Raw genomic sequence first — 52,217 nt, forward strand, 5'->3', positions numbered from 1 at the left:
TAGAGAGTGAACCGCTTTGGGCCCTTCGTCTCCCTAGGGCAGTGTCCACACCAGTTTTGAAAATCCTCCGTGACTTGTGAGAGAATACACATTAAAGGCAGAATCTCTGGCTCACAGTCCGAGGACTTCAAAACCCACTTGCAAAGGAAAGGTGGGCACGTGTGCCAGATGGAGTTAGAACAGTGGAGACACAGGCATGCAAAGTTTCCAGGAAGGCCAAAATAGCTGGAGGGGAGAAGACAAACTCCCAGGTCAGAGTGCCAACTCCAGAATGAGGAAAGATCTGGATTTGCCTCACAGCCCTGTTCCCAGCTGCAAGAACCTCTTCCTCTCTCTGAGCATCAGTTCTCCATACGTAAGATAGGAGTACCAACATACCATGACCTTATCCAAAATCGCCAATTCCCCAAAGCTCTGAAAGTAAGTTCTACCACAAGTTTGGTGGAAACTCATTGGTTGCACAACCTGCCTGACCTGAAGTCAAGCTATATATAGTATTTATTTATTCCACTAAATATGAATATTCATACATTGCACCATAGAAATATGAATGCATTTGATTAGAACATGCTGCCCCAGACCCAAATGTACTATATATTTAATAATATATTGTACAGGCACCTCATTACCTTCCTAATGTCTGCAAAACTAAATAAATGAAACAATTAATTCCAAAACTCATTTGGCCCTGAGGGTTTTGGATAAGGACTGAGGACCTGTAAATGCTAAAATGTATTAAATGTATTAAAATGTATTAAATGCTTTTTCTAGGCATGGTGCTTCATGCTTTGCCTACATTTTCTCATTTGATGCACATAAAATCTGTCACAAACTTGAACTCAGTAAATGTGATGGTGTTAATGTGGGAAGTCTCCATAGAAAAAGTCTCCTTCCATCAAGGATTTAAATGTTACAAATTGGGAGGCGGGGTGGTGGATAGCTTGGGAAAGGCTGCTACAAAAGGTGGGAGGAGTAGGCTATTTCATTCTCAATTTTCCCCCATCCCAAGCACTGAGGAAAGAAAACAGTTGGCCACAGGTTATAAACCCTTGGTGAGGAGTTTGGATTTGCTAATGGATGGTAGGAGGGCCTGAGGAGGAAGGGCCATGTGTTGTGGATTTCACAGTCCAGCTGGAAATTGGATTTCTATCACTTCCCCTCACTCCAGCCCTTCCACACAACATCAAACGAAGATAAAATATAGACATTACCATGATGGAGAAAAACCCTATGTGGGTAGTTCTTTAAGGATACTGAATACAAAGGCTACATTCATTCAAGCTTTATTTAAAAGCTATCCTTCTCTAAGAAACGGCACATATTTAAATCTTCACAATGTCACATCAAGGCATTCCTGAATAATTGAGAGGGCAAAAAGAAAAGTGCTCACTTTGCGGAGTCGAAATTTAGGAGCACAGATTCAAGATCTTGCCCAAGGTCACAGATCTGCCGAGAATAATGCCAGGGAGAGGACACAAACATCCTTCCTTTCAGCAATAGATTTATTCACCACCCTAAGGTGAACTTAGAAATTATTGAATCAAGAACAGTTCTGACAAGGAGTCTTCAGAGAAGCCTCGCTCTCAACACCAGTCCCCAGCACTAGTGTTCTAAGTGTCCTCTTTTGTTTTAGGTTATCTTATCTCAGGTTAAAGCAGGACATAGAGATCCAGAAAGGTCTCAAAGGAGAGCCCATATGTGATTGGCAATGAAAGGCAGGGGGGTTGTACTTCTGTATCTCTGAATGTATGGCATGAGACAGAACCAGACTCCCAGCCTAGCTCCTTGGTCCTCATGAATGATTTCTGTCATCAAATAAGAGGATTTGACAGCTGATCTGTAAGATGTTATTTAAGAGTTTTTAAAATTTGACTCTGGATATACAGAAAAGTCGTGAAAAATAATACAAATTTGTATACGCCCTTCATCAAGATTCCTCAAAAGTTAACATTTCACCCTATTTGTTTTATTATTTTCTTTCTGTGCATGCACGTGTACACATGTGTAAACTGTATATGTGAGTAAATTACAGACATGACACCACTTCACCCCTATATACTTCAGAATATCTTTCCTAAAAAGACATACTCTAATATTACTAGAGTATAATTATAAAAATTAAAAAGCATCAATCACAACTACTATTTACAGACTTTATAAAAATTTCACCAATTACTCCAGTGATACCTTTTATCACAAAAGAAAATCCAGACACTTATTGTGTTCTTTTACCATGTCTCTAATTTAGTCTTCTTTAATCTAGAACAGCTCCTCAGTTGGCGTTGTTTCACGCCATAGACATTTTTGAAGAATATAGCTCAGTTCTTTTGTAGAATGCCCTTTGAGTTCCATTTGTCTAATGTTTCCTGGTGAAAGGTGATGAGATTTTATATATTTGGCAAAAGCATCACAAAGAGTGACGTGATATTGTGTTCTTCTTTAGTGGATCATTTCAGGAGGCACAGAATGTCAATTTGTCCCACTACCGGTGATGTTAATTTTGATTGCTTATTTAAGGTGGTGTGTGTCAGGTTTCTCCACAGTAAAATGACTAATTTCCCCCTTGTAGTGTCAGTGTCTTATATGGGAAGAAACAGATTATGTAGAATTCTAATACTCAAACTTTCACCCATCAGTTTCAACACCCATTGAGATTTCCTGTCTAAATCAATTATTATGATGATGGTTGCCAAATGCTATCATTTCTTCTATATTTATTTATATCACATTGCACTTACAGATTCTTGCTTATTAATGACTCATATTCCTTTAGTATTATTATTTATCTTTATACCCCAATTGTCCTAGATTCTCTAAGACCTTCTTTATCTCTAATATTCTATGAGAAGACTAACAATTACCTGCTATAAACATTCATTATGTTTTAAGGGTGATGTTTAAATTGTAAACCAAATGTTGAGCCACTCCCTAAAATTCACCAAAAGAAAGAGACACCATGGTTGAGTGCCCAAGCCCTGAAAAAATGGATTGAAAGCTTTGAACTTAAGTATTTATGGGGTAGAGAGAAAGCAACTATGTGATGGGGGGCCCTTAAGGACAGCAAAGTCCATGAACTGTAGAAACCTCGCTGATAGATGGTTGGTTTGAGTTTCCTGTTTCACTCAGGTTGTAGCTGAAGGGTATTTACTTAACCTTTTCTGCAAGCTGAGTCTGATCAGCCATGCATCCCTTCCATTCTCAGATTTATTCTAACTACCTCCAGTTGGTTCCCACCCTCCCCAATTCTCCCTCTAATACCTTCCCCAACTAGCAGGAAATAGAGCCCCTGGCTCTCACGTGTGACGCTGTTCAAGCATGTTGAATGGCACTTGCAACTCCTGGGGCTGGTTCTTGTAAAAACAAAAACAAAACCTCACTGGGTAGGAGAACCCAAACGTAATCTACCGGGCTGAAGCATGTATGCCCTTTGTGCTGGGTCATTCACTGGCCACCCTCACCTCAATTCCAACCTTTAGGTAAACTATAGAGTTATTAGTTCAGGCTGACAAGGAACTGTTCTCTTCTTACACTGGGCTCCACTTAGGAAATTACGGCATGCCTGAAAACATGCAGAACAACTTAATCCCTCCGCCAAAACCCAGCCATCTAAATTGGTTTAATATCTTTGGGCTGAGGCAGTGGCCGGCTGGTCATAGGCGCCTGGGTAACCTGCGTTTTCTGTACCCTCTGGACAGAATGAAGAGGTGGGGCAAATGGGAGGGAGCCGCCTCATTCCCTCCGGTCACCCTTGGAAACTCAGCTTAGTGGCCTGGCAGCACTGGAATCTGCACATGTGCTTTGAGGAGGCCAAGGAAGCCTGCACTTTAGTGGTGGCATTTAGATATTCCTCTGAAATGCTAATGAAGAGTTGATTTCAGAATTGCTAACAAAGTTCTCAGACTTGTTAATGTATCATTCCCTCTGAAGGCTAGAGACAGCAGCACTAAACAAATGGCTTGAAGAACCCAGAAAGGAATTATTGCCTAGCTGAAAGACTTCCAGGGAAAGACAGTTTCTAGCTCTCCTTGAGGCCACATTCTGCTCTCTCAGGCCGCTGGCAGGCAATACCTTGTTTGTTTCATGTAACCTACATCTCTCCAGCTGATTTTAACCTAATTTCCAGCTCATCACCCTTCTCAAAATACATATCCAAAGGCCCCATATCCTTTCAAGTTACCTTCGTCTTCTTAGATTAAGGAGAAAAGGTGAGAAGGCAATTGTGGGATGAAGACATGGAAATCGACACTGAACACTACTGGTGTCATGTTCTGTACACTATGATTGCATTTGAGCTTCACGACAAAGGAGGTAGAACCAAAGAAATTGAGGTTTGGAGAAAATGAGTGACTTGCTAGAGCTCTGAAATCTAATCTTCTTTCCCTGTTCTGAGCTGTCTCTGATGAATTTATAGTCAGAGGTTGGCTACAAATTTTCTGTTTGACTTTTAGGAAATTGTATAATTTCTTTGAACCCGATTTAGCAACAATAGATAGGGATTTGTGGATTTGTGTGTGTGTGTGCAGATGTATACATAGAGATAGACATGACTATCCATATGAATATACATACATGTCAATATATACTTGTGTACACACACACACACAGACACACACACACATAAATCCCAATCTTAATGTTGAAAAAACAGGTTCAGAGAAATTAACTGATTTGTTGAAAGTCATACAGAAAATCCTTCTGAGAGGGATAAGGAGATATATATATATATCCTCCATCTCCTTATCTCCCCACTCCTTAACTAACCCACTTCAATTTGCCTTCTATTTCATCATTCCAGGAAACAACTTTTACCAAAGTTATCAGTGACCTCCATGTTATTGCTTCCAATGGGTATTTACAGTCCTTATTTATTTCATTACATTAGTTTCAGATGTGCAACATAATTCATTATTTGTTATATATCATGAAATGATCACCATAACAAGTCTAGTTAACATTCATCACTACATATAGTTACAATTTTTCCCTTGTAATGGAAACTTTTAAGATTTATTCTCTTAGCAACTTTCAAAATACACAATAGAGCATTACTAACTATAGTTACCATACCGTACACAACATCCTTGGGACTTATTTATTTTTTAACTGGAAGCTTACACCTTTTGACCTCCTTCACCCATTTTACCCAACTCCTATCCCCCGCCTCTGGCAACCTCCAATCAATTCTCTATATCTCTAAATTTGTTGGTGGTGGTATTGTTTTTGTTTGTTTGGTTTTTTTTAGATTCCACATGTAAGTGAGATCACATGGTATTTGTCTATCTCTGATTGACTTATTTCATTTAGCATAATGCCCTTAAGGACCATCCATGTTGTCATAAATGGCAAGATTTCCTTCTTTTTTGTGGCTGAATGACATTCCATTATATATAATATGTATATATAGATACCAAATTTCCTTTATCCATTCATCCATCAGTGGACACATGGATTATTTCAATGTCTTGGCTAGTGTATAATGCTGCAATGTACACTGGGGGGGGGGGGGGCTGCATGTATCTTTCAATTTAGTGTCTTCATTTCCTTGAATACATACCCAAAAGTGGGAGCACTGGATCATATGATAATTCTGTATTTAATTTTTTTTAAGATTTATTTATTCATTTTTAGAGAGAGAGAGGGAGAGCACGAGCACACGAAGGGCAGAAGGGCAGAGGGAGAGAGTTCCAAGTAGACTCCATGCTGAATGCAGAGTCTGTCTTAGGCCTCAATACCAAGACCGTGAGATCAGGACCAAAGCCAAAACCAAGAGTCGAAGGCTCCACCATATTGCACCACCGAGGCACCCCCTATTTTTATTTTTTGAGAAAACTGCATACTGTTTTCCATGGTAACTGTACCAATTTACATTCTCACCAGCAGTATACAAGGGTTCCCTTCTCTCGACCTCCCACCAATACTTGTTATTTCTTGTCTCTTTGATAAATAGCCATTCACACAGATGTGAGGCAATATCTCATTGTGGTTTTGATTTGAATCTCCCTGATTAGGGATATTGAGCACCTTTTCACATACCTGTTGGCCATCTGTATGTTCTCTTTGGAAAAATGTCTATTCAGATACTCTGCCCAATTTTTAATCAGATTGATTTTTTTGGCTATTGAGTTGTATGAGTTCTTTATATATTTTTAATATTAGTCCCTTATCAAATATATGATTTGCAAATAATTTCTCCCATTTAGAATTCCTTCTCATTTCATTGATGATTTCTTTTGTGGTGCAGAGCTCTTTAGTTTGATGTCATCCCAGCTGTTTATGTTGCTTTTGTTGCCTTTGCTTTTAGTTTCAAATCCAAAAAAATGATCACCAAGACTGATGTCAAGGAGCTTACTGCCTATGTTTCCTTCTAGGAGTTTCATGGTTTCAGGTTTTACATCCAAGTTTTTGGTCCATTTTGAGTTAGTTTTTGTGTATTAAGATAATGGACCAGTTTTGTTCTTTTGCATGTGAATGTCCAGTCTTTCAAACATCATTTATGGACAACACTGTCGGTTCCCCATTGTATATTCTTGACTCCTTTGTCATGAATTAATTGAGAGTATATGTTTATTTCTGGGCTCATTTTTCTGTTCCAGTTATATAGGTGTCTGTTTTTATACTCATATCAAACTGCTTTGATATTATGCTAATATCATGCTAATAGTTATTGTGCTAATAGTTATTGTGATAAAGTTTGAAATCAGGAAGTATGAGGCCTCCAGTTTTGTTCTTCTTTCTGAGGATTACTTTGTCTATTTAGGGTCTTTTGTGGTTCCAAACCAATTTGAAGATTGTTTGTTCTATTTCCGTGAAAAATGTCATTGAAATTTTGATAGGGAATGCATTGGATCTATAGATTGCTTTGAGTAGTATGAACATTTTAACAATATTAATTCTTCAATCCATAAGCACATATCTTTATTTGTATCTTCTTTAATTTATCAGTATTTTGTGATTCTTAGCTACAGATCTTTCACCTCCTTGATTAAATTTATTCCTAGGCTATCAGAGTCTTTTTGATGGAATTGAAATAGGATGAGATTTTCTCAACTTCTATTTCTAGTTGTTTGTTTTCAAGGGTATAGAATCAACAAATTTTGGTATATTGATTTTGTATCCTGCACTTTACTAAATCTCTTTATTAGTTCTAACAGTTTTTTGATGGAGTCAGAGTTTTGTATATATAATATCATGTCTTCTGCAAATAACGAAAATTTTACTTTTTCCCTTCTGAATTGGATGACTTTTATTTCTTATTCTTGCCAAATTGTTCTAAGGCTCCCAGTGAAATAATGAATAAAAGTGGCAAGAGTGGGCATCCTTGTCTTGTTCCTGATGCTAGAGGAAAAACGTTCAGCTTTTTACTATTGAGTATGATGTTGAGTGTGAGTTTATCATATACAGCTTTTATTATGTTGGGGTACATTTCCTCTCTACCCACTATGTTGAGAGATTTTACCACAAATGAATACCGAATTTTGTCAAATGTTTTTTCTACATTTATTATGATGATGATACGATTTTTATCCTTCATTTTGTTAATGTGGTGTATCATGCCACATTGATTTGAGCATGTTAAACTATCCTTGCATCCCTGGAATAAATCTCACTTGATCATGGTATACCATCCTTTTAATGTATTGTTGAATTCAGTTTCCTAATATTTTACTGGTTATTTTTGCATCTATGTTCATCAGAGATATTGGCCTATAATTTTCTTTTCATTAGTGTCTTTCTCTGGTTTTGGTATCAGAATTATGCTGGCCTCATAAAATGAGTTTGGAAATATTTCCTCCTCTCTATTTCTGGAAGAATTGGAGGAGGATTGACATTAATTCTTCTTTAAATATTTGATAGAATTCACCAATGAAGCCATCTGGTCCTGGACTTTTGTTTGTTTTTTGTTCATTGTTGTTATAGTCCTTATTTTACTTAAACTCTCTGGAGCATTTGACCCCTTTCTTTCTAAGATTACTCTCTTCTCATGACTTTCACCACCCAAAACCTCCTAATTCTCTTCCAACCTCTCTGGCTGATATTTTTCTTTCTCCTCTATGGGCTTTTATCCAGCAATTAAATATTGGAGTTCTTTAAGAAATTCTCTTCTCATTCTATATTCTTACCTGCAGATTTAATCCTTTAAAGATTTAATCCTTTTTCCTCATAGAAAGAAATACTATTTCCCTCATAGAAATTTACCTTTAGAGGTGCCTTGGCGGCTCAGCCATTAAGCATATGCCTTCAGCTCAGGTCATGATCCCAAGGTCCTGGGATCCAGCCCTGCATTGGGCTCCCTGCTCAGTGGGGAGCCTGCTTCTCTTGCTCCCTCTGCTGTTCCCATCATTTGTGCTCTCTGGTTCTCTCTGTGTGATAAATAAATAAATAAATAAATAAATAAATAAATAAATAAATAAAATCTTTTTTAAAAAAAGAAATTTACCTTTAATTCTATATCTTTTCTCCTATAGCCAGGTTTATATATTTAAATCCAACTGACTCTCCCACTTACATGTTTGAAAGCAACTTGAACTTGAAATTTCTAAAACATACTTATTTTTCAATATTTTCTATTTCGATGAATGGAAACATTATCCACCTAGTATGACAACTTGGAAATTAGGTGTCATCACTCTCCTTCGTATGTAATCTATCACTAAGTTTGCAGTCTCCTCTTCATTTCCAGCATCACAACCCAACTTGACTAATAGTATTTCTTACCTGGACTCCTGCTGATCTTCCCACTCTGGTTCTCCTTCAATCTGTTCTCCCCACTGCAGCCAGAGCAATTTTTGTGAAACTTGAATGTGATAATGTTATGCTTCCTACTTAAAATCTATTGTAGCTTTCCTTTCTCTCACTATAGAACCCATACTACTTGATATGGTCCACAAAGTCCATCAGGTCTTCCCCTCCTGACTTCTCCAACTCATCATACCCCTGTTCTCTTCCTTCTGTAAGTTCCAGCTACATCCACCTTTTTTCAGGTCTCTAAATTTGCCTTGCCCCTACCCTTCACAGGGCCTTTGTATATGCTGTTCGTACAGGCTACAATACTCCTCTCCCTTCATCTTAGCTACCCCTATAGTTTATTTTAATATTTTTATGAGTTCTTTCCAGTCATAATTTCTTCAGGGAAGCCTTCTGTGATCTCCTTGACCTAGTTGAATCTCCCTGTTATATGCTGCCATAGCATGAATAACAGTAGAAACTCTCTTAAACAACCTCTATTTTACTGAATTTCCAGATTCACCAACTCTTTCCATCTTTCTGTGAAGTATACTGATTGATGCCCACAGTGCTTTGAATGCTGGAAGCAGGTAGGCCACTCTTTAATATAGTTGGGTATTTCTACTTCTCTCTTGTTTAGTTTTTGCTTATCAAGAGTCTTTTATATTTGTTCCCAAATTGACTCTTGTTAGTTGTACGTGCTAATTGTAAATTATATAATTGAATTTAATATTACATAAGCCAATGAAATGTGAAAGCAAAAAGGTATTCATTTATATGAAAACAAAGTTAATAATTTAGAAAGACTTGATAAGGATAAGACACCAAAACTTGCTTTGGAATGAGTGAAATAATTATAAAATATTGGAGAAAGGATTATAAAACTATAGAAGAATTCTGTGGTCAGATTTCTATTCAACTCTATTTTTAATTTTCCCTTCCACTTTAAAGAAATGAAAACAGGAAATCACAGATGATGCATTAAGGGTGGGTTTTATATAAAGAAGATGACAGAGAAAAGGCATTGACTCTGTATCAAAAGATTCATGCAGATGTGTGTGTATGTATACATATATATGTTCTTGGTTAAAATAAATATTTTGGTGTGTATATTTTTTATGATTCCTAAGATTTACCTTCTATTGAATTGTTCAAGACCTATTCAGGTAATTACACTGGTATATGTCCATCATGACTGATCATAGAATCCAGAAACCAATGTAAAATGAAAATGTGGGGTTCTCTGTTCAAAACGTATTAAGGATTTCAAGATGGTGACAGCAGAGCATTAAACCAAGTGTGCGGCCTGTCCAAGTGTAGGGCTCTGTAAGCTTGCACAGATCACATACCATGGAGCCAACTCTGATTCCCATCTCCTAGCACAGAACCTGGCATGTAGAAAATGATTCTTTAACTTAATAGGTATTCATTGAGAGCCTTCAATGTGCCAGGCACTGCTCTAGACTCTGGAAATACAGTATAGAACAGAAGAGACAAAATCCCTACCTTTGTGGAGCTTAATTTCTATTGACAGTGTTAGGAAGTTAGAAAAGATATGTAATAAGTGATAAAGAAGTAAAATATGTGGCACATTAGAAGATGTTAAGTGCTATGGAGACAAAACAGGGTAGAGGAAAAGGGAGCATAAAGGATAATATAAATATTTTTTGCATGAATGCAATGAACTTCTAACCAAATTCAAAGGAGAATAAAATGGTAAAATACAATCAGAAATGGAAAAAAAAAAAAACAGATGCAGGGAAAATAAGAATATAAGCAAAAAATCAAAACCATAATCAAAAATAAAGTCAGTTATATTTAGGCTATAAATTTGGTTCTGGGGGGTGGGATGGGGAGGGTCAGGATCTAATAAAGAGGTTGGGCTGAAGGACAAAAAAAAAATAAATAAATAAATAAATTTGGTTCTGAGCTTCCTGGTAACCAAAGCAAAAAATAAGAGATGATCAATCATACAATTTTTATTATCAGAAAGGAGCAAGCATACCAATGTCCTAAGGATTAAAACAGATAGCAGTGATATCTCTTACTTCCTTATGGAACCACATGAGATTGTAGCTGTGAAAATAACTTAAACAAACATCAGGTACTATGAAGTACACAGAGATATTGCTATTGGAATACTTTCACAAGATAACAGAAAATGTTCATTGTAACATCCTTGTTTTTCCTGGAAATGTGCTGAATAAATTCACTTTTGTAGGCAAAGATACTTTCAATAGGCTAACATCTTGAAGTTGAAATCCAACAATCACTTCAGCCTACAAACAGGTCAACCAGTCTGTACAAGTTCTACAATGTCTCTTCCTGACCCTTACTAGAGGAAGGAGACAGCCCAGTGCCAGGTGGGCAGTGACATTATACAAGATGTCCTGGATCCCCCTGCTCCCCTGCTCCTCCCTCAGCCCCAGTTTCACTTTGATTGGGGCTAGAGCTGTTGCACCTTTACTTCAGTTCCTCCCTTACAACCCCAAGACCCTAAATAAATATGGCCCCAGGGCCCCCAAGCAACCAGATGGTCCATCCTCAGCAACATGGACATGTCTTCTCCACAGTAAGACCCAGAACCAAGAAACTGCTGGCTAAAAGCAGAAAAAATAGCCACACACACTCACCTTCCTACCATCCATCCCTCCTTCCTCAGCCTCTTTTGTTCCCATGTTTTAGTCTTTCTCTCTGCACTCTTTTCTCCTCACCACCACCACCATGTACTCAGAAGAAGTTCTATTTATCCTAAGTTTCACAGAGACAGGTGGTTCAACAGGACGGACAACTGAACAGAGGAGGCAACATGAATAGATGAGTCCTTTGTCTCTTTGCCTTTCTTTGTGTCTACCACCCTGTGTGTCTCTCCCCCCATACACTCACAAGCCAAGTAAATATCTGCATGTACTTCAGAGAGAGAGTCTGATGAGAAACAAATAAATAAAAATTACCAGCTACTTTGACTAATAGATTGTCTTTTATCTAGATGGAAAAAAAAAAAACCCAAACCACATTAGGTCAGAAACACCATAAGACCCTGAAAGAGGCTCAGAGAAGTTAATTTCGTGACTATCTGTAACATTCTTTTGAACAATGAGCCTACAAGTTCCCTCAGCCACCTGTTTGAGGCTCTTCAGATACCAAACATCAACCCGTGGAGAACAACTAGATCCAAAGAGAGAACTCTCTAAGCATTTCCACCAATGCTGTTGCCAGACTGTGACTGGTGCCATTTGAATTTCCCCATAAAATGTAAAAGAAAAAGAATTGCCCACCAGCCACTGTTTTTGGCATCAACAATTGATAGCAACTCTCCCATGGATATCCACTTAGGTATTGAAGATACAATGTTAATGAGGAAGAGCTTGCTGCGCACAGGATTTCTATTTTAGGCCTCCTGCTAGTAAATATAACTCTGTTTACACTGACAGGAGTCTGGGACTTGCTCTAGCTTCACAATGGCTGTTTGAAACACACCTTAAATGTGGTCTTTGAAACTCTGCGCTGTGGTACATGTGGTCAGGTCTCTTTCTTTTTCTCTACCATGGTGGAATTGGAAACTTCTTCCGTGGCTTGTATCATGATCACGTGAACAAGATAAGGCCTTGGGGGCTAGCGAATTCCACCACTCACGCCCCCACCACAGGTGCTCTTGTATCTGATCATTCAGAAAGCACATTTTCTCCCCACTGTCTCCTTCTCAGGGAACCTGTATCTGCCAGCATCACGCCTTCCAGGACAAGGCCTCGACCTCACTTCCTTGTTGGGGACCCATGGCACTCAGCCACAGATCTTTGACCATGTTCCCTGGGCTGGATGCTTGTGGATGCCCAGTTGACATCAGCCCCAGGAGACCATCATGGTTGACTAAGAAATTTGTGAAGTTTTGCAGTTTGCTTCTACCCTGGGGTGTCCCTACTGAGCCATGTCATTTTTTCACACCTCTATCTCCTTTACTTGTCTCCAGATTCTGTTAACGCACTTTTAAATTCTTTTCTTCCTCCCTTCCTGTTGCCACTGCCTTAGGCTAAGTCCCCACTATTGTCCATCTTTATTATTACAATAACCTACTAACTTTCTTGCCACCTAGCTCTGGCTTCTAATCTAGCTTCATTTTGCCAACATAGTTACCATTCTACTTTTCCTGTATAACCCTTAGTACCATAACTTACCTTCCAAGTCAGGGTTTCTTAACATCTGCCGTATTGACATTTGGGGCCAGATAATTCTTTATTGTGGGTGGCTGGCCTTTGAATTGTAGGATAACAGCATCTCTGGCCTCTACCACATGCTGCTAGTAGTATCTGCCCCCAGTTGTGACAACAAAATTGTTTCCACACGGCGCCAAATATCCCCTGAGGGGCAAAGGTGCCCAATGTTCTCAGTCCTTCTTAACGTATCCCTCGAGTTTTATTAAGTAGAAATTCAAATTTTGTTCCAAGTATGTGTTTATCTCTATTAACAATTTTTCCTTGACCCGTGGATTGTGTAGAAATGCTTTAAATGCTGAACATACGCTGTTACTGCTTTAGTTACCTTTTTGTTGTTCATTTAGAACTTACTTTTATTTTGGTCAGAAAGGGTGAGTTATGCAGTATTTATGCTTTGGCCCTTTGTTTGAGACCTGCTTTGTGGCTCAGAACCTTCTAATTTTTTGCAAACATTTCTTATGTGTTTGAAAGTCTATGTTCTGGGCAGCCCAGGTGGCTCAGCGATTTAGCTCTGCCTTCAGCCCAAGGCCTGATTCTGGGGACCCAGGATCGAGTCCCATGTCAGGCTCCCTGCATGGAGCCTCTGCCTGTGTCTCTGCCTGTCTCTGTCTCTGTGTCTGTCATGAATAACTAAGTAAAATCTATATTAAAAAAAAAAAAAAGAAAGAAAGTCTCTGTTCTTCAGTTGTTGGGTGCAAGATTCTACATATGTTTAGCAAGATAGGCTCATGTCATTCAGTTCTTATAAATTAAAGCCAGTTTTCTTTAAAAAAAGATTTATTTATTTATTTTTGAGAAACAGTGAGGGAGTGGGGGAGGGGCAGAGGGAGAGGAAGAATCTCAATCAGACACCCCCCTGAGCATGGAGCCTGAGGCAGGGCTCCATCTCATGATCCTAAGATCAAAACCTGAGCCGAAACCAAGAGTTAGACGCATAATGGATTGACCCACCCAGGCACCCCAATCAATGCCAATTTTTATGTCATTTTATTTATCAATGACCAGAAAGGTGTATTTTAAAATATCCTATAAGGAAAAGAAATTTTTAAAAATATCCTATGAAGATTTGTCAGCTCCTTCTTGTAATGCAGTTGACTTTTGTTTTTATATATTTTGAGAGTATTTAATACAAATTAGCATTTGTTATATCTTCTGATGAATCATTCCTTTTATCACTATATAATGATCTCTCTCTTTTTTTGCCTTAAAAAAAAGACATTTACTCTGTTGCAGTTGTCATAGCTACAGTTTTGTCTTGATTAGTACTGGCCTGGTATACCTTTTATCCTCTTACTTTCCACCTTTTTGAATCCTTCTGGTGTAGGTATATATTTGGAAAACAGCAGAAGTAAGTTTGCTTTTTGCTTTTTTTTCCCCACATCAAACCTGACAATTGTCTTTTAACTAGTGAGTCTAATCCATTAAATGTATTGTGTTTCCTAAGATATTTGGATTTATTTTCACGATTTCTTTTTTGTACTATTTACTTTGCTTTATGAAAACCTTTTCTTTAAGTCAATCGGAGAAGGACAGACATTATATGTTCTCATTCATTTGGGGAATATAAATAATAGTGAAAGGGAATAGAAGGGAAGGGAGAAGAAATGCGTAGGAAATATCAGAAAGGGAGACAGAACATAAAGACTCCTAACTCTGGGAAACGAACTAGGGGTGGTGGAAGGGGAGGAGGGCGGGGGGTGGAGGTGAATGGGTGACGGGCACTGAGGGGGGCACTTGACGGGATGAGCGCTGGGTGTTATTCTGTATATTGGTAAATTGAACACCAATAAAAAATAAATTTATTATTTAAAAAAATAATATTACAGTAAAAAAAACCTTTTCTTGCTTTTTTCCTATATTCTTTTGTTGATTTTTTAAAAAATATATTTTTTAATTTATTTATTTGTTTGTTTGTTTATTTATTTGACAGAGAGAGAGAACAAGCAGGGGGAGTGGCAGGCAGAGGGAGAGGGAGAAGAAGTAGGCTCCCTATGGAGCAAGAAGCCCAATGTGAGGCTCCATCCCAGGACCCCGGGATCATGATCTGAGCTGAAGGCAGACACTTACTGAATCACCCCTCCTATCTTCTTTTGGATCAAGTTTTCTGTATTTCTCCCTCCATTAACCTCAAAACTGCATACTCTTTTTTTTACTCTTTTTTTTTTTTTTACTCTTTTCATGGTTAACCTTCAATTTTTGTCAAGCATACTGGCCCTAAAGTCTAAAGTTAATATCTCTACCTCTTCCCATATGATGTAAGGAATTAAGAATGTTTTATTTTTTTTTAGAATAATAAAAAATATTTTACTAAAACATAAGATTTATAGAAGTTTCCAGACAAGCCATACAAAATGGTCACAAGCTTTTTCTTGAAGGAAGGATTCTACACTTGACAGCAAAGTCACAATGTTATTAGTGAGGGCTGTGATGTTTGTTTAATGTTCCCATTTTGGTTCAAACAATCAAGCTTGTCCATCTACAGTGTCTAAATAAAGTTAGACTTGGCTAGAGAGCATATTATAAAGAACTGGTTAGCTGCTTTTAACCGATGCAATTAGATCACCATAAAAAGGGGGAAAGGAGCCCATAAAATTAAAATAAAACTACCTCTCCCCTTCAAAAATAATAATAAAGAAAAACACCCACACCCTTGCAGCTAACCCTGACAACTACCTTCATGCACAGTGCTTTATACTTAAACCATGATGGGGGAAATTAATAAAAGCGGAGAGGGGCCACTGCTTTTATATATTTGGAAAACAAATTGTTGTTTCACAACAATCCAGATGGTACTTCTAGCCACTGCTCATGCTTTACAACAGTGAATCAGGACAAGACATAGATTTGCTAATGTGCATTTAATCACCAAAGGACTGAAGATGTCTGGGCTTTTATTCTGTATGTTTCTAAGACTGTGTCCATTAAATGCAAACAAAAAAGGAAGAAGTCTTGGCAGAACAGGAGAAGTGATGCACACTTGATGATCAGATCGATTTTAAATATATTATTCATGGCATATAGCCTAGTCCGTGCTCTAGCTGTTTCTATGGCTTGGGCTTCGCTGGTCTTCCACTGCTCCACTACATCCTTTGCTAATGGATCATCTGGATTGAGAGCACTTAACAAAGCCTGGATCCATAGCAGAACTGTGCGGATCTGCAGTGGGGACCACTTATCTTTCAAAATATCTAAACATACTCTTCCCAACTTGTCTACATTAGGATGATAAATTTTGGTCATGAAACGTACTTTAGGGGCTGCCATCGGGTATTCTTCTGGAAGGAATAGTTCAAGTTCAAAAGTCCCTCCCTCAAGGGGGGAATCCTGGGGGCCAGCAATGACCACATGAAAATAACGGGCATTGCTCTCATCTGGTTCTGCTTTAATGCCAGGAACTGGTTCTGCCAGCAAACGCTGGGTCTCCTTGATAATCCTGCGGGGCAGCCCGGCCGTCCTGTCAGATCCCCAGTTCGGCCTCTGCTCTTGACTCCGGCTCCGCTCGCCTCACAGGCCAGAATGTTTTAATGTTACGTGTTATCACCATCCAGCATTTTAGGCACTTCCATCTGACTTTTCTACATCTAAATTTTGTTGTTGTTGTTGTTGTTGATGTTATTGCTATTTTTGAGCAATGAATGCATTTTTTGGCTTTGCTTAGATGCTTACCAACCTCTCTGAATTACCATTGCTTCTTGCCTCTGAATTTTTCCCTATGGGTCCAATTTCTTCTCTCCTAAAATGCATAATTCTAGAAATCCTCTCCATAAGGGTCTTTAATAGTAAATTCTCCTGGTTATTGATTGTTGAAGGAGATAGAAATGAAGATTAATTTCTCTCAGCACCTTAAAAACGTTATTCCACTGATTTCTGGCTTTCATTGCTGCTTTTGAGAAGTCAATCATCAGTCTAATTATCATTCCTTTGTAAGCAAACCATATTTCTCTCTTGCACTCTTAAGATCTTTTTTTTAAGATTTTATTTTATTTATTTATTTATTTTAGATTTTATTTTTTAAAGTAATACCTTCACCCAACATGGGGCTTGAACTCATAGCCTGAGAGCTAGAATTGCACACTCTACCTAGTGAGCCAGCCAGGGTTGGCTCTCCCCATTTGGGGTTTTTTAATTTTTTTTTTCTGTGATGTTACTTAGTACAGATTTAATTTTATCTTTCTTAGAACTCATTTCCTGCCTCTGAAGATTCATTTTTTTCATAGATTCTAGAAAATTCACGGTCTTTTTCTCTTTGGTTATTTCCTCATTTTCTTAATATTCTCCTCCTGAAATTCCTATTAGTCATTTGTTTACCCTCATTCTGTCCTCCATGTCTCATAATCTTGTTTTTGTATTAATCTTTATGTAATCTTTATGTCTCTGCTTCATTTGGAGGAGTTTTCTGAAAGCTGCCAGTTCTTAAACTCTAGCTTTTGCTATGCAGATCAGTGTCAACTACTATACTTTTGTTTTTCTAAGTTCTGTTTGTTTTTTCAAACTTGTCTGGGGTTTTTTGCATAGTGTTTTACGATATGTTATTTTTTTCCATTTTTCCCTTTATATATCCTTAATTATTATTATTTATTTAAAAATTTTATTAATTTATTTGTGTGTGAGAGAGTATGAGAGAGAGACACAGAGTCAGCATGAAGTTGGGGAAAGGCAGAGGGAGAGAAACAGGCTCCCTGCCAAGCAGGGAGCCCAAGGAGAGGCTCAATCCTAGGACCCCTGGATTATGATCTGAGGCAAAGGCAACCACCTAACCAAATGAACCACCCAGGCTCCCCATCTTTAATTATTTTTAAAAGATACTAGTGTACATTGTCTCACCAATTGCTCTACTTTCTGAATGATGATTCTTAGAGCTCTATAACAATTGTTCATGTGTCCGCTGATGTTTGCCAGTGGTGAGTTGTGACACTATAACTTCAGAGCTGAGAATTCACTACATCAATCATGAGAATTCTGAATGACCTGCACTAAGCTTGTGTCCCACAGGGCCATTTTGTGTATCATGAAGTCCCAGTAGTAATATCTGCCCAAGATGACTTTTCATTACCTCATTGACCTGGAGACTCCTCACCACTCAGGTAATGTAAATGCAAACCCTTGATCCACCCACATGAAGGTGAGCATGTGGTGATGAGATTATTAGGGACGCTTCTTTTTTCTACTCAGCCAGGCTCAACAGATAAGGTTATGTGGCATCTCCCTTTGTAGGTGAACAGAATGTTTCCTTATAAGCCTTTTTCTAACTTTACACGAGGCCTTAATTTTAACTCTCTATCTGGCATAGACTCAAGGCCTCATATTCAATATTTCTGTGTACCTAAAAAACCCAATCAAAATTTAAAACTGTAAAATTCTGAAAGCTTAAAAACTCAGTCCTCTCTGTACTGCCTCAACAGCCAGGATTTTCTCATATCTGTTCAATTGCTGGCTGCATTTATTTTCAATTTAATTTATTTCAAATTCAATTTGAAAATTTCAAATAAATTCAACATTTATTTTCAATTTGTTTTCCCCTGGGGGGAATCTTCCTTATTTTCTTGTGATTTCAGCTTAGCATGTAGATAAAGTTTTAAAAATATTTTGCTTCATCATTTCTAAGAACTTTGAGAGGAGAATTTTCAGGTCATCTAATTTGCCATATTGTAGGAAATGGGGAATTCCCCCCCTCAACCAAGACATAATAATCCAAAGCACTAATTTGATTACTCCCTATTACCTCGACATTAAAAATCAAGCTCTTTAGTGTAATCTTTAGGAAACCTTTGGTCTGGCTCCTAAATGCTTTTCCAGTTCCATTCTCTTCTGAAAAGAATGCCCTATATCCTAGCCACACTGACAATTCATGATTACTTCTGGTTCTATAAACTTTCACACATCTACAACCAGCAGACTTAGGCTATGCCACACCCTTCTCCTGAATGGTCCTTCTCTCCTTTCACAAACTTCTATTCCTTGGCCAAAGCAAACTTCAAATATTGGCTAGATTGTAAAACCCACTTCAACTTCCCAAAACATAATGAATCAAACCCTCTACTCCCACTGCATCCAAACATACCTTACTTATAATCCTCATCATATTGACCAAAGTGTTTTTATATATTTAACTAGATTTAGATCTTTTAGAAACCCAGATCAAGATTTTATCCATCATTCTCAACATATAGCACAATGTCTGGCATATAGTAGACACTCAAAGATGTTACAGCAATTTTCTTGAATACAAGCCTACTTCAATTCTTCCCTGGAGAAATATAGCTTGAAATGACAACACTTTTAGGTGTTATAAGCAGTCGTATTATTGAAAATCTCCACATACTTGCTAATTGTCAGTGGTACTAGAGCAAATGTGTTCAGTATAGCCCCTGCCTGTAATTTTTATTAGAAGTTAGTTCTGATTTATGAATAATTCCTGCTTCTGTATCTGAATGAGTAGTCACTTATCTAGGAAAGACACTATAGCTACAAGACATAGGATAACCACACAAAACACAACCAGACCGTCTAACGCGTTGTAACTACATAGTGTAGGACTGGCATGGAAGCAAGTGTCCAATGAACACGTGAATGAGTGGACAAAAGGTTATATGATAAATAAAAGGTACTTTAACCAAATGGCAGGCAAAGAAAGTTACAAGACTTGTCTGACTCCACTGCTTGTATTGTGTCTTACTCATCTTTGTATATGTCTGGCATACAGTGAATACTGGAAAAACACATGGAAATGAATAAATGATTTAAAAGACTTAATCAGGCTGAGATACATGAGAACATTCCAGATCTAGAGTTATGGAAAGAGAGAAAACAAAAGCCCAACATTTTCAATGAAAAGGAAAAAATTAACTTTTATTAATCTTTTGAGTTTTGTTTCATTCATGTATGCTAGCCTTACTTGTTTGATCCTCTTGTCTGTCCATCCATTCATCCATCCATTTGTCATTCATTCACTCAAGAAACATTTGCCAATCATCTACTGTGAGCCAAGCACTGTGCTTTTGGCTTGGAATTTTAGTTTGATGTTGAGAAAAACTTGCTGATTTTCTGTCAGTAAATGATTACTAGGAGCATGCTAGGAGCTAATGTTTCTTAAAACTTTCATTCTGTGATCCATGAATTCATTCATTCACTCATTTAGCAAATATCTTTGAGGATATCCTCTCTGCCAGACACTGTGTGAGGCACCAGGGATTCATTCCTTATTTTACGTATTCATTCATTCATTCATTCATTCAATAAACAATTCTTAAGTACCTAATAAAGTGCCAGGCATAGATAGGGTCTTTGCTTTCAAGTACTTACATGATAATAGTGGTAAGTTTCAGGCAATAGACAAATAAATAAGCTAGTTTATATAATGATAAGGCAAAATAACAAAATTGGGATGTGCTAAAGAGTGATGTATGTATATCTACATTATTGATGTGGTCTCTGACTTCAGAGAGCCAGAGATTTATTTCTAAGGACATAGAGCTATTGCCAGATGATCTGAGTGCTGCCTACCTGGATTCTTTTGACATGCAGACCCCTGTGTAAGCATATATGAGTGTGACCTGGCCTGGAGGCAGAGAATCTAGTCTTGGAGAGAATGGAGCCAGAAGGACAAGCCCCACATGGAGGCCTCTCTGGCCTGCACAGCATGTCACCAGGGACAGAGCTCCTTGCCCTGTGGCCCAGGCTGATCTGCTTGAGCTGTCTACTGGGAGGGCAAATATCTGCCTTCAAGCCACACACCACGCCCTCCCTGGTTGGGAACTTTGACTCAGTGTTGACCTGGTTTTGAACTAGTGACCTAGAGGTGAATGACTCCATATCTCATTACTAATTCCCCACAGCCACTTGGTTCCTCCTGCTAGCCACAAGAAAGAGAGTTTGGTGAGGACAGGGACAGAAGTCCAGCCAGGGGCCCTGAACCCATCAGCCACAGCATCCACCCCAGCTTTAGCCCCTGCCATCTGGCTTCCTGCCATTCCCCCCATCCTTTAGTCTGGTCTGACTGAACAGGTTTTTGGAAGAGGCCAAGGTCACCCTGGGGCCGACCTCCACAGATGGATTCAGCCTGAGACTACAGCTGCGGTCCAGCTCAACCATGAATGCCCAGGGCCAATACATACTCCTTCATCGTGGTGGATCATCGTTAAGCCAAATGAGGTCTGGGACTCAACCAGGTAGGATGTGACTAGATCCAGAAACTATAAAATCTCCTTCCTTGTCTTGACTTCCCCTTTTCTTACCCCATTCCCTTCTATACCCTCAATTTCCTCACTTCCCAGTCTTATTTGTTCTTCAGGCACTCTTGCCTTCAAGAGACCATCATCACTTCTCTGAGGTTAAGGTTCAAGGAAGATGAGCTCCACATGGGAACCTGGGCACATACTGGTGAGAACACATGACTGGGAAACATCGCAGGGACTCAGTCAAGAAATGTCAGCAAGTACTGGTCCCCACAGTTCCTTGGGCCAAGGCTTAGCACTCTCAGGAGAAAGCCAAGATGTAAAGGAGCACTGGTTCTCCAGAGGAACCAGGCTGGAACTGTTGGAGGGTGAGTGGGGGGGGGGGGGGGGGGGGTGGTTATGGCATCAGAAGCACTGAATTCTTGCTCTCTCTTTTTTTTTTTAAGATTTTATTTACCTATTCATGAGAGACAGAGAGAGGGAGAGGGAGAGAGGCAGAGACACAGGCAGAGGGAGAAGCAGGCTCCATGCAGGGAGCCCAATGTGGGACTCGATCCTGGGACTCCAGGATCACACCCTGGGCCGAAGGCAGGCGCTAAACCACTGGGCCACCCAGGGATCCCAGCCACCCAGGGATCCCTTGAATTCTTGCTCTAATGGGCATATTACTTTGTGCTTCATACTGTTGCCATTCAAGTTGGCATAAAATGCATTCTTTTTCGTGGGGGCTTATGATACGAAGTGAAAATGCTTCATCTTTTTTAGAAAGTATGGTTTTAACCATCAGTCATATTTTGAGTATGCTTCTTCGAGAGCATGTATCACCTTTTACTGAACTATTCTCTTCATGCATTTATTTCCTCCACTAGACTGTGAACTCCTCAAAGATGAGGGCTCTTGCTTGATCATTTATGTAAGTAAAGGAGTAAATAAATGATGAAGGTGACGTTTATGTAGGTAGCCCATACAGAGGGAATTCAACTTTTATTCTTCATCTTTTTGGATTTATCTCAGGGCTTATTTCAACTACCATCATATCCAATAATTCAGACACTAAAAATAATCTGGTATAAAACAATTAATATCAACATCTACTTAAAAGATAAATTAAGGTGTGATGCTTTGGTTTGCAATACATTAATTTAAAATGGTGAACTTCATGGGGCACCTGGGTGGCTAAGTCAGTTAAGCATCTGACTCATGATTTTGGCTGGGGTTATAACCTCATGGGTAGTGAGATGGAGCCTCCTTAGCAGGGAGTGTGCTTGAGATTCTCTCTCTCCTTTGTCCCTCTCCTCCCAGCTCATGCACGAGCACTCTCTTTCTCGCTCCCCTTCTTGCTCTAAAATAAAAAAATATTTAAAGAAATGAGGTAAAATGCTGAACTTCAAAACTGTGTATGGTTCCATTCAGATAATGTTAGCTTGCTCCCAGTCTTGAATGTAATCCTCAGGTTACAAGTGAGGAGAAATGATTATCGCCAGAAATCAGATGGCAACATGTTTCTTGTGATCACAAAGCACAAAATATTGGCTCTAACACACAATCAGATTGTGTGTCTCCTAGGAGCTTATTGTCCACCATCCTCAGATGCATCCTTGGACTTGCCAAGCTCAGACAATCAGAACCACTCAAGGGCATTTTGCTCTTTATCAAGTGGCCAGCATTTGAGCAAGGACTTTATAGGGGAACAATTTCTCTAAACTTAATATCCTTTACCCTGCTTTCACTCCCAGCTGTAATTCATATTAGGGAAATCACACTTTATACTGGACATTCCTCTGAACGCAGAAATTCCTACTATTCTTAAAGAACAAAAAGCCACAGTGAGGAATAAAAGACTTGCCTGGGTTCATTTGGTACTGACCTCTTACTATGACTTCTATGCCTCCAAATAAGGCCCCCCCCCTTATTTTTTTATCAGTCCTTTTGACCCTACATACACAAAATTCAGCTAAATATAGTAAATTAATTTACATAGTCCATTTTCATGCTCACAGAGAGTCAAGGTTATTTTATATCACTTCACTTTCTCTGTGATCGAGTCACTATCTTTCCCGCTTTGGGCCTCACTTTCTTCATCTTTAATAAAAAATGAGCAACTTGATGATTTCAGAGTTTCCCTCTTGTTTGGAGTCTGTTTTTTTCTATTCATCACAGTATTCCTAGTTTCTGGCATGATCCCTGGCATAGAGGGAAAGCTTAATAAACATTTGTTGCATTAGTGAATTAATCCAATTATGTAGTAAATCCATCAATCACATGATATGAAGAGGGAATAACAGCTTAGCTTTAAGTCCTAACCGTGCATTAGCTTACTGGGTACACTTAGTCAGTTGCTTCCCTATTGTAAGGCCAGAGAGGAAACAAGATTTACCCAACATCATACAGCCAGTAAGAGCAGAGCTAGGGCTAGGACTCAGGTCTTCTGAATCTCTTCTATAAAAACGCACTGCTTAGAAATCAGATGTTTAAAAAAAAAATCAAATGTTTTTTTTTAAATTAGGAGAGGGCATCATGTTCTATAGATGATTACTTTTCTATCCAGACCCTAGATTTAGAGCAAAAACTATAAATCTGAAGAACAACACATATGCCTTCAAGAAAGGGGGCCTCCAAGGGCGCCTCTAACCAACAATTTCTTCATACCTGCCAAGTGGAGATAAGCAACCACCAAGTGAGCTAGGTGATGTGGGCTGATCTGACAGCCCTGCTCACCCAGGGTTTGCAGTTTCCTCCTAGACGCAACTCATGTCTAGGCTGGTGACAAAGGCTTCTACTTTACTATCTCCTAGTGTGGGAGCCAGAATCTAGAAAGGAGCCTTGAAAGCAGGTACTTAAGTAAGAACAGTTTCCTTGGACATAAACATTCTGTAAGAGCAGAGGTGGCCTCCATTCTTATTGACAGTGACCCTGGTGGCCAGCTCTCTGCTTGACGTGACCTAAGCTGAAGTGAGGATGTCCCAGTGTCATTTGGGTTCTTTCTGTAAGTTCCCCTTTACCTTCAGCTTTCCCCGCTGCCCTGCAGGTAGGATCATCTTCACCTTCTCCTTATCTGGAACAGCCACTCTGAGAGTAGGTTTGAAACCAGACCCCAGGACACAGTCTCACTAATGAGAGGAACCACAAATTTTGCTGTGAAAGGCATGAGATTTGGGGTCAAACAGACCTGGACTTGCATCCAGTTTTGCTGCTTATTAGCTGTATGACTTCAGGCTAGATATTTAATTCTCTCTTTGGTTTACTCTGTCAAATACAAATCATAACAGCTACTCCATAAGATTTTTGTGAAGATTAAGTGTACAATAGTTCTAAAACATCTAATGCAATGCCAGAAATACAATAAGTACTAAATAAATACTAGCTAAACAATTCTTTGGTGCCCTCCAGCTCCGTGAAGTCCTGAGATCCTTCCCGGGAGTTTAAGAGTTCCTTGAGGGAGGGAAGGAGAAGTGAGGTGGGTTATGGATCCCCTGCTCTAGCTACAGCAAATGCCCTATTATCTGCGTCTGTTTCCCTTCTAAGCAAAGTGAAATCTCTGCTCTGGTTCAGTCCCTTTGTGTAGCAGATGAGGAAGCAGAGGCCTGGGGACCTTAGAAATGTCATATGGCTATTCAAGATGATGCTGGGAACTAATGTCCTGTTGTGGCTGAAAGCACAGGTTCTGCGATTAAGCTGTTTGGGTCAGATGTCTGTTCCATCAGGGCTTAGCTATGTAATCTTGAACTAGTAGCTTATCCCCCTTGTACCTCAATTTCCTCATCTTGAAAATTAAGGATAACAATGCCTGCTTCCAAGGTTTTTTGTGAAGATTAAATAAACTTTTATATCTCAAGTATTTAGAATGGCATCTAATATATAGTGATTGCCAAGCATTAGTGATTATTATTGGAAGACTTGACCCCACTTCCACAGTCTAATAAAATTTAACTATGAATAGGATACTGACGTTTAGTCTGTGCACATCCTTCACTGCAACCTAGAGATGAAAAGAGCTTTTGCTGGCTGTGACCAACTTGGACACAACTTCAAATATCATGTCTCCTCCAGCCCTAAAGCTTGCCCCAACCACCTTTGCTGAGAGAATGGTGAATAGATTTAGTTGAATGAAAGGGAAAAGATCATTCAGGACAAAAAAGATGACATGAGAAGAAGAAAAGCTCTATTCTAAGCAACTTCTTCCTCAACATATATTACGAGGAAAAAACTTGCGGAACAGGGATAAGTGGGATCGTTTGGGCACCATTTTGACCACTAGAGGTCAGTGGAATGTTTGCTAACAATGAAGTGTGGGTTCCTGTGGAGAGGTAGTGTCCACAGCAACATTAGCCTTAGTACCACTACCACCTTCCCTTGGTGGATCTGAGTTTGGTCTGCTTTCCAGGAACCTATACCATGCACATTTGTTCCCTTGTCTCTTCTGTAACCAGGCAGCATTCGTAAGTATTCTGGGCCAAGGTCAGAGGGTGTGGTACACTAAAGATTTCTTTCTCTTCAAAAGCCAACCTGCCTAAATGTTCAAGACTGTCTTCATTTTCTAACAAATACAGTCCAAACTCTTCAAGGCCCTCGCGAAGTTGGCTTCCCTGACTTCTATCCTTCCATCTTCAGCATCATGTCATTTCATCCTCTCTACCTGTCTCTGCTCACTCTCTGCTCTCATCACAAACCCATTTGTAAGACCTTTGCTATTCTCAGATGCCTGCATAAAACACCATAAATCAATCAGTATTCTCCACACCAGATATTCTATAACATGCTGTCCCTATCCTATGCTTGTTACCACACACTGCCGTGTATGACAGTTGTTCTTGCAGTTGCCCTGGCTCATCTGCTAGACTGTAAGCTCCTTGAGGTCTTGGACCATGAAATATTGATTTTTTTTTTTTGTAAATGCACAGTTTCTAGTCTAAATGTGATGTCCATAACTATTTGCTGAATGAACATATGAGTCAAAGAATGAACATGGCCACTGTTCAAACACAGAACATATTTTTCACTATAGCTTACAGTCCCAAACTAGGATGCAAGAACCTCTGTGCAGAAAGAAAGAGATCCAGAAGCTTCCCAGAGGCTATCCACGTCAAGCTGCATCAAGATAAGCTGGTGCCTCAGTATCCCCACTTTGCTGTCATTTACCCATGGTCATGTTCTCTGCCTTTTCCTGGATACAAAATTAGGTTACATATTCTCACCTCCCTAGCAATTAGATTTCATCATGTTACTAAATCGTGGCCAACATAATAGAAACAAAGTGGTGTGTACTTCCTTACAGCTTGGCAAATAGAAGCCTACAAGGTACCATCCCCTATTTCTTTCCCCTAAAGAAAGGACCAAGAAAAGATGGAGCTGGATATATATATATATATATATATATATATATATATATATATAACCCCATGCAAAGGTCATCTGCTGACTATGAGCAAGAAATTAACCCTTTGAGAATTTTTATTTCTCAGTATCTGCTTCATTTGGGAATTAGATTATAATTTTTTACCATGAATATGGACTGTACCTTTTGGGTTCCATTGTTTCAGTGGGCATTAACAGACTACTTTAAAAGTTTCTAAGATAAGAATCTCTAACAATAACATACACTGGCACATAATTTTTTTAATTTAAGATTCATTTGGAATTTTTGTCTAGCATAAAATTTCACCTGAAGTAACTTTGCCTAAAAGAGTCATTTTGATGAACTATAATTTCTGAAAACTTCCTTTTTTATTAGTTGAGATAGCCCCTTATTTTACAACAAAGAGGATTTTGTACATATAGTGTGGATTATTTAGTTTAACTCTGGCCAAAGCGATTTTTATATGTTTTTTTTTAAATTTCATTTATTGGGTCGCCTGGTGGCTCAGTGGTTGAGCGTCTGCCTTTGGCTCGGGGTGTGATACCGAGTCTGGGGATGGAGTCCCGCATCCGGCTTCCTGCATGGAGCCTGCTCCTTCCTCTGCCTATGTCTCTGCCTCTCTCTCCCTCTCTCTCTCTCTCTCTCTCTCTCTCTCTCTCTCTCTGTGTGTGTGTGTGTCTCTCATGAATAAGTAAAAAAGTTATTCATGAGAGACACACACAGAGAGAGGCAGAGACATAGGCAGAAGGAGAAGCAGGCTCCATGCAGGAAGCCCGATGCGGGACTCGATCCCAGGACTCTGGGACCATGCCCTGAGCCAAAGGCAGATGCTCAACCGCGGAGCCACCCAGGCGTCCCAGCAATTTTTATATGTTGAGACATTTGTACACTGCTCAGTACAAAAGCATCATGAACATATTAGTCATTTAACCGTTGAGAATATTTGAACTTGGTACTGCTTGGTACTGAATATACTTAAATCAAATTCTGGAATCTGGGGCTTGGTATCCAAAAGGGAATTAGAACATTTCAAGGTATAACAAGATTCATATTTGAACCTTAGTATGTATTTTTCTCTTAGTATTACCAATGAATGAAGCTCTAGTAAAGTAACCAAATGAGAAGGGAAAGAATAAGAAAATGAAAAATGAAGAAAACAAAACAGTGTCACAGGGAGGATGGTTTTAACTTGAGAAAGACTCATAGTCACGATAGAATGTCCCAAATTTCAAAAATCTGCTTCTCTGCCAAAATCATTGCATTTCTTGGTTGATATTTGAGTTTTAAAAGGGTCAAATCCTTTTATCTTCTGTATCTTTAGAAAGCAGCAAGAGAAGAAAGCATGGGTCTCATCCCCCAGAGAGAAAATTGTCACTTCTTAATTTTTTACAAAATTTTCTTGTCTTTTCAATCAACTTTCTATCAAATGTAAATACAAATTTAAACCTAGACTTTTTATAGGATTTTCCCTCTTCATCCAAGTGATGTCACAAATCAGTGTAAAATCAATGATCCAAGATGCTTGGTGGATAAAAATAATCCTAGTTATTTCTGGAGGGTGAATTGACATAAAAAATTGCATTGGTTACAGTATGTTCTAGACCTGGTTCTATTTGACTGTATGTGTACGATGATGCAAAGTTGAAACCGAGCTGGGAAATTTCATTCTAGATCTCACTAACTACTGGAATCAATGTTTTAATTTCTTAGTGGAAACTTTCAGTTGCTTGATTCTGTAATTGAGAATTTTTTTACTGTTCGACATCATTTATGTTGTATTACAACACATGTATAAAAAGTAACCTGTGGATTATGCTTTTCCATAACTTTTTAAATGTATGTATATATATGTAATGTATAATGTATATTAAATGAATTCAACATGCATAAATATTTTTTAACACAACAGTGAACTATTTGCACCTTTTGATAGTGCTTCTACTTACTTGCTTTGGCATAAAGAATGAACCTCTGTATCCAGATAATGTTATCTGGAATTGCTCTTAGATGTAATGCCAATTAATGTGAAATCACAAATAAACAGTACTTTAAATACAAAAAAAGAAATTAACTTTTTGATAGAGCACAAGCATAGCTCTCTGGGCTACAGGAAGGATGGTGCCTTTGAGGGATTCAAAGGTCAGGGATTCTTTTTTTCCCTTCGCTGTTGCAAAACAGATGAATCATAGAACTTTAGAGCAAGAATGAATGTACCTAACCCTCAAATTTTATTTAACAGATAAACAAATTCAGGACCAGCGAGATGAGTCAACTCGCCCAAGGTCACACAGCTACTTGGTAGCAAAAACAAGATTAGAATGTAGGCCTTTTTCTCCTTCTATATATCAGGCTTTCAAGGGTGTCCCAGAGTAAGCCAAACCAATTCCTGAGAAGCCAGAGCACTCAGTTGTTATATTTCTGCCTTGCAGCATAAAATAATTCAGGAGACTGCCCAACTACTGAGAAAATGCCAAGCAAAGATATTAAGTTTCTATATGATAAGAAAAAATAATGGCTTGCAACCCTGGAGCACTAGGAATCCAAGATTAAAACATTAAGCCAAGTGTGGCAGGAATTGTGGCTAGAACACGAAAGATGTTTGGGAGAATAGACGATAAGTTAGCTGTAGGAAAAAGGGTCCTAGAAATGTCCTTTGGCTCAGTTTTGAGCCAGCCCCTGGATCTCATCTCCATAATGACTGTATTAGTCTGGAGGACCTGTACAGGAAGCTTCCATCTTCTAAGAGAATTTATAAAATAATCATGAACAAAATGTTGGTAGAAATACGGACGGTAAAAACATTGTGGTTTGGTTTCAGATGGAAGTAAGGAACACATTATTGGAAACCAGAGGAAAGGCAGTCCTTGTTATAAAATGCTAAGAGCTGGGGCTCCTGGCTGGCTCAGTTGGTTGAGTGTCTGCCTTTGGCTCAGGTCATGATCCTGGGGTCTCGGGATCGAGCCCCCGAGTCAAGCTCCCTGCTCGGCAGGGAGCCTTCTTCTCCCTCTCCCTCTGCTGCTCCCCCCTGCTTGTGTGTTCTCTCTCTCTCTCTCTTTCTCTGTCAAATAAATATATAAAATATTTAAATAAAATAAAATGCTAAGAGCTTGGCTGAATTGTGTTCGTGTTCTAGTGTTTTGTGTTCTAGTGTTCTTGTGCTTTGTAGAACTTGCAAGAGATGAAATTTTCTATTTAGCTGAGGAGCTTCCTAAGCAAAGTGTTGAAAGAGTGGCTTGGTCCCTTCTAACGGCTTACAGTAAAATGCAACGGGGAAAAGTCATTGGAGACAGAAATGTTAATCAAAAAGGAACCAGAACATGGAGGTTTGGAAGATTCTCAGACCATACATGTTGCAAAAAATAAAGTTTGCTCTGAAGAGATCTCTAACAGTGTGGCTGAGCAACCACATAATAAAGGATCATGAGTGCAACTCATGAGTCTAATCTGCCTTTTCAACAGATGCCAGAGGAGATGGCATTATACCAGTCAAGACCCTGCCAGTTTGAACTAAAGGGGACAAGGAAAGTTGGGAGGAAATGCATGAAAGCTGTTGGACTTCTTAGATCCTACAAGATGAGACCATAAAGCTATTTGGCTATGAATTTGCGCTATCCTTCCAGAAGAGGGAAGAAGGGCCCAAAGGCAATTCAGAGGGGATCCCTGGGTGGCTCAGCGGTTTAGCGCCTGCCTTCGGCCCAGGGGGTAATCCTGGTGTCCCAGGATCGAGTCCCACGTCGGGCTCCCAGTATGGAGCCTGCTTCTCCCTCTGCCTGTGTCTCTGCCTCTCTCTCTCTCTCTATGTCTATCATGAATAAATAAATAAGATCTTTAAAAAAAAAAAAAAAACTATTCTCAGAACAACAACAACAAAAAGGCAATTCAGAGATCATCAGGGCTGCCACTCCCACCCCAGGCCCAGAGTGCATAGGCCCAGGGATCTGGAGGGAACAGGCAGGGGCAAGGCTATCTCTACCTCTTTGTGAAAGAATGGGACCACTGCAGAGAGTCACAGCATGGGCTATCCTCCCCACCCCCACAGAGAGCCACTGCACATTGTGCAGCCATGGGTATGATGCTGCCACCATGGTGAGCCTAGAGGGCGGAGTGTTGAGCCAAAGATGATTATTCTTGAACTGTAAGATCTCATGGAATTTGCCTTGCTAGGTTTTGGACTTGCTTGGGACCCATTACCCTTGCCATCTTTCCAATTTCTCTCTTTCGAACGGGAATGTCTATTCTGTGCTTGTCCCACTATTGTCCTTGAAAGTACATCTTATTTGGTTTTATAGGTTTACAGCCAGAGGGGAATTTTGTCTCAGGATAAAAAAAATACCTCAAATCTCATTCAAATTTCATTTAGATTAGGACACCTGGGTGGCTCAGTGGTTGAGTGTCTGCCATTGGCTTAGGGCATAATCCTGGGGTCCTGGGGTCCTGGAATCGAGTCCTACATTGGGTTCCCTGCAGGGAACCTCTGCCTATGTCTCTGTCTCTCTGTGCATGTGTCTCATGAATACATAAAATTTTTAAAACAAATTTTCATTTAGGTGGCATTAAATGAGACTGAGCTTTAGATGTTAGAGTTAATGCTGGAATGAGTTAAGACTTTGGGGGCTATTGGGATGAACTGTATGCACTCTGCATGCAAGAGGGACATGATCTGGGGGGACAAGGGACAGAATTCTATGGATTGAATTTTGTCTTCTTCAAAATTTGTATGTTGAAGTTCTAACCTCCAGTAAGATAGTATTTGGAGATTGGGCCTTTAGAATGTAATTGGGCTTAGAAGCTTAGATGAGGTCATGGGGTAGAGCCCTCATGATAGGATTAGTGTGTTTATAAGTCATCAGATCTCTCTCTATCTCTCTCTCTCCCTCTCCCTTTCCTTCTCTCTCTCCATCTCCCTCTCCCTCTCTGCAAGGACACCATTGTCAATCAGCCAGGAAGAGGGCTCACACTAGGAACTAAATCCTCCAGCACCTAGATCTTAGGTCTAGGTCTCCAGAACAGTGAGAAATAAATGTTTGCTGTTTAAGCCATCCTGTTGATGGCATTTTTTTATAGCAGCCCAAGCTGACCAAGAGGGGTTTGCTAAGGTCCTCACAAAGAAAACCACTGGTTATGCAACTGACAGTAGACAAATCCACAAATAACATGGAGAGGGAGAAATTGAAAAAAACACATGGATCTTGGGATAGAAATCAGAAACACAAGTCATAATTTAGCACTAGTATCTTTATAGGGGTCACAGATACCTGAGGTATTTGGGTTTTTAAAAAGTGAGGTTAAGTGCTGAGAGATCAGGCATCTCATATGCTTTTCAAAACCATTTCTTTTAGGAAGTCTTTCCTAGCCTCCCACTGGTTTCTCCCTGAAGGTTTAGGAATTTACAGAAATATTCCCCACATCATCCACCAAGCCCTATCATGCAATGTAGGCAGGAATACATATTATTTTCTTGTCCCCACAGAATGACAGCAAAAGCAAAGTGCTCATCTCCATCTCATTCTGGGCTGCCCTGTACGTAGCAAAAACCTCTCCCGTGTTTTGTTTTAAGGCACTTTATATTATCTTCATTGACCTTCCTCACAAACGCTGTGAAGTGATTGGTACCACTAGTCCATCTTTTTTTTTTTAGTTTTTATTTTATTTATTTATGATAGTCACAGAGAGAGAGAGAGAGAGAGAGGCAGAGACATAGGCAGAGGGAGAAGCAGGCTCCATGCACCGGGAGCCCGACGTGGGATTCGATCCTGGGTCTCCAGGATCCCGCCCTGGGCCAAAGGCAGGCGCCAAACCGCTGCACCACCCAGGGATCCCTAGTCCATCTTAAAGATAAGTACATCAGGGCCCAAACAAGCTAAGTAGCTTGCCTAAGGTCATACCATTAATAAATAAAAGAACTGGGACCCCAGCCCAAAGTATGTAACTCCAGAGAATATACATTTAACGCCATGTAGCACCTCTCTCCACGCATGTATGTAAGTGTGTATGTGTGTGTACACACGCACACAAGTGAAAGGCATACAGTGGGAGGACAGGGGAGTAATTTCTTTGTGTCTATTTAAACTCTTTGAATAAAAGTTCCACATTAAGGGGTTGATTTCTATTACTTATTAATAAAATCACCTTTTTTGTGTTAATACTTGTGTTTAAAAGATACTTACTATTGAAAAACTCTTTCTTCCTGAAATGAAGACTGGGGAAAAGATATGACACAGAGGCAATGGCATTGGTGATTGCCATTCCTACTCCTTCATCCATTTATTCTGCAAATGTTCATTGAGTCCCTTTCCTATGCTAAGCATAGCATAGGTGACACAGGCCTCCCTGGATACAAGACCTGGTCTCTGCACTGGCCATCATCATGCTCTAGACTCTACAACTGGAGTTGATCTTTCCATGAGGGCTAGTTAGGGTAGCTTCTGACCAGAACTCTCTAGTACCTGTGTAGACAATCTTTGTGGCAGATGGAGCCTTTGCCCTGGCATTCAGTGGCAACAAGAAAAGAATGTGTTTTCATTCTTCCCAGGCTCTACCTGGGTGTGGTGGGTGCTGCTGTCACTAGAAGGCTTCTGTAAATAAAGCCTGCTTAATCTCCTTAGCCGGATGGTGGTGTCAGCCGGCTTGGAGCCGGCAGGAAAGCGGCACCATGCTTTAGATTCCCCAAATTGTTAGAGGCCGTGGGTGAGCCACAGCAGATCCCACATGAACAGAGGAACCTGTATTGGCTTGCCCAAGGGAGGGGAGTAGAGTTCAGGGTTTTCTCTCTGTCTGCTGATCTGGGCATGCTCTGTGAGGCGTCTTCACCAATACAGAGGAGCTGAGCAAATTCTCTGGATGCCAGGAAATTGAGCAGTTTCCAGGAGCACCAACATTGCCACTTCCTCCCCCACTGGATAATTCTCCAGGATTTACACAAGAAACCTGAAATTCTCAGCCTGACCGTGAGGCTCACCACACCATGACATACCTGGGGTTGTGTAGCAGTGGATCTCAGAAGCCTATACAGCTTGTGGAGCCCTCTTTAAGAAAAAGAATATAAGATACCTAGGGCCTTTCCCAGGGTCATAGAAGGGGTCTGCGGCAATGAGGGGGACTGAAGCTCAAGCTTTATTCATGAAAACACCCACTTTTGCCCACACTTACCTTTCTAGGTCTTTCTCTTGACCTCGACATGAATTCCTCCATTCCAGCCAACATTTTTACTCAGTGAGCATCTCCCATATCCTGTCTGGCATTCTTACTTATGTTTCCATGAGATAAGCCTGTATGTAAAATGATCAGTAACTCTTTGAGATGCTTCATTAACAACAATAATTTTTAGAGTGACTATTTCATTGGATGCCTTCTCTGTCAACATTGTGCTAGATACTTAACATCTTGTAAGATAGGGATATATTAAATAGTATTACGTTCACATTGTGTGTTATACCTTAGAGATGTTAAATGGCTTGTCACTGGCCCCACAACAAGCAAGTAGCAAAAAAAAAAAGTGTAATTTTAAAAATTACATTTTCCAACTTCAAAGTCAATGCTCTTTTATCTACACCAAACTGCCTCTGTTCCTTTCTGTGTTCCCTATAATGGCCCCCTCAAAGCACAGTGCCAGACATATGGTATTGTTCTCCAAATCACTCATACCTGGATGAGAATGTCTCAGAGGAAACAGAGCCAAATGGTTGTAATTTGGTATTAGAAAAATACTAGACCTCTTAAATGTTTACTATTTAATGGTTATTAATTGGCTGTTTTATCAGGCATCCTATTTCTGCTTTCCACATGCACTGGCCCAGCCTGTGTGTATCAGTTGGCAATACTACAATGATGCTGTGGGGGCCGGGGGGGATAAAAGTCTGAAACTCAATGGCATTCAATTATAAGCATTTTTCTTGCTTCTGCATCTATAGGTCAGCAGGGGCTCAGCTGATGTAGGGTGACCTGGGCTTGCCTTGGCTTCTAACCTGCTCCACATGTCTTTCATCCTCCTTGGGCCAGTGGTTTTCCAGCGTAAATTCATCCCAGGATAAAGGTGCACAAGAGGGCAAGACCAACCATCTAAGTATATTCAAGCCTTTGCTCATGCTATGTTTTCTAGCATGTTGGCCAAAGAAAGTCAACATGCCAAGCTCAAAGTCCGGGGCAGGGAAGAACACCCAGCCTACAATGAGACCACAGCAAGGGAGAGACATGTTGCAGGGGGTGTAGGGCTGAGACTACTGATCTGTATACCACAGTGTAGAGTCAAAGAGAAAAATGCCTGCAACTCATGTCAGAACTCTCAGTATAGGTTTCCAGTCCATTCAAAATATCATTCTTTTCAAAATTCTCCAACCATTTTAATTTCATATACAAATAAATATATGCTATGTAACAGTTTCAGAGAAGAGGGGGAAATAGGGCAAGCACTGAAAAGTCAAAAATACTGGGTCACCCAACTTCCAAGAAAAGCAGACCAAGTTGAAATCTACTCTTGGAGACTATAAAGGCAAATCCTTGGGAAGGAAGCCCAAGCTCATTCCCAACTGTCCTGGTCTTATCTTGAGGAGCAAGCACTCCCAATTCTCCACCAGAAAAGATTGGTAAGGAACTTTTCAAGTCATTTGATATCAAGAAGTGAGACAGTTTGCATTCTTTCCCTGGACCATACTCTGATTAAAAATATGGTGTCCTACCTATATTTGAGCTAGCAATCTGTCTGTTAAATTGGACTAATTCTAGCCTGGGGGGATGTCAGGTAGACAGAGGAAAGCAACTGGAATGCACTCACAATAAAACAAAGGAACAAAAGGTGGAAAGGCACATTGGAATTCTTGAGGAAGAACCCCATACTTAAGTTGTCAGGAAATGCAATCTTCTTTTAAGACTGTTTTGTCATTGTCACTGGAAATTAATGTCAATGATCACTTTTTAAAATATCTTTCAAGAAATACGTGTAGTAACTATGCATTTTTCCAAAGTCCAGAAATAGATGCACCAAAATAGTAAGGGGATTATTTTTGTATAATGAAATTATAAGCAGTTTTTTATTTCTCCTTTATTTTACTTTTACCTTCTGTTTCTCCTCTATTGACCTCATGTTAATTATATAATAAAAAAGTGAGGGAAAAAAATAAAATAAAATAAAATAAAATAAATAAATAAATAAATAAATAAATAAATAAATAATAAATAAAAAGGTGAGGGGGAGGTTAAGAGAGGAAAAGGAACAAACTTAATTTTTTTTTTCCAGAAATGGACAGTCATGGAGCAAACGTGTTTATAATGTATCCCAAAGCATAGTCTTCAGACACTGGTTCCCCATGCTATTCATAGTTGTGTGTTAGTGGTGATGGCTTCTGAGATAAATAAATCTGGGGAGGGTTGTCTTAGAACAAATTAAAACTTAAAACAAAGAAATGAAAAACCTGCAAGAGTGAATAGTGAAGAATAAGCAACATTCCCAATCATACTACGCAAATGATTCCTCCTTCACAAAGTAGCTCTCCAGAGCAGCACCCCTTTAGAATTGTTATTTGAGGCTAACATTGCCAGAGTATCCATTCTGGCTTAAAGAATGACAAGTCATGATTGGATTGTTTGTTTCTTTGGTGTTGAGTTTAATAAGTTCTTTATAGATCTTGGAAGAAGATGTGGTTTATGTATACAATGGAATATTACTCAGCCATTAGAAACGACAAATACCTACCATTTGCTTCAACGTGGATGGAACTGGAGGGTATTATGCTGAGTGAAGTAAGTCAGTCGGAGAAGGACAAACATTATATGTTCTCATTCATTTGGGGAATATAAATAATAGTGAAAGGGAATAGAAGGGAAGGGAGAAGAAATGTGTGGGAAATATCAGAAAGGGAGACAGAACGTAAAGACTGCTAACTCTGGGAAACGAACTAGGGGTGGTAGAAGGGGAGGAGGGCGGGGGGTGGGAGGGAATGGGTGACGGGCACTGGGGGTTATTCTGTATGTTAGTAAATTGAACACCAATAAAAAATAAATTAAAAAAAAAAAAAAGAATGACAAGTCAGTTAGGCAAGGCAAGTAGACTGGATGGTAGCCAGGACACCTGTGCAGGTCTGTATTGCCCTCCCTTGCACTTTGTGGACCCTCTCTCAGACCATCCCCCTCCATCCTGTACACACTCCCCTCTGCCCTCACAGAGCTTCAGTGTCAGAACCAACCTGGCAGCCTCTCCATGTGCAAACTCCTCAGCTAGGCTAGATGCTGCTCTTGTGTACTCTTGTAGCAACCTGGGCTGCCCCTTTACATAATATAGATCATTCATTTTTCAAGCCATTATTCATTCAACATGGAGTGCCTTACACGAGCAAGACACTGTGCTAGGAACTACGGACACAAAAGAAAAGCACTCTCTTCACCTTCTTGGAGTTTAAATTCTATTCAGGAAAATTAATAGGGCAATAAAAGAATCAATAAGAATAGTCATGAGTTGGTAGTTGTTAAAACTGGGTGGTGAATAAATGGAGTTATTTTTACCATTCTCTCAACTTCTTCAAATGTTTAGAATTTTCCATTAAAAACGGTTTTTTTTTTAAATAAATACAGGAATCACAAAAATGCAAAATTATATCTATGTCAAGTTTCCCAAAGAAGACGTAGATGGTGCAATAAGAGCACATAATGGGGAGATCACTATAGGTAAGGGAGGTTTTCCCAGATGAAGCAAAGAGTGAGCTGATTTCAAAAGAAGGAACAGTCACTGAGAAGCCGAAAGACAGAGGGAGGAACTTGCAGCAGAGCGGAACAGCAAGAGTGGAGGGCTTGTCGTGGAGGGAGGACCACACACAGGGGCTGAAGGAAGCCAAAGTGACTGGAGCCCTGGGGAGGAGAGAGAAGACACTGGGAGAGGTGCCAGAGAAGTAGGGGCCAGACCAGGTCTCCTCCTCCACTAGCTGGGGACCACCAAAAGGAGCGCTAGGTCCCTTTGGTTCATCTGTAGCCTTGAATAGTCTCTACAGTGTCTGCAGAGCAAATGCACAAATGAATAAATAAAGACTGAATGAACAGACCATGGTCAGACAGAGGGGAGCCAGTGCCAGGTGCAGCTAGGTGGTCAATGTCCTCAGACGTTCTGTCCTAAGTGACCCCCTTCCCTGTCTATCCATTTCCACCTCTGAGACTAGCAGTGGTTGACATCAGAGAGCCAGTATTCCCCACCTCTGATGTTTCCCTCCATATGAAAGCACCTCCACCCAGAGCTGTCATAGGGCATCCTTGACCCTTGGCCTCTCTGCATTCCCTCACTGGACGGCCACTTCCTCTTCTTCTGCTTGCAGGACAGCTGCCCACAGAGCATGCTTTCTGCCCTGCTCCTCCATGTCCTTGGATTGACATGAGGCCTGTCCCCAGGGAAGGCAGTCTGCCCACTGCTGGTGCTTTATATTAATTAGCCCCATTGCCCATAGATATAAACCACATTCCCTGAAAAATCAATAATAAAGCGATGGTTTAGCCCTGATCACTTCCTTCTTTGTCTTAGATCTCTGATGGTTCTGAATTGAGATGGAAAAGAGGAGTTCCGTTTATGGAGCCCTCCCAGAGACCTCTACATCGACACTTCCACTATCCCTCCAAGGGAACATCACCCTCTGGGGCTCCCAGCATTGGCTTGGCCACCTGTCTTAAGACCTCAAGGCCACAGCCCTACTTCCCTCAAGCTTCCACTTAGACTTCCTATCTCTGGCGCTCCTAGGTGGCTCAGGTGGTTATGTGTTTGCCTTCCTCAGGTCATGATCCCAGGGTCCATTGGGCTCCCTCTCCCTCTGCTCCTCTCCCTGTGTGCTCAATCTCATTCTCTCTCTCTCTCTCTCTCTCTCTCTCTCTCTATATATATATATATATATATATATATATATATATATATATCTGTCAAATAAATAAATAAAATCTTTAAATTTTTTTTTTAAAAAACCTTCCTATCTCTGCTTTTGGTCCTTGCTGGAAGAACTGACTCTCATTCTGTCATTCATTTATTTACTAAGTAAGGTGGAGAAGGTTCCTCCTCCCAGGGGCCTGCCATCCAGGGAGAATCAACCACAAGAAAGAAGCATACGTAAAAAACAAGATAATTTCAGAGACTAATAACTACCCTAAAAATAATATAAGGCAGAGTGCCTGAGTGGCTTAGTTAAGCATCCTACTCTTGATCTCAGCTTATGTCTTGATCTCAGGGTCTGAGTTCAAGCTCCACATTGGGCTCCACACTGTGTGTGGAGTCTACTTTAAAAAAAAAATATATATATATATATGGCAATGCGATGGAGAGTATCTGTGGGCAACTTCAGACTAAGTACCAGGAAGTGGTATTTAAATGGAAACTTGAATGAGAAGAAAGTAGCCATGCAAACATCTAGAGAAGGAGCATTCTGGGCAGAGGGAACCATATTTGCAAAGGGCCTGAGGTGGGAATGAGCTTGATGTGTTTGAGAAAGAGAAATAGAGATGCTATGGCTGAAGCACAATGAAAAGAGGGGAGCATGATGGGATTAGAAATTAGGTTCAGGGCCAAGCTGCACGGGGTCCCCTGTGAGGCTGTGGTGAGGAATTGGGAGTTTGGGTCACAGTGCAATGAGAAGCCATTGGGTGCTTTCTTAACTGGGAACTCCGAGAACTTTGGTGTTCTTGACCCTAGACTATACTCCCTCTAGCTTGAACCCTCTTTTGGAATATATCACGAAGAACCCTGAGCCTTTCCCATGGTGTTCACTGTTCTCGTAATGGATGGTTACTCTTGTCAAGTAGAAAATGAAATTATAAATCATTAAGAATTCAAGTTCTACCCTTTCAGTCATATCCATGGTTGCTTGTTGGGCTTTTCTTAGTTTGTTTTTGTTTTGATTTTTAAGCATTACAGTAAAGGGTCAATGCGTAATGCAAACAAGTGAGTCAGTGACAGTAAAGTATCAGACAGTTCTGAAGAAAAATCTTTGGGACACCTTCAGGTCTCCAGACTGGGCAACCCCCTACTCTGTGTATGCATCTTTCTAGTCAGGGGCAAACTCTGAAAAAAATAAAATAATATGCAGCAAGAATGGGCAGGAAAAACAAAAGGGAGTGCCAATTATTTCAGTTAAAAAGAACAAAGAAACTGGAAGTGCATCCTCCAGAGAGACATATTACAACACTGATGGGGAAACCCCCTCCTTAATCAACGAAGCACTCTGAAAAGCAGACCTGAGCAGAGAGGAGGGGAAAAACATAGATAGTTTCTAAGTTCCCTTGTGGAGTTTATTGTTCAGAGCAGATATTATTGGGGAATGTAGGTGGTGTGGGTGGGGGAGCAGGAGAGAATCTCATGTTGGGATTGTACCACCCAAACTGAAAACTCCACTTTTCTCACTCTGCTCTGTCAAGAACCAGTTCCAGGCACTAAAACAAAGAGGCATCCTCTGGAAGCCCCAAACCCTTAAAGCACCTCCAAATTGGCTTTGCACTCGATAACTTGATTGGCTATAGAGTCTTCAGGGTCACCTGTCACTTCCAGTAGATGAGGATGAGGCTTTTGTCTCTAGTAAGCAAGTGTCCCAACCAGAAGAAAGCTTCAGGGCTCATAGTCTCCCTCTATCATAGGCAAAGTGGAACTTCCCTGATCTTAACAAGTCCCGAGATCACAGGGATCTCTAATTTGTACACCTTCAGAGAAACTCAGTGAGGTAACCCCCTACTCCCCTAAGCTGCAAACTTTCTAGATTCACATACTTCCCAAATAGTTACTGTGCAGCTGGAGGCAAAAGGTTTCAGAATTATCTAGAGCACTTCTTCCTTTGATCTGTGTGCCATGCTATCAGGAGCAGAAATCAAAAAGAAGCATTCTGCTTTGCTATGCAGCCAAATGAGGAACCTCTAAATCCCCTGGAAGGTCCCCCTTGCTTGAAGTGCCAGCAGGGCAGCTTGGCAGGGAGCCCAGCTGAGGAGGCTGTTAGCCTCTTCTTCTTGCCGTCAAGATCTCTATCTACAAATTGCCTTATGAGACCTGCCAGACAGAGATGGTGAGAGAGAGCTGTTGGGGAGACCTGGATAGGCCAGGTACCAGTGCAATCAAAAGTGAACAAAGCTATTACGAAAAGCAAGGGAGGTATGCAGGAAAGCCAGAATGTCCCACACTTGTTTGAGTTTAGTTCCTGTCTGGACTTGAGGCAAGACGGATGGGGTTTCTGAAAATGCCCCTTTCCTTTCCCTCTTTCCAGGTTCAATTCATTTCGATCCAGCAAACTTCTACTAAGTGTCTGGAATGCACCAACCTGACTCTGAAGGTAAACGGATGTCTATGGCAGTGTTCCCCCCAAGGTGGAAAAATGGGCTAGCTAGAGCAGGGCTCGGCAACCTACAGCCCCCAGGTCAAATGTGACCCACTGCCTGGTTTTGTATAGCCTACAAGCTAAGAATGGTTCTCACTTTTACACCTGTGGTTTTTTTTTTTTTAATCAAAAAAGGAATTATACAAAAAAAAAGGAATTATATGTTGTGGCATATGAAAATAATATGAAATTCAAATTTCAATGTCCATAGATGAAGTGTTATTGGAACACAGCCATACTTGTTCATTTACCTACTGTCCATGGCTGCTTTTGCCTTACAGAGACAGAACCAACTAGCTGCACCAAAGACCATCCGACCAGCAAAACCTAAAACATTTACTCTCTGGACCTTGACAGAAGTAATTTGCCAACCCCTGGACTAGAGTTATGTCCCCAGCAACTTTTGCACAAAAGGTCCATTTCCAAAGTTAAGGAAAATCTCATGCTGTCTAAGTATTCTCACATATTCTATTATTTCTAACAAATGATGTAATACCTGGTTTCACTGCCACTCTGCTATGTTTATGTTGAGTTTTTTAATATTCTGGTGGGGCTGAGGGGAGGGACTCAGCCTCCCCTGGTTTAGAAGAGAGATGGGAGTGAGTTCAAGGTGAAGAGGCAAGTACTGGTGGTGGTGAAGCGTCCGGGGCCACATGCAGAGACCGCATGGGTTCAAATCCAAGCCCACCAGTAACGAAAGTACGACGTTGGGGAAGTTGCTTCACTTTGCTCTGCCTCAGTATCATCATCTGTAAATTGGGCATAATAAAAATATTTACTTCACAGGATTTTCCCAAAGATTGGTTAATTAAAAGACTTAAAGTACTTAGTAGAGGGCCCATTATTATTAGCGTTAGCTAGGATTATTAGTGAGAAATGTCATAACTCCTTCATTTTGTAAAGCTGCGATACTTGCACATTATCATTTAGTGATTAGTGATGCTGGCTAATGTTTACATTGCTCTTCTAATGAAGGCAGTTTGCTTGTTTGTTTTAAAACAATCTTTGGCAACAGGTAAAAGGGAATTTAACTAGTTATAAAATTAAGACAAAATCTCTCTAGAGAAAAACCATCAAAAAGACATGACATAAGTTTTTTTCCTACAGTGTAGACACAGACAGGGGCTAGCAGACAGCCAAGCCCAGCAAGATAAGCAGGATGTGTTTTTCTGTTGAACATTAAAAGAACTTTCTTGTGGCATCAAAACATAGAGCATAGGGTTAAAAAAGTTAAAGACACGTCAACCCTGATAGACACCCACAACAGAATAGAAAAGCTAGTTAGTGGCTGTTAAAAATAAATCTGGGCACTCCTAGTCAGTGAGCATTTTATTCAGAACTGTTTGGTAAATGTGAAGTTAAATACCAAGTCTCTTGGTGCATTATATGATTTTGAACATTGATCTAATTTGCACAAGTAGATACTGGAGAGTTATTTAAATGGGAGATAAGAGTGTAAAAAAGAATTACATTCTTGTAGAAAGAGCACTGAGGAGCCAATTCCACGTTTCTAACTTCTCTTCACCTGCCGGAAGCTCTTGAAGCCTGTATACCCAAGGGCAAGCACCAGCACTCTTTGAGATGGCAGTTCCCCTAAACTCACGGCAAGGGCTAGGAAGAGGAAACCATCATCCTCTGCAAGGCTTGCTGTGTAGCCCCCATCCTTCTGAGTGACGGTCAATAGCACAGTGTGACAAAGAGGGCGGTGACTGTGTCACAAAGAGCAGCCCTTCCACCAGCAGCTGTGTGACCTTCAACCAGCCATTTCCCTCTCTGGCCTTTGCTTTCTCATCAGACAGAGGAAGGGAGTCGACCCGTTGAACTTTAGGTTTCCTCTGAATTATTTAATAGAAGCCATGACCTTTAAGCTGCAAACTGGCAACATGACTCTTGTCATCTCCGCTACTGTATTTGGTCAACTCTTGAGGGTGGGTAGCCGGGGCAGGTGCAGGCAAAAGGAATGAGTAAAATGACAAAGGCAATTGACAGATATTCTAAAAACTTTATTTTCTCTTTCTCTGAAAGAAACTCATAAGAAACCAAGAGGATTGGCTTCAGTTTGACCTTTCTGCCTTCTATTAAACATCCGTCATGGGCTGAGCAGAGTGTGATATGGTCCCCAGTGGATGAACTGCTCAAAACTCTGTTCATGGCAGCCTTCTGTATTAATTAATTGCACAATGGCCAAGATTACTTGGGTAATCCATGGAGATCCCTTTAATGATATCATCTATGGCATTTATGATTTTGGAGGGACCATAAGTTGGTATGTCCCATTTTTTCCCCACCCTCCTCTCTTCCTACTGTCTACCTGCCTATGTATCTGCTGCTTTCCTTTGCCTTTACAGAGGTCAGACTATTTCTTACATGTTAGGATATGACCTGCAGGGGACTCTGGGATGATAGAGACCACTAGTTGCAGTCCCATTGCTTAAACAGAACAATCATAAAGAAAAGCCTGGGAGGAAGAATTTGCTGCTATCCTGTTGGAGCTTCACTTCTCAGACCTGGGGAATCCATCACACCCCTATTTTTAAAGAAAAGAAAAAAAATAATAAATATCCTCAAAGAGAGACCTACCCTGGGAAGAGGGCTACCCCCTCCCAAATTGTGTATCAGGGCAACTATTAGGCAGGGTGGGAGTAATCAGAAGGCAAATCAGACTTGAAAGGTAAATTACTGTTTCGTAAAAAAAAAAAAAAAAAAAAAAATGAACCCATGCAGTGGTACCTGCATCCCTCAGGGAAAAGTATTGCCTGCAGAAAAGTGAAGATTAGCAGCTCCATAGGGGACGTTTTTGAAGTATTGGAGCAGAAGTTTTGAAGTACTGGACTTCCCATCCTTGAGAACACCTTTAAACCCCATGAAGACAGGATTTTTTTTTTCTTTTTTATCTTTGCGTTGGTTGATATTACCAAAGTACTCGGAACAGTTCCTGCTACAAAGTAGAGAGAGTCTGTCCATTTCTTGACTATGATGAATGCTGCTAAAACCCAGGAAACTGTCTCTTTCCATTTACCTGAAGCTTGCTGAAACCCCACAGTATGTGGAAGAGAAACAGGTACCAACAGGTGCTAGCAGAGACTGCTCCTTCTTGTGTACTGGTATCCTGAGTGGGTATCTGAGGTCAGTTCTTCAGGAAACACTCTGAGCTGGAGGTTTACAGAAAGTTTGCCAGGCAGTGTTGGGGGTTGGTGGGGGGGTGGTGAGTAAAGAAAGTAGTACAGTCCCAACAGCCTCAGATGACCCGATGTGGGGTTCTGGAGATAAGATTAGTTCTAGGAGTTGTCCTGCCCTGAGGAAAAGGGGAGCAGGTCTTTATATACCTTTACATACATGTGTGTCACTGGATGTGGGCTGCCCCTGTGAAGCACATGAGCTTGGGTAAGGTGGCTTCAGCAAAGGGCAATTCCTAGAGATGGGCCAACCACCCACACTTCCAGCAGCTGAGAGAATGAGTGCTTCACCCTAGAGTGGATTCTGGGCAGTAAGTCACAGCACTCAGCACAGTAGGCTTTCCCTGGAAGTTTGCAGGAAGGGAAATTTTCATTATCTGAGTACCACACACTGATAGGGTGGCTGACTCACCTGGGGTTCCATGGTAGAAGGACACAGATTTCAATTCTGGCTCCCTTAATCTGCTGATGGGAAAAGAGGGAGACCACAAATAGATAGGAAGCTGCAGCACTAGGCATGGACCCAAAGAGGGACTAGAGTTAGCATCACTACAGCTTCTGGACACCTCTCCTGACCACTGCCCTGACCAATGTACTCCAGTCTTTTGTTGCTGTTGGTGTTCCTCCTTTCAGCTCTCTGCTCAAGATCTTAAGTATTTGGAAAAGGGATCAGATTGGTGTAGTTTAATTCATGTACCACCCCTTGGCATGGAAGGAATGGTCCCACCAAAATTGCACACGGTGGGGGTGGGGTGCCCCGAGGAAGAGGAAATATATGTTGAGACACACACATACATTCACATGCATACACACATACACAAAACAGTGGGAAATAAGTAGCTAGGTGGAGGCTTTCTTTTCCCCACCGAGTCAAAAAGGTGTGAACAATGGACTGAGACCTCACACTGGTGCAAAGGGGATAGTAAACACCTTGGCAAGAGTCAGATCACACCTCCAGGTCACCAAAGCAACAGCATTATAAAATTAGCATGACGAAGGGTGTCTCGGTGGCTCAGGCGGTTAACCATTGACTCTTGATTTTGGCTCAGGTCATGATCTCAGGATCTTGAGATCAAGCCCCCCATTAGTCTCTGCACCATGCATGGAACTTGCTTAAGATTCTCTCTCTCCGTCTCTCTCTGCCCATCCCTTACTTGTGGTGGCTTGCACAAGCACACACACTCTCTCTCTAAATAAATAAAATGAAAGAAACATGATGAAGCTCTAATAATCTAAAGAAGTTTTCATCCATAAAGGAGAAGGAAGACGAAAAGGAGGAGGAGGAGGAGGAGGAGGAAAAGAAAAAGCAATGTCTTCTAGCTGGGAAGTTTCACATCACAGTTTTCTAGAGAACAAAATACTGACATCCTTTTTCAAGATAATGAACAAATAAAAATCAGACCCTCCCTGCAATTTTTTTTTTGCTGCCCTTTGCCTTTTTTTTTTTTTAAGATTTTATTTATTATTCATGAGAGACACAGAGAGAGAGAGGCAGAGACACAGGCAGAGGGAGAAGCAGGGAGCCCGAAGTGGGACTCGATCCCAGGACCCCAGGATCACACCCTGGGCCGAAGGTGGCACTAAACCGATGAGCCACCTGGGAGTCCCTCCCTTTGCCTTTTGAGTTGAGTGATCCCACAGAGGTTAAGACTAAGAGAATGACAAAGGAATGGAGTTTCTGTTCATTACTCCAAGGGGCCATTGCATGTGGGCCAAGGCTCACATAGTGTAGTGTTCAGACGCTGCGTGGGTGCTGGAAATTATATTTCATGCAGCTATTTCTCCAGGATGCAAAGAGATCTCGTCATTGAGCCTAGCACAGTGTCAGATGGAACAGGAGCTCAACATGTGTTGGGAGTTATATAGGGAAGGGAGGAAAGGGCCAGGAAGCTTGTCCTTGACCCACCAGCATTTAGAGGATCCCACATCTTACTCAGACAGGATCTTCCCTGACCAGCAACTGTGTAGAGACATCTAGAAACAGACTTGAGGGAAGGAAAGCAGGGATTATTGAGGAATCTCCCTCTGATTATCAGAAGAGTGTAAGTTTTAGTAAAGCATAAGGTAGATGACATTCTGAGAGTCTTGCACTATCGATGATTTATTCAAAGAACTAACTACTAAAGGGCTAACCTGAGGGGAAGGCTTGGAGTAATGAGAATATATAAGCCACTTCTAATCTAATAATTCTATGCTACAGACGAAGACACTAAGGTCTAGAAAAATAACGTGAACCTCCACTTCTGGCCAAAATGGAGCAGCACAGGCCATATTTACCATTCCACTTAGAGCAGACAAAACAATCCTCCAGGATCAACATCTGCCTCTCTCCTCTGAAGACCAACTCAGGACTGAAAACAGGGCTAGGACTAGCGTGAAGGAAGTAAGACATACCTGCACAAATGCCTCCTTAAATTTTGCACCCTTGACCTCTGCTTGTCTGAGGGGATGATTACGTATGGTTGAGGTAAAGCTCCAGGTAAAGAGGCAGAGATCTTAACTGGGTGCTCTGAGCTTCACTGCTCATTTGGTTTGGGTTTGAACTTTAATAGCATTTACATTCATACCAGCCCCCCTGCTTCTTCCACCTGAGCCTCCCCCACCGAGAGTGCCTCCCCACCTCCCCATCCCCAGTGTGGCTGCTGCCTGGAGCCACATCCTGGTTGGGGTCACCTCCCCCAGTGCTGTCCTGCCAGAAGCTCACTTCCCTGTCTTCCTGGAGCATTGGCCACCTGACCATCCCTAGCATCCATCCCTGCTTCTTTTCCCCGGCACAGACATTGTACTCATGGCTCCTGTCATTCACTTTCTGCAGTAAGTAGTCCAAGTATAGAGAAATTTCCAGCAGAGTGGACTGGACTGGCCCTTTCTCTTTTGTGCAGATGATAATTTGGGGTGACAGGTGGAGTTTGGGAAAGGTGTGGTGGAGGGAGTATGCTAAAAGGCAGTATAGATGCCACTGTGGTTAGACATCTGTTTTCTAGCTACCGCGGGACAGTGGAACTGCCCCTCTCTCTAGAAGTCAAAACAAAACTTAGAAAACCCAGGGCAAATAGCCTTTCTGTCCCATACTTCCCAAGCCCCCACCCCCACCCCACCTCCCTTGCTTTGCTTGTAGCTCAAGTCCTCTGCAGATACCAGTTTCTAGCCAGCACCCCGGGTCACCCTCTGCCCAGATGGAGGGAGGACAGATGCCTTTCCCTTATCACAACCAAGGACGTGACTTACCATAACAGAATCTTGGGTTAGGAAGGCCCCCTCAAGGGTCATTTCATGAATTCCCCTGTCTCCAGCTAAGTTTTATTGTACTCCTCTACAGATAGCCCCTTGGCTGTCTGCCCTGAAGTGGCCCCTGCTTATTCATACTTCTGTTCCAGTGATGAGCAACTCCACGAGTATGTGACAGACAGTGACCACCTTTTGGAGATCTGGATTAGATGTTATATGCTCTAATGCAAGATCAGTTTCTCTTGTCTTATTCCTTGTAGAGACAGAATAGAAAAGGCTGGAGGAGGACCAGAGGAAGGAGTGGAAGTCAAAATCAAAACAGTTGAGTCCAAGGCTAAGGGCACTAGGCTCCATCTAAACCCTTACTACTCAGAGAGTGGTCCACAGACCAGTAGTATCATCAGCTTCTGCTGAGAGCTCAGGAGAAAAGCAGAGTCTCTGGTCCCACCTCAAACCTAATGAATCTGCTTCTGCATTTTAATCAGGATCTCCAAGTGATTCATCTGTACATTAAAATTTGAGATGCACCGGGCTAGGGCTTGTTCTCCATTACTCACTGCCAGCTTTGGGACAGGAACCTCAACCGAGAGCAAGATCATGTGTGTCCAAGTGTCTGAATCTCTTCCTACACCACACACACTTCTCTGAGCTGGTCCCAGCGATCCAACCCCAGTCCTGTGACTTTGAAGGTAGGTAGGAATGTTCCTCCAGGTGGATTGATCCATCTGTCTTTGCTCACCTGGGAGAAACACCTCTCCCCCGCCTCACCCCCCACCCCCGTACCCATGGCCTTGCCAGCTACGCCTCTAACATCACCCCACTTTGGAGCTGTCTTTGCACTTAGTACAGGGAACTCCATTTTGTTGGGGGGTGATTTTTTTCCCTTTAAGCGTGTGTGATTCATTTGAATTGCTTTTTTTTTGTTTTTTTAACAAGGGGTTGTTATTGTGTCTCTGAATGACACCCTTGTGGCCCCTGTAACCCCAGCTCCCTTTGATGCAAGGCCTCTGTTTTATAAGCATCAGGGCTCTGCCACCCGGACCTGGTGAGGCATATTTAAAGCTGTTTAAATTGACAGACCAGGCAAACAGGATTAACTCTGTGGGCCCAGAAGGGGAGGTGGGGGGCTGGGGGTGAGCTACAGAATGGTTTACATGGATGAGCAAAAGGACAGCCGGCTGGGCTGGGAAGGGGCCTATCACCGGAGCCAGCCAAGAATTCTCTATCTGGGAGGTAGGCAGAGAGCTTGCAATCTGCTGGTGATTGGATTAGGCATGGTGTGAAATTCGGAGCAGGGCTGCGCCGCTGGGGCTGGGGCCCAGGCTGCTGTGGGGCCAGGCTGCTGAGGCCCCGCTGAGGAGACCGTGTGGGGAGGCCTGTCCCTGCCCCAGCAGGCCTTGGAGACCGCCTCAATGTCACAGCCCTGGAGGCTCCCCCACCGCTAGGCCCCCTTGTCCCCACCCCACTGCATCTTCGCCTTCCGAGCATTCTCAGGGAAGGCAGAGACTGCCTGGCCCCTATTCACAGGGCTCCTGTCCCCATGGCCTAGAGTGAGGATCCTGGCCTTTCAAGTCTCTGAGTCCCCAAAAGCTGTCTCCTGAGATCTTTCTTCGCCTTTTCTTTGTCACTTTCTGTGCTCTTCCTCTTTTTTCTTGTTCCCTCTTGCACAGTCTGGTTCATTCAGCAGGATTCCACTCCATCTGGATTTGTTCAAGAGCCCAATTCAACTTGTGTTTTCCTCTTTTTCAAGGATTGGGATGTTCTGATTAACATCTTTGAGGATTTTGAACCTTCTTCCTGAAGCCTAATCAGGCCACTGGGGCTGTGGGGAGTGGGTGGGTGGGTGGGTGGGATTTATCATCGCTCAAAGTTGACAAGGTTTAAGTCTTTCTGGAAAAGTCAATGACACCAGGTGCAAGTCTAAAAAGGGGGGAAAATGTTGAGAGGAAGAAGTTGTGGGGACGAAAATGGATTTTATGGGCATTCCTAAACCCACCCCTAGTGACAGGGGCTCTTTTCGTCAGGAGACTGGTGGTGAGGCAAACCGATGGCCAGAGTGTGGACACCTGGATCCTGGGCAGAGGCCTGAAGCCCGTCACGCCCCTACCAACCTCTGACTCTTGTCACAGGAAACAAACAAACCTCCCAGCAGCCGTCATGCCCACTCCCAGAAGTCTTTCATTTCTGACTCTGGCAAAGTACAATTTTGGTCAAGCTACTATTCTTCTCCACATCAGTTTCACTGCGTGGGAAGCAGGGAGGCTAGTGATCACATTCCCTCATCTGCTTTGAAAAGCTACCAATCTTTCGATGCGTGGGAGACCTCCAAAGTTCATCTGGTTATATGGCCATAGCATCTTGTGGCTGGAAAGGATCATAGGAAAAAAACTCCATGACTTTACAGATGATGAAACCAAGAGCCCGGGGGCCAAGCATCACTCCAAAGTGCCCATGATCTCACCAATTAAATGACCAGCTCTCTCAGCAGTTGAGGAAAGCTTGAAATAGAACAAAATCTCATGTGCACTATGTAGTGTTCTTTTCTCTTCTGCCCGCTGGCTCCAAGAACACCTGAGCACAGTTTCGGATTAACCTCAAATGGCACGCTATCCCTGTGATGCTCAGGAAAGTACCTGCTGGGAGTGCATCCTTCTCTCCCATGCTCTTCTGTCCTCTCTTGTTGAGTGCAAACCTAGATGGAGGAGAGCATGTCCAGTCGAAGATTTGCCAGACTTTATCTCGGGGCAGGGGACCATGAGTGTCTCTTTGATGCCTTCCAGAGTAGATAGCCTGTATCAGTTAATAGATTTTCTTGCATATGCCAATCCAGATCTATCTGTGTCATCTAGGTGCTGTGTTAACAAGAATTCCAAATCCATATCTGGGTTCACAAGGGAAGAGTGTTGGCATTGATTGAAGAAGGGAGAATGGCCACACTTAAACTGTAACCTCTGAACTTGGCACTGGGAGAGGCAAGCTGGTGTGCCCCTGGAAGGGTACATGTCCCCAAGCCTGCACGGGTTCCACCCATATTTCCTTCTAAGGAGCTTCCTTTCTACTCTTGCTATAGCCTGTGGCATGGAGACTTGGGATTTCTCCAGCCTGTGCGAGGCCATGGAGAGGAGTAGTTTTCTGGTGGTGAGGAAAGGCTTTTGAACCCCTCAACCTCCAATATGCAAATAAAAACCAATAATTGAGATACTGACAGCCCATGGGTCTTATTCAAAACATTCCCAAATTCTGTGGCATCTTCTGCCCACAGTCCTCTCAGTTTACTGTTTATGGTAGCAAGCCTCTAAAGTTGGCCCTCCCCATAATCCTTCCCCTCTCTGTACTTGCATGAGTTCTTCTCAATGAGAGCAGAGTCTCTTTCCCCTTGCCTTGATCTGGGCTGGCCTGTGACTTGCCTTGACCCATAGATTTTGGCACAGGGAAGATTTTGGGACTTCCAAGCCCGGGGCTTCAGAGGCCTAGTAGCTTCTGCTTCCTCTCCGTTTGGAAGCCAGCAGGGATGTGAGAAACCCAGCTAGCCTCAGCCCACATGCTACAAGGAGGCTTAAAGCAGCCACACTGAGAGTTCACGTGGAGGAGCACCAAGTCACCAGACACGTGACTGACATCTTCATAGATTTTTCAGTCCAGCCCAGCTGTCCACAGAATGCAACTGAGTGAATGACCCAAGAGGACACCTCATTCTCAGAAGAACTGCTCCACTAAGTGCTGATTCCTGAAACTCTGAATTGAGAAAAATAACAAATTGTTATTTAAGCCACAAGGTAATGGGATGGTATGTTACACCGCCATGGACAAACTGAAACTTGTCTTTGGGGATCATGGTTATGGGCAATAGTAATGAAAGGCATCACCTCTTTGGTCATCTTGTTTCATGCTTGTCTGGGTGGACAGGCTGGAGACTGAGTACCAGGTGTAAGCTGAGTCCACCAGTGGTCATAACTTGTTTTCAGTGTCAGTCTATGACCCGATTGCTACAAACCACGCACAAAACACGTTGGTCCTTGCGGGGAATCTCCCAGTGGTCTTGACATGAGCAGAGAGGATCACAATAGTCTTCGAATGTTATGGTACAGCTTTGGAAAGGACAAACATATCTATTACACTTTTCTTTTTAAGCTTGTTGGCTGATGTTGTTTCATTCAATCCTCATTTCTTTCCTTCCTTCACTACTTGGGCTGGTGTGCCTATGCAAGGACCACACAGTTTGGATCATCTTCATCCATTTCCCCAGTAAGTACCATCATTTCTCGCAGGATTTCTGAAGTGAACACTCTCTCACCATGCCAGTTGCCAGAGTCTGAGCAGATCTCGTCCTAAGATGCAGTGTTGTGCACATGGCCACAGAGAGCTCAGCCCTGCATTCTGCAACCCTCGGAGCATTGACAGAGCTCCGCGTGAGCAGCTGATGTTCAGGAGTGAGTCCCCAGGAATGGCCAGGGTATGTATCAGGCAGGAAACCGTCCAATGGTTCAGTAACACTATTTTAAATAGCATCAAATAGTGGCTGAGGCTGGAGAGAAAAAGAGCAAAAATATTTCACTCACATAACCTCAAGAGCACTTATCCTAAATATCCAGTATCCATCAATAGGAGACTGGCTATAGAAACCACAATATTATCACATAGTGGAATATTAACATCAATAAAAAAGAATGAGGAAGTTTCCAGAGTATACAGATATGGAAAGTTATGCAATAAATCGTTATGTGGAAAAAGTTCAAAATGTGTACATAGTGTCCTTCCTCTTTGTCTAAAAGGAAGGATGACAACAATGTATATTTACATGTGTTTGCATATGAATAAAGAAATACTGAAAGAATACACATGAAATTAATAACAATGGTTGCCCCTAGCAGAGGAGAGAGGGAAAAGAGGCGAAAGGGTAGGCTGGTGACATGGTGAGTTGAAATTTACCATAAGTTTTTTCATTGTTTTGATTTTGGACCATGTGAATTGCATTACCTAATCCAAAAAAATGTTGGAGGAAAAAGAGATCGGTACTTTGCCTAATTTGA

The 52,217-nt window shown here is 41.3% G+C and overlaps 1 protein-coding gene across 1 annotated transcript; it reads right to left on the reverse strand.

Moving 5' to 3' along the window:
* Positions 1-15,800: 15,800 nt before the first annotated feature.
* Positions 15,801-49,346, reverse strand: LOC611801 (ubiquitin-conjugating enzyme E2 N-like). The gene is made up of 4 exons (XM_038577895.1): positions 49,330-49,346; positions 46,354-46,399; positions 42,299-42,449; positions 15,801-16,441 (listed from the first exon to the last, which is right to left on the reverse strand). The coding sequence occupies exons 1-4, from the start codon at positions 49,344-49,346 to the stop codon at positions 15,801-15,803; spliced, it is 855 nt and encodes a 284-aa protein (XP_038433823.1).
* Between the last annotated feature and the right edge of the window lie 2,871 nt (positions 49,347-52,217).

Source organism: Canis lupus, chromosome 27 (genome assembly GCF_011100685.1).
Source record: "Canis lupus familiaris isolate Mischka breed German Shepherd chromosome 27, alternate assembly UU_Cfam_GSD_1.0, whole genome shotgun sequence".
NCBI lineage: Eukaryota > Metazoa > Chordata > Mammalia > Carnivora > Canidae > Canis > Canis lupus.

What these genes read in the sequence shown, in the direction of transcription:
- LOC611801 (XM_038577895.1), bottom strand. An exon ending in TTAAGGAGGCATTTGTGCAG is followed by an intron (nt 42,450 to 46,353) that starts GTATGTCTTACT and finishes ACCGTCACTCAG; the next exon opens with AAGGATGGGGGCTACACAGC. An exon ending in CTTCCGGCAGGTGAAGAGAA is followed by an intron (nt 16,442 to 42,298) that starts GTTAGAAACGTG and finishes CTGGCCTGTGAG; the next exon opens with GCGAGCGGAGCCGGAGTCAA.